Raw genomic sequence first — 70,431 nt, 5'->3', positions numbered from 1 at the left:
TAAATTTTTATTTATTTTATAAAACAAGGGTTTTGGTAATTGGTATATCCAGTTATAAAAATTATGAAAGTGACAACTACTTAACTCACAAAAACCACTTATTACTTAGCTAAATCTAAAAATTACAAAACCAAATATGAGATTTTAGGAAGTTTAGAGGAAGTGTGAATTACTTTACTGGCTTACACTGAATCAAACGGGACCATAAAATGCATGCATACTTGCATATATCTTTACACTATTTACGATTGTATATTCCAAATTTATTTTTAGTACTAGCTAAATTATACAAATATATACTTGATGTGTTATTTTATTTTAATTTCTATTTTGGATAAAGAAAACAATTCAATTTTCAAATTCGAATCATGAAGCAGCGTTTGGCTTTATGATAGCAAATTTCATCCTTTTGAATTAATATTATTAATTTAGTAACCATATATACATGTATTTGAATTTCGAGATTGGAAATATGGAGACATGTTTCCTTATTTATTGCCCCCGTCGAGAATTCGCAGATTCATGGTCTACTCGGACTATTAGGAATATTATCGGGTCGTGGCCGTGACGACCTATTTTGGGTCGTGGCGTCACGGGTTTTGACCAGTCAACTTTAGTACACAATTAATTCAACATTATTTGAATCTTTATGAATTACTTTCCATCCATATCATTTGCCCCTAACTTCCTGGGAAAACTTCTCGAGTTTTTGTGAAAGTTATAACGGTCTAATCGCGACTAGGGGTAGTTTCATGCCTTCCTGGGTTCGGTCATATTATGAAATGAGAAGCGACCTACACATTCACAGTGACTGACTTATCCATTGTTAAGTGATATTTCACTTTTAGCCCTTTATGAAACTAATTGAATAGCATTTGATGTTAAACTACCCTAATCGAAGTTATATGTCAGGCGTTAATCATCTTTTAACCTTCGTCAAGGTTAATTATAAGGTGAAAGACACTAAAAAACCCTAATCAGGGATAAATGGCCCTAATCAGGGGCTACTAATCGAGTATTGATCACCTTTTAATCTTAACAAAGGTTAATTGTATGGTGACATTATAATCGACCCTAATCAGGACTAATTAGCCTTCATCGGGGATAATCGGCCCTAATCGGAGCTAATAATTGAGCGTAAGTTGTTAATTAACCTCAATATAGGCTAATTATAAACTATATTACGCTAATTGGCCATCACCGGGGCTAAAATTTACTACTCAGCTCTAATTTGTGCTAATTAGTAAATTTTTATTTTTCGGCAAAAAATCATCAAAAAAACTTGTCCGTGTTCATCACGGGGAGCGAAAATTTTTGTTTGTGACCGCGACGGAGGGATAAGGGCTCCCATGATCGCGACGACCCATTATGTTCGTAGTCGTCATGACCTAGATTGTTCACCACGACCCACTTTATTCGTGGTCGGAGAGAAAAATTTGGGGGTTTTGGTAGTGGCCTCCTCGGCTGACTTTGCAATTTTTTTACGTCACACCTTACTCGGCCAGGGGGCTTCACCATGCCCCCTACTCGACTGAGAGGTGTGGTCGTGGCCTCCTCGGCTGAAAACCCCCCCTTTTTTTGTCACCCCTAGGCGATGGTGGGAGCCTCTCGGCTGGGGGTGTGGTAGTGACCACCTCGACCGAAAACCCTTTTTTTGTCACCGTCGAGGTGACAGTGGCAGAGAGGCTCCCCTGGATACAACTCGTCTCACCTTACTCGATCAAGGGGTTTCAACATACCCCCTACTCGGCTGAGCGGGGGTGGTCGTGGCCTTCTCAGTTGAAAAACCATTTTTTCGTCATCATCTAGGCGACGGTGGCCGAGAGGTTCCCCTGGAGCCTACTCGGCTCACCTTACTTGGCCAGGGGGCTTTACCATTCCCATTACTTGGCTAGGTGGTGTGGTCGTGGCCTCCTCGGGAAAAAACCCTGTTTTTTCTTTTTCTTTTTTCCATCGCTGTCCAGGAGACGGTGGTCGAGAGGCTCCCCTGGAGCGTACTCGGCTAACCTTACTCGGCCAGAGGGCTTCACCATGCCCCCTACTCGGCTGGGGGTGTTTGGTGCAAGCCTTCTTGTCTAGGAATTTTTCAAGAAGTTTTCTTTGTGGGGTCGCCTCCAACTCGACTAAGAGGCTCTCCTAGAGCCTACTCGGCCGCAGGTACTCGACCCCGAAGTTTTACCTTGGTTGTGACGCTCTGTTAGGCTAGAAAGCCTTCAAAAATAATTCTACTCTTCCAAGCCTACTCTTACGAGAGTTGGCGAGGTGACGTCATTGACAGCTGAAAAGCCTTCAAAATAATCTTACTCTTCCGAGAGTAGGCGATGTGATGTCCTTGATGGATGGATAGCCTTCAAAATAATCATACTCTTCCAATCCTACTCTTCTAAGAGTAGGTGAGGTGACGTCCTTGACGGCTAAAAAGCCTTCAAAATAATCCTACTCTTCCGAGTATGTTCTTCCGGGAGTAGGCGATGAGTCGCCCTTGGTTGAAAAGCCTTCATATGCAATCCTACTCTTCCGAAAGTAAGCGAGGTGACGCCCTTAGCGGCTAAAAAGCCTCCAAGATAATCATACTCTTTTAAGAGTAAACCGAGTGACGTCCCAGGCGGCTGAAAAGCCTCCAAAATGAGCCTACTCGGCTGAGTCTACTCTTCCAAGAGTTTTTGTTCGTGGTCGCCACGACCCACTTCGGGTTGTGGTCGCCACGACACACTTTGGTTGTGGCGGTGCTCATAGACAATTGGTCGTGACTGTGGAGACATCCTAGTAGGTCAAGAAATTTTGATCGTTATTATGGATACTTAGTCGACTGAAGGCCTTCCCGAGAGGCTACTCGGCCTCTTCTTCAATGACCATTGGTCGTGACCGAGGAGGTTTCGACATGGCTATGGTTGGCCAATAACTCGAATCTTGAGTTTTGAACTTCATCTTTTTACTAATCTTGATGATTAGCACAATTAATCTTTGATCAAGTTAAATATTGAATTTTTGGACAACATGTCTCGGCCATGTGCGTGACGGGCCTCGATCATGAACTACAACGTTCGTGTTCACGATGGGCCTAGAACTTCGTATAGAATTCTTTTATTTCAAACTCTATAAAAGTTTTCAATCCAGAAGCCATTTTCAGTTCTAGTTTTCAAAGATGTTTGAAAACGTTCAACCACTTCTAGTTGTCGTGGCTGAGATGATGGCCAAACGAGGAAAGGCTAGATTTACTAAAGGTAGAATTCATGTCCCACCTTTGTTTCTTAATCCTTGCTTTGATATTATAGAGAATTCGTTAGACGAGAGGGTGAATGCCTCCCCGAACAACACTGATCCCGACTCCATCTATCATTCATGTAAAATGAGTGAGTCGGATGTGAGGGAACTCAAGAAAAAGTATATCCTTCCGAGTTATATTTAAAGTTTATGAGCCGGGCTGTATCAACAGAACTTGTAACTAGGATCGATTGAAGCTATGTGTTTTAAAGGAGCCTTCGAGACTAGGTTGAGGTTCCCGGTCCATCCTTTTATTTGTTAGTTGAGCTCAAGGTTTACCCTTTTCAACTCTATATAAATTCTTGGAGGATTATCACTAGTTTTATGTTAGGATATCATCAGTTTGGACATCCCTTTGTGCTCTTCTATATTTAGGAGTATCTTCATCATCAAGAATTCTCCTTTGTCAAGAGCCGGATGTTTAGTGTGAGTTTCTTAGAGGTTATTCTTCTTTAAAGTGGGTTTGATACTTCAAATTTGTTGTTCAACATGGGCCTAGTTGGCTTAAGGCCTCTCTTAGAGGTTGGTCGGCCTCCTTAGGTCGGTTGGACTCCCTTCCGAGGGATATCTGGTTGGCCCAAGGCCTTTCTTAGAGGTTCATCGGCCTTCTTTTATCAGTTGGAGTCTGGAATATAGACTTTGGTCGACCGAAAGTCATCTTGTGATGCTAGATATAATAAACCTTCTGGTTTGAAGCGTCTCAAGTTCGAGGCACATTGTCACCGCTCAAGGTTTCTAGCTTTTAGGATCTACGTCCTAGGTCCTTCTTGACCTTGTAAGGTCCTTCCCAATTAGGGGCTATCTTTACTTTCTCGCCAACTCCTGATGCTTTAATCTTTCTTAAGACCGGGTCTCCTAGTTAAAAGAACTTTTCTTTAACCCTTCTGTTGTACAAGAGGGAGGCTCTTCGCTGATGCTTAGCTTCGTCCCTAACCTCGTCAATAAGGTCGAGGGAGAGCCTCATGCCTTTTTCATTGGACTTTGGTTCATAGGCTTCAGACCCTTGGCGATCCTTGGGTGATTTCTAAGGGCACCACGACCTCAGCTTCATAAGCTAACATGAATAGGGTAGCTTCAGTCGTAACTTTAAAAGTGGTAAGATATGCCCATAGTGTAGGCAGTCACTCATCCAGCCAAATATTTCTTGAGCGTACAACCCACTTCTTAAGTTTATCAAGGATGATTCATTTAGCAACCTATACTTGCCCATTTGCATGTGGGTGGGCAACTGAGGTGAATCGGAGTTCTATGTTGTTATCTTTGCAATACTCCTTGAATTTTTCATTATCGAACTATCGCCCATTATCCGTAACAAGGATGCATGGGATTCCAAATCGGCATATCACATTCTCCCAAAAGAATTGAGAAATCTACTTGGTGGTTATCTTGGTCAGTATCTTGGCCTCAATCCACTTAATCAAGTGGTCAAAGGTGACTAAAATGAATTTCCTTTGTCCGGATGCTGTAGGAAAGGGACCTAGTATGTCCATTCCCCACATCGCGAAGGGGATGGGAGAGCTGATAGACGTGAGCCTCACTGGGGGCTGTTGAACTACAGGAGCGTCCCTATGGAATCTATCACACTTATTTACACAAGCCTTTGCATCGGTTAACATTGTTGGCCAGTAGAACCCTGATGTGTTAATTTTAATCTAACCGCAAGCGCACGGTGTCTATTGCTAGTACAAGGTGGCAAGTGCAGGTCGTATCCACAAGGAGATAAGTTCTATCAATTTTGACCAATATGAAGAATAACTGATAACTCTAACTAAATTAACACTACTTAACAATACACTAAATAAGGAATATTAAAACCTAGGGCAATCAAGTCCACCATACTTACATAATAATTGGCTTCTAAGCTAAAGCAATAAATGTGATCACATAACAAAAGTATGTTAATCTCTCCCGAGCATTAACACTCTCAAAATCTTACACATTAACAACTTTTGGTAATTCAATTAATCAGGTAATTAGAGCAACTGTTAATCCCTCCCGAGCATTAATGCTCTCAGAAATATAATGATGCTCCCGCCTTCACTTTCAATTCTACTAATCGTATGTGTGCCTTTAGTGAGTAAAATCTCCCGATCTATTACTCCTATTGCATAGAATTAATTCATGATATCGGCCGATTACACAAATTAATAATAAAACATAATCAATTAGACATAACCATAATAAATCGAACTACTTTAAAATTTATGCCAAGATTATAGTGCAAACATGGCTTCCCCTCTATGCCCTAGAATATATTACTCACTAATCATTAAACAAGTAAAACAACTAAGACAATAAAGAATCATAATTAAACTAATAAAAACACGTAAGAAAATCAGATAAGAAAACCTGTAATATTCAATCTTGTCAAGAGAACAAAATCCATGGCTTTCTTCTCTATATATAATACTGTAACTATTCTTACTCTATAATAATAAATATTTATGAATTCTATGTCTCGGCTAAATAAAAATCTGTTGTCTCTTCTAATAATAGAAGTGTTTCATTATTCCAATCAAATTACAAATCAGACTTCTAAACCGAGTAGGATTCTCCAATAAAAAATCGTAGATGTCTGTTCACTCCCGTTTATAGGATGCTCCGGTTGTATTCTCCTTACCGGGTCATGCCTGAATTAAAGATAATTCCGTAAGCTTCGTGTGTGCTGTAAGATCGTCAAAATCGGACTTCTGGATCTCTAGATATACCCCAAACAGTATTTTGCAGCCCATGTAGTCCAATATTACGAATTTTCTTCTATTTTCACTCGTGTGAGATGAAAGTCTCATGCACGGTTTTGAATGAAAATAGGAATTTTTGCTCCAAATCCTTCCAAGTCTAGAATTTCCTTGTACCCTACAATAAAACATCAAAACTTATTAAAGAAATATCCAAATCAGTGCAAAACAGAATTAATATGAGAATAAAATTATATAAAATATATATAAAAATATACTCAATCAAACATCCCCACACTAAGCATTTGCATGTCCTCGGGCAAATAAGTGAAATAAAAACTAAGTCCACACTAAGCATTTGCACGTCCGCGGACAAATACGTGAAATAAAAAATAAGTCCTAACTAACTAATATCACTTTCGTGGATGATACAATTGTATTGAGCATATGCAACAAGTGGTTAAACCCCTAGGCAACCCTAATAGGACGAGTGTTATCTCGTGTGGGCTTATAGTGAATTTATCCACAATTTTTTTTCTGCTAATTCGCAAGTATGCAATATATCATAGCACTCCAAGCATGTAAACCGCAATTAAAAAATTTTGTCAGTCTTTCTAATTCGCACATCATTTGTACAACTATCCGAGTACGCACATATTGTCTAGATAGAAAAAAATAACATGAAATAGACATCAAAGTCGACTTTAGTAAGTAACATGATATGGATAGAAAAACTCACACAACTCTCAAATTACACAAATGTATAGGCTAAGTATTTCGTTCAAGTTCAATCAATGAATTCATGCGCTACCATAAGCTTAGTTAGTTGTCTACCAAATCTCCACTACTTTGAATACATGCATGAACAAATCAAAAGGTCTTTGTTTAAGGTTGTGGCAAGAAGCTAAGGTCAAGGGTCGGATATTAAGAAAACGAAGTTAACAGGTGGGTAACTTGATAAACTAATAGAGCATAAAGTTCATTTTTAATTAAGCACTCAACATGAAATTTTGATCGTGTAAAAGTTGAGTGAACTTTCACAAGAATTAAACTATAAGCACATATTATCATGTACTTTCCCACTTCATATTGCACATATCAATGAACACAAACTCTACTTGATCTTCTCTTTTTCATTTTTTTCAAGTTCAAGTATTTCTCCAGTAACCAAGGGTAGTGAAAAGTCACCCAGAAAAATAAATGTTATTTAATTTATCCTCCTTAATTTCTAGTACAATACACTTAATACCAACATATGTACTTGGATCATCCCTTTCATATGAAATTACACTTGTCACCCATTAGTATCAAAGGAGTACTTAACCTTTTCTTTTCTTTTTCTTTTTTCATACTTTTTTCAAGTTGATACCCACCAAATTATTCATACTTCAACAAAGAAATATTACTCGTTCTTTGACAGACATCACATGCCAGATAGAAAGCATGAGCATCTTTAAATAAAGAAGACAAAAATACCGGATTTAAGCACCTTTACAGTAGTTTCAGAAGGATTGTGATGAACCCCACATGCTAGAGAATGACAATTTCTAAGAATGTCATTTACTTCAAACTCGGGAACATATTTACGAAAGATACCATCAACGCACTTTCGATACAAGAAAGGGTCATCACAAAAATATTGTTTAGCATCATGATAGAACCATTTTCGCTGTTGATAGGTCAATTCTGGAGGATGAGATCCACTAACACAAAAGTTTGTAAAATCTGCATACCATGGAGTTCTAGTAGAAACTGCAAATAAGTGATCATCCGGAGAAGAATCGTTAATGGGAGTGTCGAATGCAATATCCAATTTAATGCAGTCATGAGATATGATCTGCAACCATGTTCTCGGCACCCTTCTTGTCTTTTATTTCAAAATCAAATTTTTGGAGTAATAAAATCCATCGACGAAGTCTCGGTTTTGCTTCTTTCTTGGCCAACTAATATTTAAGTGCAGAATGATCTACGTGAACGATGACTTTGGAACCAATGAGATAAGCACAAAACTTATCAAGAGCGTAGACCACAGCTAGAAGCTCTTTCTCAGTAGTAGCATAGTTCACCTGAGCTTCATCCAAGGTTTTACTTGCATAGTAGATAACGTTCAATACCTTATCTTTCTTTTGAGCGAGAACTGCACCCACAACATAATCACTTGCATCACATATGATTTTGATAGGAAGATTCTAATCTGGAGGTCGTATGATCGGTGCACTTATCAGAGCTTTCTTAATCCTGTAAAAGGACTCCAAACAAGCATCAGTAAACATAAATGTGGCATCCTTAAGCAATAATTGAGTAAGGGGTTTTGTAATATTTGAAAAATCTTTGATAAAACGACGATAAAACCCCGCATGACCAAAAAAACTCCTAACTCCCTTGACATTAACAGGAGGAGGAAGTTTCTCAATCACCTTAATTTTTTATTTGTCAACTTGGATGCCACATTCAGATATAAGATGACCAAGTACCACCCCTTCCTTGACCATGAAGTGGCAATTTTCCCAATTCAAAACTTGATTTACCTCTTCACAACATTTAAGCATTTTAGAAAGATTATGAAGACATACATCAAAATCAGAACCATAAACACTGAAGTAATCCATACATACTTCCAAAATAGACTCAATGAAATCAGAAAATATGGATATCATGCAACGCTGAAAAGTAGCAGGGGCATTACATAATCCAAATGGCACTATTTGATATGCAAATGTACCATATGGACATGTGAATGTAGTCTTTTCCTGGTCATCAGGGTGTATGGGGATCTGAAAGAACCCTGAGTACCCATCCAAATATCAAAAGAATTTATGTTTAACAAGTCTCTCAAGCATTTGATCACTGAATGGAACATGGCAGTGATCTTTTTCAGTGGCAGTGTTTAATCTACAATAATCAATACACATCCGCCAATCAATGACAACTCTAGTGGGAATTAATTCATCTTTAGCATTCCTAACCAATGTGGTTCCTCCTTTTTTAGGAACTAATCAATACACATCCGCCAATCAATGACAAATGATTGAAAAACTTCCAGGATCTTTAAGTTTAGGTGAAGACTTATTTTGTAAAAAATCCCTACACTTTTCAATAAAATCAATTGTCTCCACCTCACCAAAAGATCTTTTCTTTGTTAAAATATCCTTTAAAAACTTTACATATGATGGAACTTGAGAAATTAAATCAGTGAAAGCAACTGTTACCTCAAGATTTTTTACAAGTGTCATAAATTTACCAAACTGTTGATCTACCTTTGTTTTATTCATCCTGCTAGGGAACGGAAACTTAGGCATAAATGGCGGAGGAACATTTTCAATCTTCTCGTTATCAGCTTTCTTGCATCCTTTAGTTCCACCATTGTTAGTATGATCAAAATCATCCACCTTGTCATCTTTACTGGTTTCCTTCTCTTTCTCATCAGTTACATCAACAGTAGGCATTGAAGGACCACCATATGTAAGACCACTTCTAATAGAAATAACATTCACATTCTCCTTTGGATTTGTTGGTTGTGATGGTAAAGAGCCAGGCTGCCTTGCAGTTGAAGAACTAGCTAATTGCCCAATCCGAGTTTCCCTTATCTTGTTACGGACTTTCATATCTTTAATCTCCTGCATCAATAATTTCAGCATCTCATTTATATGATCAAGTTGTGCAGCTTGACTAGCTTGAGGAGCATAATTTTGAGGAGGCTTCTGAAATCCAGGAGGATTCATAGGCCCCTGAGAAGGCCTATAATGTTGTTGTTGAGAACTCTGATAAGATTGCTGATACTATTGCTGCTGATTAGGCATAGGAAGATTTTGAGCATTTTTGTTCCTATATGAGAAATTCGGATGATCTCTCTAACCAAGATTATAAGTGTTGGAGTAAGGATTATACAGTTGAGTTTGCTGAAAAACATTTTCCTACTCCATCTGAAAATTTTGTGAATTTTGGAAATTGTAAGAACATCCATTACCCAAGTGGCCTTGGATACCACACACTTCACAAACAAGATAATTCATGGGAGCCATGCATGAAAATGCATTAATACTCATGGGAGGAGAAGTAAATGCCTGCAAATTTTTCAATGAATGGATCTCCCGAGTTAATGCAGCGAGCTGAGATGGTAAAAGGGAATAAGCCTCCACTTCAAGTTTACCCCACTTCTTTGGTGCTCTCAGATTATTGAAGTAATGAGCAACCAAATTTACAAGAAAAGTATATGCATCATCAACTCCCTTGTCTAGAAATACACCACCTGCAACATTTAAAAATGTACCTTTGGTTTCAGGATCAAGACCATTGTAGAAGAGTTTAATCAGAAACCACTTCTCAATACCATGACGAGGGAATGCACGTTAAAGATCTTTGTATCTCTCTCAAGCATCTTTAAGAGACTCTCCATATTCTTGTTTAAAACCCGTCATCTTGTCAATCAAGTCGTCAGTTCTGTTCGGAGGGAAAAACTCAGTTAAAAATGCTTGAGAAATCGCATTCCACTCAATCACATTGATATCATTCAACTATTTTTGAGCTTTGTCACGAAGAGAAAACCCGAAGAACATGACTTTTAGTTGGTCTGCAGTGACACCCTGATGTTTAATAATAGAGCAGAGTTGTTGGAACCTTTGCAGATGAAGTGTAGGGTCTTCAGAGGGAAGACCAGCAAACTAATTTTGTTGGATCATAGTGAGCAACACCGGTTTGATCTCAAAATTTGTTGCTTCAATAGTTGGCATAGTAAGGCCAGTAGGCATACCACTCGTAGAGGGCTGTGAATAGTTATTCAAACATTTAATAGGAAGTTCTGCCATTATGATCTTTGAATCACTGATATTTTGTTGCCTTTCTTTTCTTACGCAATCTATGTATTGCTGACAAGTAATCCCAGAATCCAGACTAAGATGAGTTATTTCTGCTTCTTTTTTGGACCTGGGCATCAACAACTAAAATAATAAAAATAGTGAAATATACCTCAATTGGTAGTAAACTCCGAATGAGACAATGAAAACAATCTAAAACAATTAAACTAAAATCTATAGAAACTAGGCGTCCCCCCGGCACTGACGCCAAAAACTTGATGTGTTATTTTTATCTAACCGCAAGCGCACAGTGTCTATTGCTAGGACAAGGTGGTAAGTGCAGGTCATATCCACAAGGAGACAAGTTCTATCAATTTTGAATCAAATATTATAGATTGTTTCAAGAGAAACACGATTGTGTGAAGAATATTTTAACTAACTGATAACTATAAATTAACACTACTTAACAAGACACTAAATAAGGAATATTAAAACCTAGGGCAATCAGGTCCACCATGCTTACATAATAATTGGCTTCTAAGCTAAAGCAATAAATGTGATCACATAACTAAAGTATGCTAATCTCTCCTAAGCATTAACACTCTCGAAATCTTAAATATTAACAACTTTTGGTAATTCAATTACTTAGGCAATTAGGGCAACTGTTAATCTCTCCCGAACATTAACGCTCTCAGAAATCCAATGATGCTCCAGCCTTCACTTTCAATTTTATTAATCGTATGTGTCCCTCTAGTGAGTAAAATCTCCCGGTTTATTACTCCTATTGCATAGAATTAATTCATGATATCGTCCGATTACACAAATTAATAATAAAACATAATCAATTAGAATTAACCATAATAAATCGAACTACTGTGAAAATTATGCCAAAATTATAGTGCAAACATGGCTTCCCCTTTATGTCCTGAAAATGATTACTCACCAATGATTAAAAAAGTAAAACAACTAAGACAATAAAAAAGTATAATTAAACTAATAAGAACACGCAAGAAAATCATATAAGAAAACTGTAATATTCAATCTTCTCACGAGACCAAATTCCATGACTTTCTTCTCTATATATAAAATCATAACTATTCCTACTCTATAATAATACATATTTATGAATTCTATGTCTCAACTAAATAAAAATATGTTGTCGCTTCTAATAATAGAAGTGTTTTATTATTCTAATTAATTACATATTAGAATTCTAAACCGAGTAGGATTCTCCAATAAAAAATTGTAGCTGTCTGTTCACTGCCATTTCTGGGCTGCTCTGGTTTTATTCTCCTTATTGGGTCATTCCTGGATTAAAGAGAATTCTGTAAGCTTCGCGTGGGCTGTAAGATCATCAAAATCGGACTTCTGGATCTCTAGATATGGCCTAAATTGTATTTGTAGCCCTTGTAGTCCAATATTACGAATTTTCTTCTATTTTCACTCAAAAATAGGACTTTTTGCTCCAAATCCTTCCAATTATAGAATTTCCTTATAACCTACAATAAACCATCAAAACTTATTAAATAAATTCCAAATCAGTGCAAAATAGATATATATGAGAATAAAATCTAAAAAAATTATGAAAATATACTCTATCAAACATCTCCACACTAAGCATTTGCACGTCCTCGGGCAAATAAGTGAAATAAAAACTAAGTCCTAACTAACTAACATCACTTTCGTGGATGATACAATTGCATTGAGCATATGCAACATGCTGTTAAACCCCTAGGCAGCCCTAGTAGGTTTAGTGTTGTCTCGTGAGGGCTTATAGTGAATTTACCCACAAAATTCATTTTTTTTTCTGCCAAGTCTCAAGTATGCAACATATTATAGCACTCCTAGCATGTAAACTGCAATTACACAATTTTCTCAGTCTTTCTAATTCGCATATCATTTGTACACAACTATCCAAGTACACAACTAGATAGACAAAAAAATAACATGAAATATACATCAAAGTCGACTTTAGTAAGTAACATGCCATGGATAGAAAAACTCACACAAATCTCAAATTACACAACTGTATAGGCTAAGTGTATTCGCTCAAGTTCAATCAATGAAGTCATGCGCTACCATAAGCTTAGTTGTCTACCAAATCTCGACTACTTTGAATACATGAATACACAAATCAAAAGGTCTTTGTTTAAGGTTGTAGCAAGAGGCTAAGGTCAAGGGTAGGATATCAAGAAAAAGAAGCTAACAAGTGGCTAACTTGATAAACTAATAAAGCATAATGTTTATTTTTGATTAAGCACTCAACATGAAATTTTGAACGTGTAAAAGTTGAGTGAACTTTCAAAAGCATTAAAATCTAAGCATATATTACCATGTACTTTCCGACTATATATTGCACATATCAATGAACAAAAACTCCACCTGATCTTCTCTTTTTCTATTTTTTTTAAGTTCAAGTATTTCTCCAGTAACCAGGGGCAGTGAAAAGTCACCAAGAAAAATAAGAGTTATTCAATTAATCCCCCTTAATTTCTATTACAATGCACTTAATACCAGCACATGTACTTGGATCGTCCCTTTCATATGATATTACACTTGTCACCCGTTGGTCTCAAAGGAGTACTGAACCTTTTCTTTTCTTTTCCTTTTTTCATATTTTTTTCAAGTTGATACCCACCAAATTATTCCTACTTCAACAAATAAATCCCCACACTATGTATCACCAACCCTCAAATGAATCAAAATGCTCTACTAGTAAATTAAGACACGAAAGAACAAGTAGGTTCAAGCATTTAGATATATGATATATAAAAAATGGATAAAAAGCTCAAAGGAGTTCACGAGGAATATAATTTACGAGTACTATTTAGGTAAATGAAGTTCATCCTAGTGCCTTTAACATTTTCATGCATACAAATATCATGTAGTCAACAAAGTTTAAAACAAGTTCTAGTGCAACATACTTCATGACGAACAACACACAACAATAAAAATTGACTAATATAAAATGTATCAATCACAAATTAGGCTCAAATTCTCACACGATGAAAGCATGCTTTAGTACTTACTGAAATTGACAAAGATGCATCTCAAGTTTTAGAATTTCGCAAGCACAGACAAGGAATTATCATGCCACAAATGGTTTTCTATAGATATGACATATCAACTAATCATGCAAAAGAAGCTCACTCGATGTGTTCTTATCCTTGTTAACACACTACGAGACTAGACAATTATTTTTCAGTTTTTTATTTTTTTTTTATTTTTTTATTTTTTTATTTTTTTTAAATTTTAAAAAATATATATTTTTTGGATTTTTATTATTGAAAATCCATCCCCACACTTAAGTGGTTCATTGTCCCCAATAAACTAACTACCAAAATACAGAGAAAAAAATAATACAAAATCGACAGTAAAAAGATTGAAAACTTCCCTCAGATCAAGTTGTATGGTGCGAACATGATAAGTCGGAAGAAAATTCTCGTGGTTGTTGTGAGTGAGCTGAAAATATGCAAAGTAGTCTGGAACGGTAGGGCACTAGAAATCGGACAACCACACCCCCGCATGATACCCCCACTATTAATATCTACATTTGAATACATAATATAAATAATATAATATAAATATTTTTTTAAAACATTTTTTGGTATGTTAATAAATTACAAACTTACAAATATTTTGTAAAATACATATCTTGAATAGAGATTAATGTAAGCTATATTTAAAATATAGGTAAAGTATTATATATTTTACATAAGTAAATAGGTTTAAAAAAATGAAAAGAGACAAAAAATAAAAATAACAAAACATTATGAGTAATTAAATAACAAAATATAATAATAATAATAATAACATATACAAATAATAATATATAAAAATAATAACAATATTAATAATAATAATAATATACATATTGAATAAATATAATATAAATATTATTAATAGAATATTAATAAGAATAATAAGAAAATAAGAATATAGTAATAAGAATATTATAAATATAAAATATAAAGGGGAGAGAGTATGTACGCGCGGGGTTATTTGTTCCGGGGGTAAACATGTAAGACATGTTTGTTTTCCAGAGAGAGAGGAAACCGCCGGTGCATGTACGCATCGCGGTTATTATTTTTTAACATGTTAGTTTAACAAACAGTGAGTTTGTACACTGCAGCTAGCCAAATCATCACGCGATCTTTTTTTTTACTTGCCGCATAGTCATAGCACCAGGTTATTTCAGAGAGCTCACACACCGCAGGCAGTAGAATACACACCGGGGTCACAAAAATTTTCTTTTTCGAGGCGCCAGTTGCACCACAGGGAAAATAAATTGCACCACATATTTTTTTCCTCTTTTTTTATTTTTTTATTTACAATCCTGAAACACTTCACATAAAAATCATCAAGACACCTTGAGGGAGTAAAAAAATATACAAAAAACGGCTAGCTAAAAAAAATCTATAAAAATATTTACAATGTAATAATAATAATAATTATTATTATATATTACTAATAATGATAGTAATAGCTATAATACAAAAAATTTACATTACCAACATGTTGGGTTGCCTCCCAAAAAACACTCCTTTAGAGTATTAACTTGACTTCTACACTCGATTTAAAGCTCAATAGCGAGGTTATTGAGACGAACTGTTAGGTCACACACACACACACTGTAGAAGGGGGTTGAATACAGTGTTTACTACAATCAAATCGAATTAAAGAACACAAGTAACATAACACAGATTTTATTCAACACAATAAACTCTGTTACAATATGGAACTGTCCTCTCTCAGTGATGAACAAATTATCACGAGAGCTGCTAGGGTTACAAAGAATAATAACTTCGATAATGATAACACCTTTAGTGTAAACCCTATTCCTGTGTTTATATACTACACAATTACAAGATAATGTTCTAATTGATATGGAATATAATTCTGCTTTCTAAAATATATCAACTAGTTATCTTTTCTTCCAAGTATTCTATACTTCATAGAATTCCTTCTTCATGCATATTTCTTTCTGTCTTAGCCTCGATCTTCTTTCCTTTCAATCAGCCGCCTGCCTTATCTGAAAGTCATCTTAAGTCCTGATATTATCTCCTGATAAATATCTTCTGATAACTTAAGTTCTGATAACTTAAGTTCTGATAGCTTAAATCTCGTCTTCAGTATAAGTGCTGATTTCCAGTTAAGTACTGATTTGTCCTGTTAAGTAAGATCTGAAAACTTAAACACAAATCATATTAGCCATGAAATCACAAATATATCTAACACGAACCGTCTCCAATTTTCCAACAAATGAACCATCCACATATAATTTCAGGCGTTGACCGTATAGCTTAAATTTTCCTCCATCGGGTCTCATTATTTCAACAACACCATGAAATTTAACTTCAGGAACATAGAATGGCCCGGACCATCTAGATCTGAGCTTTCCAGAAAATAGTCGAAGCCTCGAATTAAATAACAATACTTTGTCACCAACTTGAAAATCACTTCGTTGGATCATCTTGTCATGCATTCTTTTCATTTTTTCCTTGTATAGCCGAGAATTGTCATAAGCATCAAAATGAAGCTCATCCAATTCATTCAACTGAAGAAGTCTTGCTTGTCCTGCAACCTTTAAATCTATGTTAAGCTCTTTTATAGCCCAAAAAGCACGATGTTCGAGCTCAACTAGCAAGTGACAAGCCTTACCATAAACAAGTTGATACGGAGTAGTACCAATAGGGGTCTTATAAATTGTAATGTAAGCCCATAATGCATCATCTAACTTCAAAAACCAATCCTTTCAAGACTTGGAAACCACCTTCTCTGGGATGCTTTTGATTTGATGATTTGAAACCTCAACTTGTCCACTTGTCTGAGGATGATAGGCTAGGCCAACCTTATGAGTAACACCATACTTTTTGAGAAGGGTTTCAAATTATCGATGGTGAAAATGAGAACCACCATCACTTATCACTGTTCTTGGAACTCCAAAGCGTGGGAAGATAATATTTTAAAGAGTTTCAGCACAACCTTAGAATCAATTGTTGTCGATCCAATAACTTCAACCCACTTAGATACATAGTCAACAACAACTAATATGTATTTCATTCGGCATGAAGTGGGGAAAGGTCCCATAAAATCAATACCCCATACATCAAAAATATCAACTTCTAGAATCCTGGTTTGTGGCAACTCATGACATTTAAAAATATTACTCATTCTTTGACATGCATAACAAGCCATACAGAAAGCACAAGCATCCTTAAATAAAGAAGGCAAAAAAAAAAACCGGATTGGAGAACCTTTGCAATAGTTTTAGAAGGACTGTGATGACCCTCACATGCTAGAGAATAACAATTCCTAAGAATGTCATTTAATTCAAACTCGGGAACACATTTATGAAAGATACCATCAGCGCACTTTCGATACAAGAAAGGGTCATCCCAAAAATATTATTTAGCATCATGATAAAACTGTTTTCGCTGTTGATAGGTCAATTCTGGAGGATGAGATCCACTAACACAAAAGTTTGTAAAATCTGCATACCATGGAGTTCTAGTAGCAACTGCAAATAAGTGATTATCCGGAAAAGAATCGTCAATGGGAATGTCATATGCAATATCCGATTTAGAATGCAGTCGTGAGAGATGTTCCGCAACCACGTTCTCAACACCCTTCTTGTCTTTTATTTCCAAGTCAAATTCTTGGAGTAATAGAATCCATTGACTAAGACTCGGTTTTACTTCCTTCCGGGCCAAAAGATATTTAAGTGCGGAATGATCTGTGTGAACGATGACTTTGGAACCAATGAGATAAGCATGAAACTTGTCAAGAGCATACACCACAGGTAGAAGCTCCTTCTCAGTAGTAGCATAGTTCACCTGAGCTTTATCCAAGGTTTTACTTGCATAGTAGATAGCGTACAATACCTTGTCTTTCCTTTGACAGAGAACTGTACCCACAACATAATCACTTGCATCACATATAATTTCGAATGAAATATTCTAATATGGAGGTTGTATGATTGGTGCACTTATGAAAGTTTTCTTAATCCTGTAAAAGGACTCCAAACAAGCATCCATAAAAACAAATGTGGCATCATTAAGCAATAATTGAGTAAGGGGTTTTGCAATTTTTGAAAATTCTTTGATATAACGACGATAAAACCCCGCATGACCTAAGAAACTCCTAAATCGCTTGACATTAACAGGAAGAGGAAGTTTCTTAATCACCTCAATTTTTGCTTTGTCAACTTGGATGCCACGTTCAGATATAAGATGTCCAAGTACCACCCCTTCGTTGACCATGAAGTGGCACTTTTCCCAATTCAAAATTAGATTTACCTATTCACAAAGTTTAAGCATTTTAGAAAGATTATGCAGACATACATCAAAATCAGAACCATAAACACTGAAATCATCCATAAATACTTCCATAATAGACTCAATGAAATCAGAAAATATGGATGTCATGCAACGGTGAAAAGTAGCAGGGGCATTACATAATCAGAATGACACTCTTCGATATGCAAAGCTACCACATGGACATGTGAATGTAGTCTTTTTCTGGTCATTAGGGTGTATGGGGATCTGAAAGAACCCTGAGTACCCATCCAAAGAGCAAAAGAATTTATGTTTAGCAAGTCTCTCAAGCATTTGATCAATGAATGGAAGATGGCAATGATCTTTTTTAGTGGCAGTGTTTAATTTACGATAATCAATACATATCCGCTAATCAGTGACAACTCTAGTGGGAATTAATTCATCTTTAGCATTCCTAACCACCGTGGTTCCTCATTTTTTAGTAAATACTTAAACAGGGTTTACCCATTTTGAGTCAAAAATTGGGTAAATGATGCCCACATCAAGTAGTTTTAAGACTTCCTTTTTAACAACCTCCTGCATTTTAGGGTTAAAGCGGCGTTGTCCCTGTATGCAAGTATTTTGATCCTCATCTAGATGAATTCTATGCTTGCAAAAGTCTGGGCTAATCCCTTTAAGATCATCAATACTATACCCAATCGTTATTTTATGCAAATGCAATATAGTAAGAAGTTTAGAAATTTGACTATCATCAAGATTAGAGCTAACAATCACATGATAGGACTCATTAATATCAAGATACACATACTTAGATTAGATGACAAATGCTTTAACTCTAATTTCTTCACCTGAATTTTATCACAAAAAGTAACAGTGTTTGTTACCTCACAAGTTCAACTTGTATCAGCCTTAACATCCAACTCAAGAATGAACGAGTCAACTTCAGCATGTCCTTCCCCTTCTGAAGCTTCAAGCATAAGAACTGCTTCCAATGCATCATTCAACAAAAATTGAGGTAGCTTATCATGCAAAATTTCATTAATGACCTCAATCCTACAACAAGTATTCTCAAGCAAAGGGGACTTAAAAGCAGAGGTTAAAGTAAAAGTACTTTTATCATCACCAACACTTAAAGTTAATGTCCCATTTTTAACATCAATAACAGCACATGCAGTACAGAGGAATGGTCTACCCAAGATAATGGGGATTTGACTATCCTCTTCCATGTCCAACACAACAAAGTCCACAGAAATATAAAATTTTCCAACCTTGACAGGCACATTCTCTAAAACACCCAAAGGATATTTTATACAACGATCTGCCATTTGCAATATAATTTGTGTGCACTTCAATTCTCCCATGTTTAATTTTTAAAAGATTTAAAAAGGCGTGACCGAGACGCTAGCGCCAAAGTCACACAAAGCTTTGTCAATAAAAATGCACCTAAATTACAAGGGATTAAAAAACTTCAAGGATCTTTAAGTTTAGGTGGAGACTTATTTTGTAAAACAGCACTACACTCTTCGGTAAAAGCAACTATCTCCACCTCACCAAAAGATCTTTTCTTTGATAAAATATCCTTTAAAAACTTTGTGTATGATGGAACTTGAGAAATTAAATCAAGGAAAGGAACTGTTACCACAAGATTTTTTATAAGTGTCACAAATTTACCAAACTGTTGATCTACCTTTGTTTTGTTCATCCTGCTAGGGAACGGCAACTTAGGCACAAATGGTGGAGGAACATTTCAATCTTCTCGTCATCAGATTTCTTGCTTCCTTTAGTTCCACCCTTGTTTGTCTGATCAACATCATCCACCTTGTCATCTTTGCTGGTTTCCTTTTTTTTCTCATCAGTTACATCAACAATAGGCATTTAAGGACCATCATATATAAGACCACTCCTAAGAGAAATAACATTTACATTCTCCTTTGGATTTGTTGGTTGTGATAGTAAAGAGCCAGGCTTCTTTGCAATTGAAGAACTAGCCAATTGTGCAATCTGTGTTTCCATCATCTTGTTATGGACTTTCATATCTTTAATCTCCTGCATTAATAATTTCAGCATCTCATTTGTCTGATCAAGTTGTGCAGCTTGACTAGCTTGAAGAGCATAATTTTGAGAAGGCTTCTGAAATCCAGAAGGATTCATGTCCCTGGGAAGGCCAATACTGTTATTGTTGAGAACTTTGATAAGATTGTTGATACTGTTGCTGCTGATTAGGCATAGGAAGATTTTGAGCATTGTTGTTCCTATATGAGAAATTTGGATGATCTTTCCAATCAGGATTATACTGTTGCCTTTGTTGAAAAATATTTGCCTGCTCAATTTGAAAATTTCATAAATTTTGAAAATTGTAAGAACATTCATTACCTAAGTGGCCTTAGATACCACACACTTCACAAACAAGATTATTCATAGGAGCCATGGATGACAATGCATTAATACTCATAGGAGGAGAAGTAGATGCTTTCGAATTCTTCAATGAATGAATCTCATGAGTTAATGCAGCGAGCTGAGATGATAAAAGAGAATAAGCCTCCACTTCAAGTTTACCCCTTATTAGGTGCTCTTGGGTTATTGAAGTGATGAGTAGCCAAATTTGCAAGAAAAGTATATGCATCATCAACTCCCTTGTTTAGAAATACACCACCTGCATCATTATAAACTATACCTTTGGTTTCAGGATCAAGACCATTGTGAAAGCGTTTAATCAGAAACCATTTCTCAAGACCATGATGATGGCATGCATGTTGAAGATCTTTGAATCTCTCCCAAGCATCTTTAAGAGACTCTCCATATTCTTGTTTGAAACTCATCATCTTGTCAATCAAGTCGCCAGTTCTGTTCAAAGGGAAAAACCCAGTTAAGAATGCTTGAGCAATTAAATTCCACTAAGTTACATTGATATCATTCAACCATTTTTGAGCTTTGTCACTAAGAGAAAACCCGAATAACATGACTTTCAGTTGGTCTGCTGTGACACCCCGATATTTGATGGTAGAGCATAGTTGTTGAAACCCTTGCAGATGAAGTATAGGGTCTTTAGAGGGAAGACCAGCAAACAGATTTTATTGGATCATAGTGAGCAACACCGGTTTGATCTCAAAATTTGTTGCTTCAATAGTTGGCATAGTAAGGCCAGTAGGCACACCACTCAGAGAAGGCTGTGAATAGTTCTTCAAAGAGTTAATATGAAGTTCTGCCATTATGATCTTTGAATCACTGATATTTTGCTACCTTTCTTTTCTTACGCGATCTATGTATTGCTGACAAGAAATCTCAGAATCCAGACTAAGAGGAGTTATTTCTGCTTCTTTTTTGGACCTGGGCATCAACAACTAAAACAGTGAAATATGCCTCAATTGGAAGTAAACTCCCAATGAGACAATGGAAACAATCTAAAAAAATTAAACTAAAATCTATAGAAACTAGGCGTCTCCCCGGCAGCGGCGCCAAAAATTTGATGTGTTATTTTTATCTAACTGTTGTAAAAGACATGAATGTACTTTAACAAGACTAAGACAATTTGTCAACCCTAAGTAAGTTGTATTGTTATCTAAATTTGTATTTTGTACTTGTAATACTTAAAGTCTGTAAAAATGCAAAGGAGCAGACTGGAGTTTTTTTCCTAAAACAGTATTAAGCCTAAGGATTCTATCTGGAAGAAGATCAAGAAGATCATGCCTCAGAAGAATTTTGAAGAACCTTGGAGTTGAATAAATCTGTTTGGAGAAAAATATTCTAAGTCAAGATCTCTACAAGTCACATATTTAATGTTATAGAGAAGTCATTTGAGAACTCCAGAGAGTACCGACGGATAAGCAATATCTACTCGATGGATGAGCAATATCTACTCAACGAATGAGCAATATCTACTCGACGGATGAGCTATATATCTATTCGACGGATGAGCAATATCTACTCAATGGATGAGCTATATATCTATTCGACGGATGAGCAATATCCACCGAGAGTAGAGAAGTCAGGAAAGCTACTCGAGAACTCAAGAAGATATCGATAAACCAATTTTAAGGAACTGAAGATTGGAGATATCGACAAGTCATTCCATCACTAGAGAACTTCGAGTTATCGATAAGTCATAGTGAAGATATGAAGACTAGAGATCTCGACAAGCTGAAGACCTCTACAAGTCAAACTCAATATGGAATGCTAGAAATCTCGATAAGCCTATGTACTTATCGAGATGTCAAATGTTCTATTAATTCAAACTGAAGATCTCGAAGTACAGTCTCAAAGTACAGAATTGCAGATCAGTTTAATATCCAAGATAAACAATCAACAAATAATCCAACAGCTGGATTGATAAGTCTACAAAAAGTAGCTTGAAGAGTATGCAAGATCAATGGCAAAGATTAACTGACAGATGAAGATTAAAGTAAACACGGGATGCTAAAGATATGCTAAGACAAAAATGGAAGGTTTACTTTTCTATAAATAGAAATGACAAGTGACAATTTAGAAAAGCTAATAATATGTTTATTATCCACTGTGTAAAACCAGCAGTATACTGAGTTATACAGTTAACACTGGTCCTCTAGTGAGAAGCAACAATTTAGATCAAATCTCTTGTATCACTCTCAAAAAGAAGCTGAGCTCTTTAACATCAAAGAGCTTAGAAATTTTGTAGCAAAAAGTCTTAATTTTTAATATAAAAATTAAGTGAGTTTTGAAGATTTGTGTTCTTTATTTTATGCAAGTTTAAATTCTGTATGAACACTTTTCAATACAAGATTTAATTTACTTTGTTCAACCATTAACTTTCAAGTAAAGCCTAAAATCAGAAAAACACATACCCCCCCTGTGTGTGATTCATTACCTAACAAGTGGTATCAAAGACAAATCTGAAAGTAAACAGATTCAAGATCTTGGAAGGATGAATACACAGAAAATCAGTAGCATCAAAATTCCTACCTTTGACAAAGCTAACTAAACTCTTTGGAAAAAGAAAATGATGTTGTTTATCAGGATGACCAATCCATTCTATATTCAGATTCTCAAGAATGGACCCTTCATTCCTATGGTAAGAGTTGTGGAATCTACAGATGGAGACATGGTCATACCAGCTCATTATGCTCCAAAAGATCCTGCTGAGTATTCTGATCCTGAAAAGGAGAAAGTTTCCCTGGATAGCAGCTTGCAAATGATATTGATTGAGTCACTTGATAATGTGATGTACAATAATATTGTCAACTGTGACACTGCCAAACAGATATGGGAAAAGATTGAGATACTATGTGAAGGAACTAAGGTGGTTAGATCTAATCAAATAAGGATACTGATTTCACAGTATGGGGGTTTTATGGCTAAGCCTAAGGAAAGCATTAATGATGTGTTTGAAAGATTCAATAAGCTGATAAATGACTTGCAGCTTCATGACAAATACTATGAAGCTGAAGAGGTGAATCTAAAGTTCTTGCTTACTCTCCCTGACCATTTGGAACAGAAAATCTCAGCAATCAGGGAAGGGAGAGACTTGAGCTGAATAACTCTGGAGGTTCTATATGGAATTCTCAAAACATATAAACTATACATGATTCAAAGGAAATCGTTGAGGTCTGGTCAAGGACATATTGTGGATGGCTCAAATGCTTTATGAAATCCACTCCCTCAATGATGAACTAAGATCCCAAACTTCAGTTGCCTCAACAAGTGAGCAGAGAACAAATGATTCACAGGAGCAAGTCATACTAGAGTTGGAAAAGGATGAGTTCTACACTCTTGAAGAACTGAATGAGCTAGATCAGTCAATCACCTATCTAGCTAGAAAATTCTCTAACATTAGAGTAAAGATGCCAAGGTACTTCAAAAATAAAGGACAATCCTTCAACAAAGATAACAGCTGGAAAGAGAAAGGGAAGTACAATTCTGACAGCAAGAGTGGTTACAAAACTAGATCTGTTGACAGATCTAATATAAGGTTCTTCAATTGTGATGAACTAGGCCACTTTGCTACAGAATACAGGAAACCTAAGAAGGTGAAGAAAGACAAAGCTTATCTTGAACTGGAGGCAAAGTATGAAGCTCTTCTGAAAAAGCAGCAGAGCAAGTTGGGATGATTCAGATAATGATAAAGATGAGGAAGTTGGAAACTATGCTCTAATGGGTTTGGAGCAAGGTGAATCATCCTTATCAAAAGCACAGACACCAACTCTTACCACTATTGATTTAAACATGAATCAATATAAGGAAACTGTTGAAAAGATGAGCAGAAAAATGTTTCACATTCACACAAGCATGGTTGCTGCTAATGAAGAAGTTAGCATATTAACAAAGATAAATAAGAAGCACGAGAGTGAGAAGCAAGAAACTGAATTATTGCTAGTTGAGCTTGAAGCTTTAAAACAAGAAAATGCTTATCTCAAGAACAAGCTCAAGTGTGCAAATGAAATTGAAGCAGTGTTAAGGGAGAAGCTAGAAAAGAATGAAGTAAAGATGAAATCTTTCAGAAATGCATCTGAATTGGTCGAACAATATCATGAGAAGAATAAGCCATGTGCAAACATTGCTATTGGCCTTGACTATGATGACATGAGTGACAAAAAGAAAACTGTAGGTGACAAAGGGAAAACCAAGAAGACTGAGAATGCTCCAACCTTTATGAAAGATGTTAATGCACCTATATTCAAAGCATGTGTAGTCAACTTCAGTGAAGAAGAATTGAGTATCAAGCAAGAAATTGCTAATAAAGATAAAGAGAAGAAAACTGGAGAATCAGTCTAGTCTTCCAATACTGAAGAGAAACTCATGAACAAACAAAGTCCCAAGACTCATGTTCAAGAAACCAAAACCGAAGATGCAAGAAAAAGAAAGAAAAATAGAAATGGAAAAATAGGGATAAACAAAAGCAATAACTTTGCTTATGTTGCAAATGCTCCTAGAAAAAATGTGAAAAATTGGCTCTTCAAATCATCTAACTCACCTTTGTAAAAAAGTTGTTAGCAAGCCAGCTGAAGGAACTTGCAAATACAATGAAGCAAACTCTAATGATCCATATTCATTCTGTGACAAGTTTGACTGCATTCCTTGCAACATGAAGGTAATGAAGAGTTGCCACAAACTGAGAGTAGACCTTAAAGAATCAAGAAATGAGTCTACATCAGAAGGAAAACATGCACAACAATCATTGAATTCTGTTTCGTCTAAAATTACTCATTCTACCTCTACTGAACAAGTTACCAAGAAGAAACTACCCAACACTGCTTGGGTTTCCAAACACACTTAAGACTCATTGTGTGCAGGGAAAGTGAAGAAAGACATCTGGATCATAGACAGTGGATGTTCCAGGCATATGACTGGTGGTGGAGCCCTGCTATCACAGTTTGAGGAGAAAGCTGGCCCATTGGTGACCTTTGGAGACAACAACAAATGATTCAAAATGGGATATGGCAAGATTGTTCTAAAAATGTTCTCTTTAAATAATGTAGCACTGGTAGCTGATCTTGAAGTGAATCTTTTCAGAATTAGCATATTGTAGACAATAGTCTCAAGTCATATTCAACAAGAAGAATGCACTGTTATCAGCATGAAAACCAGTGAAGTTGCTCTGAAGGGAGCAAAGAAAGGAAGCTTGTTTGTTGAAGATTTTGACTCAACAAATAAGGATGATATTTGTTGCTTATACACCAAGGTATCAGGAGAAATAAACAAGCTCTGACTTAAAATCTGTCTCATTTGAATCTCAAGAAAATTAACACCTTGTCAAAAAGGAGTTGGTAAGAGACATGCCTAGGATGGAGCTTGCTCAAGTTGAAGGTTGTGAGGTCTGTCAGACTAAGAAAATGAAGAAATGTTGTGTATATGTTGTGAACTTGATGATTTCATTAACAAAACATCTTAGTAGATTCAACTTAGTGTATTTTGTAGCACTCGACGGATAAGCAAATATAGTCCCGACGGATGACTCAATATAGTCCCGACGGATGATGATTTGACATCCATCGAGTGAGTAACTTATGTAACAATAAGTCATGTAACACATTTCTACATACACCTTGGTATAGATTCTGTAGTAGCATATAAGTCATGTTGACTTTAATTAGATATGCAGAATAGGTTGATTAATTGTACATAGATGATGTCTTGTAATTCTGCATAAATGAAATGAAGTCAAGTGCCAAATAGCTACCCGACGGATGATCAGGTACCCGACGGATGATCAACAAGGCAACCCGACGGATGATCATGTACCTGACGGATAATCAATTTAAACATATGTTGACAGTGACAACACAGTCACATGCGTCGAGTGTATGAAAAAGGAATGTGGAAGCCTATTCAACTGGGTTTTTTAGAACAAAGAAGCATTGACATTTCCATGCTATTATGAAGATATTCAAAGATGCTGGAATAGAGTAATGAAGTAGCATAATATTAGACTTGATAGATTTTGTTTTATTATCTTGTCTTATTACTGTGTAATCTTGGTGATATATATAAACCAAGAGTAGAAATTAGAACAACAAGAAGACTAAGTAATACATTTTCTCAGAGAAACAATTGTAAGCTGTATCCTTAGCATTTCCCTGTAAGTTTAGTTGTTCTTATTTGTAAGCAGCTGTGAGCTATTCAAGCTTCACAGAGTTCTCTTGATATATATATATATATATATATGGTGGATACATTCAAATCCACCAGAAAGTTTTAAAGACTTGTGTTTTTATTACTTTGTGTTTTGATTTAACTAACTCTTATTCCGCACTTAGAAAATCAAACACCTATATATATTATTAAGATAGAACATTTTGTAATTCAGAAAAAGTTTCAAGAATTCCATTTAACCCCCTTCTGTAATTCTTGTTGCATTGTTAGGGACTAACAAGAAACTACTCAACAAGAGAATCATGGAAATAGTAGCTCATCTCATACACCTGAGTTTGGTTGCACAACCTCAGGGGGAGTAAGAGGATCTTCAGATACTGGAAGGAAGCTCAACCTGGGATCATGGTATCCCAAGGGAATTAGTTATGGATCTCTTGGACTCACAAATACATATTTTGCTGGATGAAAAGTTGCTAAAAAGAGTTCCAGTGGAAGGTGTCAACTTTGTCTTTCAAAGACTTGTATCCCGATATTGCATTAAGCTCATTTTTGTACCAACAGAAAAACATCTAATTGACATTTTTACTAAACCTTTGGATGAAGCAACCTTCACTGGACTTGTAAGTGAATTTGGAATGCTTAATTCTTCATCCTAAGACAAAACTCAGCTAATGGTTTGCAGCAGATTAATCTCCAGTAAATCAAAATTAATTTGATTAAATTGGAAATTAACTGAAATATGAATTATGAATATTTCAGAAATCTCTGTATATTTGTTTTTCAAATTCAATAAACTTGGAATTTTTCAAATTCTGAGTAAACTGCTTAGTTGTTAATTTACATACTTAATATGTAAAATTAACTCAATGTAGAATTACATTAACCAAAAGTATTTAGAGAACTGAGTTCTCGATAAGTATAAATTGACTTCTCGACAAGTCATTTTAGGACTTCTCGAGTGAGTCCTCGATAAGTCAACTTACTGACTTCTCGAGTGACTTCTCGATAGGTTTAAAATGACTTATCGATAAGTCCTTGTTGAGTTCTCTAATAGTGTTCATTCACAGAGTTCTCTACAAGTACAATTTTTGACTTATTAAAAACTCAGAACTAAGATAATTTAAATTAATAGATTATTTTGGTAAAATACTTTTGGAAAATTTATTCTAATTTTATTTTGAATTTATTCAAGTAAAAGTTAGAATTAGTTCAGTCCAATCTTTGGACAAATTGGGTATTTATTTGACATTTTGATAAGTCAAGTTTGAGTTCTCTCTAAGAGTAATTTAAAATGACTTCTCGACATGTACTTCACTTCTCTAAATGACTTCTTGGTAGACAAACTCCAAATATCTATTTTTGAGTTCTCGACAAGTCATCTTCTTTTACTATAAATACCCAGACTTCTCGATACATACTATTACTCATAGCTTTCGAGATCTAAAGTGACCTAGCTTTCAATCCAAAACCATTTTATCTCTCGTTTTTCATTCATTCTCAGAAATTTTTCTTACCCATTCATTTTCATCAATCAACAATGGCCCAAAATGTTGCTAGGACATTTATCCCAGAGAAAGGAACCAACTATCTTGCTTTCACTGATGCAAACCAAGCTCCCGATAGTTTCAAGGGGTTTGTGAAACTGCTGTCTGAATCCTATCTTGCATGTGCTTTGACTGCAAATCCAGTACTATATCTAGACGTGCTGCATGAATTCTAGACTATAGCGATAGTAAGGACTGATGTTAACAATAACTCTCTTTCTTTGGTGGTGACATGCACAATTGGAGGTCAATAAATAGAATTTAATGACCAAGATGTGAATAGAGCCTTGGGGCTGCCAACTGAGAATCTGGTGGAGGTACCAACTCCTGATGAGCTGACTGAGTTCATGGACTTCATCAATTATGGTGGGGGAATCAACCTGTCAAGCTTAAACAGAACCAATCTAAGGAAGGAGTGTTCATTCATCTTTGACTCTATAGTAAGGGCCTTTACTTGTAGAAAAATGGGATATGACAATATCTCAAGTGTTGTGCAAAAGCTGGTGTATTCAATTGCCCACAACAGACACCTGAATGTTGGTCTACTGATCCTGGAAGAACTTGCAACCAGGCTGGTTATGCCTCTAACAGCTAGAGGTAAGGAAATCTTCTTTCCTAGATTTATTATGTCCACTTTAAATAATAAAGTAGCTGACATACACCTACTGAATGGTATAAATAGTACTAAAATAGGCAACTGTAAGCAAGTGTCCAAAATAATATTTGGCTCACTCACTACAAAGAATAAGGTGAATGTAAGTCTGAAAATCACTCCATTCATGTTGGAGAAATTTAGGACTTATCCTTATCCTATGCTTGACATGAGATCCAATGCACAATCTAGTAAATCTATGATTCCTGAACCTGTGGAAGTACAAACACAGGTTTACCAACATGGATCTTCCCATGCTGCAACCATTCTTTCACAACCTTTACAAGCTAGGAAACCAACTACCTCATCTTCCCAAAAAGGTGAGGTCAGTAAAAGGAAGAGAAAGGGGATAAGCCTAGTTGTGATAACTGAGAGTGGTGAGGAGAGAGCTAAAAAAGAACCACCACTGGTCAAAAGATCCAAAAGGAGCAAACAAACGGAGCTGACCCCTCTACCATCCTCTACATCCTCTCAACAGGATGCAGATTTAAAAACAACCAGGAGTGAGTCTGCACAGCCTGCATAAGAAGCAATTCAAGTGTATGGTAAGAGAAATAAGGAAGGCACATATTGTGAGAGCACATCTCTTGAAACTCCCCCTCTATTCAGGGGGAGCTACCAACACTCATAACTGAGCAATAATCTCTTTTATCTAATATTTCTTCTATTTCAATTCCACTTAAATCCATTTCTCAAGTGCACCAAAAATCAAGTGACTTAGCTCAAAAAGATTTGCTCACCACCCATACACCTCATTTAGATGGTGAGAGGCTACATGCTGGGGTAGACCTTGATGACACCATCACAAACATGGGGGGTTCATCATTCTTTACTGAAGACCCCATGGATACCTCTAATGCACCTTCATATGCAAAACAGTCTTCACAGACTGAAAGGTTTGAGGGTAGTACTCCTGATGGGGAGCTATCTAAATCCTCTCCAATTCAATTGGAGGTTCCTTATGAAGGAACAACCCCCCTCATAACCCTAGCAGAAATTGCCTCTGCAGCTGAAGCTAGGAGTACACTTGCCCATGATCCTGTCATGGGGGAGGCAAGCATAGCACATTCAAGTGCCAGTGTGTTGCAAGACACACAAGGGTTTGAGGCTGGTGCACATGACAGTAACCCAGTCAAATCCTCTCCAATTCAATTGGAGGTCCCACTATAAGTGGAGCACAACATACTGTCAAAACCACAGAGTAATCTGTGAGTCAAACTGTGATCTCAGTTACAGGAGTTTCTGATGAACCATCCACCTTTCAACCTCACATACTCTCTCAGTGGCTACTAGAATATGCTTCTCAACCAACCTCTATAGATGATCTACTAGTAGAGCAGATCTCTGGACTGGCTAACATCTCACAGCATCTTCAAACTTTAGACATGAGCAACCAAGACTATCAGGCTATCATGCTTGCTTATAATGAAGAGGTTGAGGAGCAAAAAGAGAAAATTGTCAATGATGCTGAGCCAAATGGGAATATGGATGCATGGCTGTCTGATGACTTTGCCATAGAGATGAATCAAGTTCTGGCCAGATTTCGAGAAGAATATGTTACTATTCTGAGCAGCAATGCAAGAGACTTAAATCCAGAGGCTGTCTATGATGCCATTACAGATGTATACAAAGCTCAGCTCAAAGCATTTCATCTGTTTGGTAAGGCTCTTAAAATCAAACTTACTGGCCATGAAGACAGAATCAGGAAATTGGTGAATGAGAAAATGGACAAGATCATACCATCTCAAGAGCAGATCTCTTCTAAATTCAAACATTTTTATGAGCAAATGACCAGGATGGATCTTGTCTCCATTGAGAAGGAAGTCAAAAATCTCAAACAATCGTTCACTAATCTCCATGAAATGATCCAGGACCAAATTACTCATTCAAATGAGACCAAGGTTCGGCTGGATCAACTTCACGAGAGCAGATTTAAGCCCTCAGCATTGCTAATGGAAGGGATCAAAGAGGCTATACAAGAATACTTTGGCACATCTAACAGCTCTTATCAGCCTGGATCCATTTCAACAAATCTGCAAATTCTGTCTCTACAGGGTCAAGTCACAGCATTACAAAACTCCAACTCCTCTCTCACTACACAAGTTCAGGCTTTGACATCTCTTGTCAAAAGCCAACAAACAGATATCCAAACTCTGGTGGATTCCCATAAGCATCTTCAAATGCAGAATTCTATAGCTTTAGGAGCCACCATGGGTAAACTCAACATACCACTCTCTTCTTTGCTTAAACAAGTAAGGCCTGAAATCCCTACTCCCCTTCTCATGCCTATCAACAAGAGTAGATGAGAGATAGAGGCTAGGTTGGCACAATCAAGGTCATCTCAACATCAGGTTCAGGGTTCTGGAAAGAAAACTAAAGAAGTTGATCTTGACAAAAAGAGACTTATTAGTTCTGCTGAAGGACCTATTTTGAGCAGAGAGTTTGAAGAACTACTCAATGCCTTAAAAGATTCTCTCAACAACAATCACTTCACATATAAAAAGGCCCTGAAAAAGACAACCAATTTCATAAGAGTGATCAAAGTCAACAAGGACAACTTTCTGGAAGATAGGATAGTGGTTAATGCAAATGACTCAGGGATAGACAGATGTATGCAAGTGTCCCTCAATTGCCTTGTCTCAAGGAGGGCATCTGAGTTAGATATCTTTATCAGCAAAGTTAGAGTTATAACTCGTGAGGATACCAAGCTACTGACTGCACTAAAAGATGCTCATATAGCTGCCTTTCCTGAAGCATATCTTCAGCCAAGCAAGGGTATAGCATATATCTGTCCAATCACTAAACAATTCAAATTTTTCAATATCCCTAAACAATGTGTCAGGAGAAATGAGAAGCTTATCATGATCCTAGGAACTAGCTTAAAAGCTAAAAAAACAAGAACCATGATGATTTGGAAATGATAAAGCTACTAAGAAGATATCTGGATAATGCAGAAGTCAACTTGCCCAAAACTCAGTTTAACAATGATGACTTGGATGATGATGATCACAAGAAGAGTGATCAGAATCCTTTTGGCTCAAATCCGAGTCGGTCTAGTAAGCCATCTGGCAGCAAGAGTGGAGAGAAGAAGAAGGAAGATGATGAAAAAAATGAAGAGGAGAAGAGGAGAGGGGAGAGGAAGAGCAGAAAACCTCATGATGAATCAGAAACTCAAACAACCTTAAAAATCCAAATACAGCCACCTCAAACCTTAGCTCAACCCACAACATCAACTATCTCTAACATCAAACCTTCCCAAACACCTAAGCGGCTAAGACAAAATTTCTTTACAGACAAACTGCCAACTCCTTCCTCAAAATTCCAATCACCTCCAGTCTCACAAATCTCAAGAAAATAAAAACCCTACCTTTAGCCAAACCTTAACTAAAATGCAAGCTTAAATCTGTTGGGAGAAAGCCTAAGAAAGTCAAGCCTGTAAAGTAAGTGGAAGTCACTGAAAGGGCCATATGTAATTGCTTTAAAGAATCTGACTTTCTACCTCTAAATTGGTGCACCTCAGATGAAGACCATTTCCAACATCCAGCTGAGGAAATTGTTAAAATCTGGGTTGTATCCCTGAGAGAAGTTAGAGTCTATTTTAAGGATGGTACATTCACTCTTCTAAACAAAAACTTAATGGATTCTTTGACTCCTGCAGAAATTAAGAGAGTGTTAAGTTTGTTAAAAGGCAAAGACACTGTTACAAGGACTTGGAGATCATCTTTGGCTGAATGGTTGATTGAAAGGGAGGAAACAAAGAAAAGAGATAAGGCTGAAGAAAGAAGAAGGAAACATGATGAAGAAATAGATATGTTTATAAAAAGATCAGAAGAGTTGAAAGAAAAAGGAACGAGCATAATTTCTAAAGATGGTAGATTTCTAAACATCAAAGTTGGTGGATTCTCAAGATTCAGCTTAGAGTATCTGGACTAGGGTTACCCTAAGGCAGCAAGGAAAAAACTTGTGGAAGCTCTAAGTGGAACACTCATCATAGAAGAACTTGAAATTCTTGATCACTTGAAGGATAAACTTAGAGAAGAAGCAGATGTAAAAACTGTCTTTACCTGATTCTTGTAATCTTAGAACCTAGTGAATCTTATGTTGTACAAAATGTAATTCTATCAAGCTTTATGTTTTAATTCTATCTTCCATCAGTTTTAAACTTGGGGTTAGTCTTGTTAACAGGCATGAATTTGTGTGAAGCAATCTTCTCACAAATTTCTTGATTCCTTTAGTTCCACCCTTGTTTGTCTAATCAACATCATCCACCTTGTCATCTTTGATGGTTTCCTTTTCTTTCTCATCAGTTACATCAGCAGTAGGCATTGAAGGACCATCATATATAAGACCACTCCTAAAAGAAATAACATTTACATTCTCCTTTGGATTTATTGGTTGTGATGGTAAAGAGCCAGGCTGCTTTGCAATTGAAGAACTAGCCAATTGTGCAATCTGAGTTTCCATCATCTTGTTATGGACCATCAATAAATTCAGCATCTCATTTGTCTGATCAAGTTGTGCAACTTGACTAGCTTGAGGAGCATAATTTTGAGAAGGCTCCTGAAATCTAGGAGGATTCATATGTCCCTGAGAAGGCCTATACTGTTATTGTTGAGAACTTTGATAAGATTGCTGATATTGTTGCTGCTGATTAGGCATAGGAATATTCTGAGCATTGTTGTTCCTATATGAGAAATTCAAATGATCTCTCCAATCAGGATTATACTGTTGCCTTTGTTGAAAAATATTTGCCTGCTCTATTTGAAAATTTTATAAATTTTGAAAATTGTAAGAACATTCGTAACCTAAGTGGCCTTAGATACCACACACTTCACAAACAAGATTATTCATAGGAGCCATGGATGACAATGCATTAATACTCATAAGAGGAGAAGTAGGTGCTTTCGAATTTTTCAATGAATGAATCTCCTGAGTTAATGCAGCGAGCTGAGATGATAAAAGAGAATAAGCCTCCACTTCAAGTTTACCCCCTTATTAGGTGCTCTCGGGTTATTGAAGTGATGAGTAGCCAAATTTGCAAGAAAAGTATATGCATCATCAACTTCCTTGTCTAGAAATACACCACCTGCATCATTATAAATTGTACCTTTGGTTTCAGGATCAAGACCATTGTGAAAGCGTTTAATCAGAAACCATTTCTCAAGACCATGATGATGGCATACACGTTGAAGATCTTTGAATCTCTCTCAAGCATCTTTAAGTGTCTCTCCATATTCTTGTTTGAACCTCATCATCTTGTCAATCAAGTCGTCAGTTTTGTTCAAAGGGAAAAACTCAGTTAAGAATGCTTGAGCAATTAAATTCCACTAAGTTACATTGATATCATTCAACCATTTTTGAGCTTTGTCACTAAGAGAAAACCCGAACAACATGACTTTCAGTTGGTCTGCTGTGACACCCCGATATTTGATGGTAGAGCATAGTTGTTGAAACCTTTGCAGATGAAGTGTAGGGTCTTTAGAGGGAAGATCAGCAAACAGATTTTATTGGATCATAGTGAGCAACACCGGTTTGATATCAAAATTTATTGCTTCAATAGTTGGCATAGTAAGGCCAGTAGGCACACCACTCAGAGAAGGCTGTGAATAGTTCTTCAAAGAGTTAATAGGAAGTTCTGCCATTATGATCTTTGAATCACTGATATTTTGCTACCTTTCTTTTCTTACGCGATCTATGTATTACTGACAAGAAATCTCAGAATCCAGACTAAGAGGAGTTATTTCTGCTTCTTTTTTGGACCTGGGCATCAACAACTAAAACAAGAAAAACAGTGAAATATGCCTCAATTGGAAGTAAACTCCCAATGAGACAATGGAAACAATCTAAAAAAATTAAACTAAAATCTATAGAAACTAGGCGTCTCCCCGGCAGCGGCGCCAAAAAATTGATGTGTTATTTTTATCTAACTGTTGTAAAAGACATGCATGTACTTTAACAAGACTAAGACAATTTGTCAACCCTAAGTAAGTTGTATTGTTATCTAAATTTGTATTTTGTACTTGTAATACTTAAAGTCTGTAAAAATACAAAGGAGCAGACTGGAGTCTTTTTCCTAAAATAGTATCAAGCCTAAGGATTCTATCTGGAAGAAGATCAAGAAGATCATGCCTCAGAAGAATTTTGAAGAAGCTTGGAGTTGAATAAATCTGTTTGGAGAAAAATATTCTAAGTCAAGATCTCTACAAGTCACAAATTTAATGTTATAGAGAATTCATTCGAGAACTCCAGAGAGTGTCGACGGATAAGCAATATCTAGTCGATGGATGAGAAATATCTACTCGACGGATGAGAAATATCTACTCGACGGATGAGCTATATATCTATTCGACAGATGAGCAATATCTACTCGATGGATGAGCTATATATCTATTCAACGGATGAGCAATATCCACCGAGAGTAGAGAAGTCAGGAAAGCTACTCGAGAACTTAAGAAGATATCGACAAGCCAATTTTAAGGAACTGAAGATTGGAGATATCGAAAAGTTATTCCATCACTAGAGAAATCTGAATTATCGATAAGTCATAGGGAAGATGTGAAGACTAGAGATCTCGACAAGCTGAAGACCTCTACAAGTCAAACTCAATATGAAATGCTAGAAATCTCGATAAGCCTATATACTTATCGAGATGTCAAATGTTCTATTAATTAAAACTGGAGATCTCGAAGTAAAGTCTCAAAGTACAAAATTGTAGATCAGTTTAATATCCAAGATAAATAATCAACAAACAATCCAACAGCTGGATTGACAAGTTTACAAAAAGCAGCTTGAAGAGTGTGCAAGATCAATGGAAAAGATTAACTGATAGAGGAAGATTGAAGTAAACACGGGATGCTAAAGATATGCTAAGCCAAAAATGGAAGATCTACTTTTTTATAAATAGAAATAACAAGTGACAGTTTAGAAAAGCTAATAGCATCTTTATTATCCACTGTGTAAAACCAGCAGTTAACTGAGTTATAAAGTTAACACTGGTCCTCTAGTTAGAAGCAACAATTTAGATCAAATCTCTTGTATCACTCTCAAGAAGAAGCTGGGCTCTTTAACATCAAAGAGCTTAGAAATTTTGTAGCAAAACAGTCTTAATTTTTAATATAAAAATTAAGTGAGTTTTGAAGATTTGCATTCTTCATTTTATGCAAGTTTAAATTCCGCATGAACACTTTTCTATATAAGATTTAATTTACTTTGTTCAACCATTAACTTTCACGTAAAGCCTAAAATCAGAAAAAAATTCAACCCCCCCTCTGTGTGTGATTCATTACCTAACACTAACCGCAAGCGCACTGTGCCTATTGCTAGTACAAGGTGGCAATTTCAGGTCGTATCCACAAGGAGACAAGTTCTATCAATTTCGACTCAATTACAATAGATTGTTTCAGAAGAAAAACAATTGTGTGAAGAATATTTTAACTAATAACTATAACTAAATTAAAACCTAGGGCAATCAGGTCCACCATGATTACATAATAATTGGCTTATAAGCTAAAGCAATAAATGTGATCACATAACTAAAGTATGCTAATCTCTCCCGAGCAATAACAATCTCGAAATCTTACACATTAACAACTTTTGGTAATTCAATTAATCAGGCAATTAGAGCAACTGTTAATATCTACCAAGCATTAATGCTCTCAGAAGTCCAATATTGCACTCGCCTTCACTTCCAATTCTACTAATCGTATGTGTGCCTCTACTGAGTAAAATATCCCGATCTATTACTCCTATTACATATAATTAATTCATGATATCGTCCGATTACACAAATTAATATTAGAACATAATAAATTAGAATTAACCATAATAAATCGAACTACTATAAAAATTATGCCAAGATTATAGTGCAAACATGGCTTCCCCTCTATGCCCTAGAAAAGATTACTCACTAATGATTAAACAAGTAAAACAACTAAGACAATAAAGAAGCATAATCAAACTAATAAGAACACGTAAGAAAATCAGATAAGAAAACTTGTAATATTCAATCTTGTCATGAGAGCAAAATCCATGGCTTTCTTCTCTGTATATAAAACTCTAACTATTCCTACTCTATAATAATAAATATTTATGAATTCTATGTCTCAACTAAATAAAAAGCTGTTGTTTATTCTAATAATATAAGTGTTTTATTATTCAAATCAAATTACAATTCAGACCTCTAAACCGAGTAGGATTCTCCAATAAAAATTTATAGTTGTCTGATCACTGCAGTTTCTGGGCTGCTCCAGTTGTATTCTCCTTACTGGGCTATGCCTAGATTAAAGAGAATTCTGCAAGCTTCGTGTGGGTTGTAAGATCGTCAAAATCGGACCTATGGTCTCTAGATGTGTCCCAAACAGTATTTGCAGCCCGTGTAGTCCAATATTACGAATTTTCTTCTATTTTCACTCCAAAATAGGACTTTTTTCTCTAAATCCTTCCAAGTATAGAATTTTCTTGCAACCTACAATAAAACATCAAAACCTATTAAATAAATATCTAAATCAGTGCAAAACATAATTAATATGAGAATAAAGTCATATAATATATACTCTATCAAACATCCCCACACTAAGCATTTGCACGTCCTCGGGCAAATAAGTGAAATAAAAACTAAGTCCTAACTAACATCACTTTCATGGATGATACGATTACATTGAGCATATGCAACAAGTCGTTAAACCCCTAGACAACCCTAGTAGGACGAGTGTTGTCTCGTGAGGGCTTATAGTGAATTTACCCACAAATTTTATTTTTCTGCCAAGTCTCAAGTATGCAACATATTATAGCACTCCAAGCATATAAACCGCAATTACACAATTTTGTCAGTCTTTCTAATGCGCACATCATTTGTACAAAACTATTCAAGTACGCACACATTGTCTAGATAGACAAAAAAACATGAAATAGACATCAAAGTCGACTTTAGTAAGTAGCATGCTATAGATAGAAAAAATGACACAACTCTCAAATTACACAACCGTATAGGCTAAGTGTATTCGCTCAAGTTTAATCAATGAAGTCATGCGCTACCATAAGCTTGGTTGTCTACCAAATCTCCACTACTTTGAATACATGCATGTACAAATTTAAAGGTCTTTGTTTAAGGTGGTCCAAGCCTACTCTTCTGATAGTAGGTGAGGTGACTTCCTTGACGGCTAAAAAGCCTTCAAATGTAATCCTACACTTCCGAAAATAAGCGAGGTGACGCCCTTGGCGGATTAAAAGCCTCCAAGATAATAATACTCTTTCGAGTCTACTCTTTTAAGAGTAAACCGAGTGACGTCCTAGGCGGCTAAAAAGCCTCCAAAATGAGCCTACTCGGCTGAGTCTACTATTTAGAAAGTTTTTGTTCGTGGTTGCCACGATCCACTTCGGGTCATGGTCGCTGTGATACACTTTAGTTGTGGTGGTTCCCATGGATACTTGGTCGTGACCATGGACATCCTATTAGGTCAAGAAATTTTTATCGTTATTATGGATACTTGGTTGGCTAAAGGCCTTCCCGAGAGACTACTCGACCTCTTCTTCAATGACCATTAGTTGTGACCGAGGAGGTTTCGACATGGCTATGGTTGGCCAATAACTCGAATCTTGAGTTTTGACATTCAACCTTTTACTCATCTTGATGATTAGCGCAATTAATCTTTGATCAAGGTTAAATCATGAGTTTTTAGACAACTTGTCTCGGCCATGTGTGTGACGGGCCTCGATCTTGAACTACCACGTTCTCATTCGTGATGGGCCTAGAACTTTGTATAGAACTCCTTTATTTCAAATTCTCTAAAAGTTTTCAATCCAGAAGCCATTTTCGGTTCTAGTTTTCAAAGATGTTTGAAAACATTCAACCACTTCTAGTTGTCATGGCTGAGATGATGGTCGAACGAGGCAAGGCTAGATCTACTAAAGGTAGAGTTCATGTCCCGCCTTTGTTTCTTAATCCTTGCTTTGATATTCTGAAGAATTTGTTGGACGAGAGGCAAATGCCTCCCCGAACAACACTGATCCCGACTCCTTCTATCATTCATGTAAAATGAGTGAGTCGGATGTGAGGGAACTCAAGAAAAAGTATATCTTTCCAATTTATATTTAAAGTCTGTGAGCTGAGTTGTATCAACAGAACTTGTAACTGGGATCGAGTGAAGCTATGTGTTTTAAAGGAGCCTTCGAGGCTAGGTTGAGGTTCCCGGTCCATCCCTTTATTTGTTAGCTGAGCTCGAGGTTTACCCTTGTCAACACTATACAAATGGTTGGAGGATGGTCACTAGTTTTATATTGGGATGTCATCAGTTTGGACATCCCTTTGTTCTCTTCTATGTTTAGGAGTATCTTCATCATGGAGAATTTTTCCTTTGTTAAGAGCCGGATATTTAGGAGATTCAGTTCAGTTTTTCAGGACGAGCTTTAACTATGTACCAGACACATTTCATACTTTATCCATGTCCTTAATACTCAAGAGTGATAAAGCAATTTCACTATCGGGTCTTCATGACTTAAATAAATCTTGTTGAAGATGGCCTTAGAGGCCTTTCTTCTCTAGTGTGAGTTTGATACTTCAAATTTATTGTTCAATAGGGGCCTAGTCCGCTTAAGGCCTCTCTTACAGGTTGGCCATCCTCCTTAGGTCAGCTGGAGTCCCTTCCGAGGGATGTCTGGTTGGCTCAAGGCCTTCCTTGGAGGTTCATTGGTCTTCTTTGGTCAGTTGGTGTCTTGAACATAGACTTTAGTCGACCGAAAGTCATCTTATGTCCTAGATATAATAAATCTTCTGGTTTGAAGCGTCTCAAGTTCGAGGCACATTGTCACCGCTCAAGGTTTCTAGATTGTAGGATCTTCGTCCTAGGGCCTTCTTGACCCTGTAAGGTCCTTCTTAGTTTGGGGCTAGCTTTACTTTCTCGCTAACTGCTGATGCCTCAATCTTTTTTAAGACCAGGTTTCCTAGATGAAAGAACCTTTCTTTATCCCTTCTGTTGTACAAGGGGGGACTCTTCGCTGATGCTTAGCTTCGTCCCTAACCTCGTCAATAAGGTCGAGGGTGAGCCTCGTGCCTTTTTTATTGGACTTTGGTTCATAGGCTTCATACCCTTGGCGATCCTTGGGTGATTTCTAAGGGCACCACGACCTCAGCTTCATAAGCCAACATGAATGGGGTAGCTTCAGTCGTAACTTTGAAAGTGGTAAGATATGCCCATAATGTAGGCACTAACTCATCCACCCAAATATTGCTTGAGCGGTCAAACCACTTCTTAAGTCTGTCAAGGTTGATTTATTTAGCAACCTCTGCTTGCCCATTTGCATGTGGGTGGGGAACTGAGGTGAATCGGAGTTCTATGCTGTTATCTTTGCAATACTCCTTGAATATTTTGTTGTCGAACTGTCACTCATTATCCGTAATAAGGATGCGTGGGATTCCAAATCGGCATATCACATTCTCCCAAAAGAATTGAGAAATATGCTTGGTGGTTATCTTGGTCAGTGCCTTGGCCTCAATCCACTTAATGAAGTAGTCAAAGGTGACCACAATAAATTTCCTTTGTCCCAATGCTAGAGGAAAGGGAGCTAGTATGCTTATTCCCTATATCGTGAAGGGGATAGGAGAGCTGATAGACGTGAGCCTGTCTGGGGGCTGTCGAATATAGGAGCGTCCCTCTGGAATCTATTACACTTATTTACATTTGACTTTGCATCGGTTAACATTGTTGGCCAGTAGAACCCTGATGTGTTAATTTTAATCTAACCGCAAGCGCACGGTGTCTATTGCTAGTACAATGTGGCAAGTGTAGGTCATATCCACAAGGAGACAAGTTCTATCAATTTCGACTCAATTACTGTAGATTGTTTCAATAGAAAAATGATTATGTGAAGAATATTTTAACTAACTGATAGCTATAACTAAATTAACACTACTTAACAAGACACTAAATAAGTAATATTAAATCCTAGGGCAATCATGCCCACCATGCTTACATAATAATTGGCTTAGAAGTTAAAGAAATAAAGTATGCTAATCTCTCCTGAGCATTAACACTCTCAAAATCTTACACATTAATAACTTTTGGTAATTCAATTAATCAGGCAATTAGAGCAACTGTTAATCTCTCCCGAGCACTAACGCTCTCAGAAATCCAATGGTGCTCCCGCTTTCACTTTCAGTTCTGCTAATCGTATGTGTGCCTCCAATGAGTAAAATCTCCCGATCTATAACTCCTATTGTATAGAATTAATTCATAAAATCGGCCGATTACACAAATTAATAATAAAATATAATCAATTAGTATTAACCATAATAAATCGAACTAATGTGAAAATTATTCCAAGATTATAGTACAAACATGGCTTCCCCTATATGCCCTAGAAAAGATTACTCACTTATGATTAAATAAATAAAACAACTAAGAAAATAAAAAAGCATAATTAAACTAATAAGAACATGTAAGAAAATTAGATAAGAAAACCTGCAATATTCAATCTTGTCACGAGACCAAAATCCATGGCTTTCTTCTCTATATATAAAACCCTAACTATTCCTAGTCCATAATAATACATATTTATGAATTTTATGTCTCAACTAAATAAAAATATGTTGTCTCTTTAATAATAGAAGTGTTTTATTATTCTAATCAAATTACAAATCAGACTTCTAAACCGAATAGGATTCTCCAATAAAAATTCGTTGTTTTCTGTTAACTGCATTTTTTGGGCTACTCTGGTTGTATCTGGTTGTATTCTCCTTACTATGCCATGCTTGAATTAAAGAGAATTCTGTAAGATTCGTGGGGCTGTAAGATCGTCAAAATCGGACTTTGGATCTCTAGATATGACCGAAACAGTATTTAAAGCTCGTGTAGTCCAATATTACGAATTTTCATCTATTTTCACTCCAAAATAGGACTTTTTGCTCCAAATCCTTCCAAGTCTAGAATTTTCTTGTAACCTACAATAAAACATCAAAAAATATTAAATAAATATCCAAATCAGTGTAAAATAGAATTAATATGAGAATAAAACCGTATAAAATATATATATATAAATAAACTGTATCAAACCCCAATCAGGTTATTTTATGAGCGAAGGCCCTGCCCCCAAGTGTTGTCCACAAATCCCTTCATGGGTCTCCTTAAGTGCTTCCTCCGCCTCATGAGGTCTCAAGCACTTTAAATATGGAATAACGAAAGATGTTTTATACAAAAGGCCTTCAATCAGAGTACCTTGATGCTCTTATTGACAACTTGTGTGCCTCCTGGGCATCATCGGGAGCCATCTCATTTCAAGGTGGGCTTTGATTGGATAGATCCAATAACTCTCCATACTGATTGGTGCTATCAAGTTTATGACATGTATGATGAGGGTCCTCATGACATGGAAGTAGATATTTTTCGTATAGTTCTCAATTTCAGACGAGGTGAACTTGGATATGGTGTCGGCCATGAAGTTCTTCTCTCTTGGAACATGCTCCGTATATTATTCGTCAAACTGAGTCAGTATTTCTTTCATGAATTTTAAGTATTTGGCCAGTGTGTCATCTTCGGTCTCAAATCTCCATTGATTTAGGCAACAACAAGCCTTGAGTCTTCGCAGACTTTAATATTTTTTGCCGCCACGGCTCTAGCCAAGCCTGAGTCATCTATCAATACTTCATACTTTGCTTTGTTATTAGTTTTTGGGAATTTCAACTTTAAAGCATACTCGATTATAACCCTTCGGGGCTTTTCAAAACTAGGATTGCACCACTAAATTTTGTTTTGGACGCTCCGTCAAAATGGTGAACCCGATACTCTTTCAGAGTCAAGTGTTCCTCTCTTTCTGGGGTTACTGTCTCTTTCCCCTCAACTTCTTGGTCGTTAATGGTGCATTTGACCATGAAGTTTGCTAATTCCTGAGCTTTGATGGTTGTTCAAGGCTTGTACTTAATGTCAAATTCATCCAACTCAATCGCCCACTAGATGAGCCTTCCACTGGATTTTGGGCTATGAATGATGTTCCTCGAAGGTTGGTCCGTTGAGACTTTGATTTTGTGTATGAATTATGTTCCTCAAAGGTTGGTCCGTTAGGACTTCGATTTTGTGGGTCTGGAAGTATGATCGCAACTTTCATGGGGCTATTATTAGGGCAAGTGCAAATTTCTCAATGGTGGAGTAGTTCAACTCTACTCCGTGGAGCACCTTGCTCATATAGTAGATAGGTTTTTGAATCTTATGTTCTTTCTTTACCAAGATGGTACTCTCGACTTGCTTAAAGACCGTGAGGTACAAGTAAAGAATGTCCTTCAGACTCGGTTTGGCCAACAATGGGGCTTCGGTCATGTACTTCTTCAGTTGTCCAAATGCCTCTTGGATTTCAGATGTCCACTCAAAATTCTTCACATTCTTCAAGGTCTGAAATAAGGGTAGGCATTTTGTTAGTCCCTAACAATGCAACAACAATTACAGAAGGGGGTTGAATGGAATTCTTGAACCTTTTTCTCAAATTAATAAATGTTATATCTTAATAATATATAAGTGTTTGATTTTAAAAGTGCGAAATAAGAAGTTAGTAAAATCAAAACACAAGTAATTAAAAACACAAGTCTTTAAAAACTTTCTGGTGGATTTGAATGTATCCACCAGAGATATATATTATATCAAGAGAACTCTGTGTAGCAAGATATGCTCACAGCTGCTTACAAATATGAACAACTAAGTTTACAGAGAAATGCTAAGAATACAACTTACAAATGTTTCTCTGAGAATATTCTTGCTTAGTGTTCTTGTTGTTCTATTTGCTACTTCTTGGTTTATATATCACCAAGATTACAAAGTAATAAAACAAGATAATAAAACAAAACCTATCAAGTCTAATACTATGCTGCTTCATTACTCTATTCCAGCATCTTTGAATATCTTCATAATAGCATGGAAATGGCAATGCTTCTTTGTTCTCTAAAACCCAGTTGAATAGGCTTCCACATTCCTTTTGCATACACTTGACGCATGTGACTGTGTTGTCACTGTCAACTGATGTTTCAATTGATTATCCGTTGGGTACATGATCATCCGTCGGGTTGCCTTCTTGATCATCCGTCGAGTGGCATTGTTGTTTATCCGTCGGGTAGCAATCTGGCACTTGACTTCATTTTATTTATACCGAATTACAAGACATCATATATGTACAATTAATCAACCTATTCTGCATATCTAATAAAAGTCAACATGACTTGAGTGCTACTACAGAATCTAAACAAAGTGTATGCAGAAATGTGCTACAGACTCATTATTACACAAGCTACTCACTCGATGGATAATTAATTATCATCCGTCGGGACTATATTGAGTCATCCGTCGGGACTATGATCCTTATCCGTCGAGTGCTATATTTTTCACTAAGTAAAATCTACTAAGGTGTTTTATTAATGAAATCATCACGTTCACAACATATCCACAACAATCTCCCCCAATTTATGTCTACTGGAATTGTAGGCATAAATTAAGAGAAACTTGATGATAACAAAATACCCTAAAAATATAACTTTAAAAGTGAGTAGATAAAACTGTAAAGTGCTTCAAATAAAAAAATGCACAAAAATTAGCTCACAATCATTTTCAAGATGCTCATCTAGCCTGAGCAGATTTATCTAGTTCCTTGAAGGTCTGGATCTCTTTCCAAGCTTTCTGTTGTTTTCTTCTATCTGATTTTGGAGCTGTCTGTGGAATTCCAGTTCATCAGATTCTGAGAGATTTAGCTTTTCTTGCATCTCCAAAAGAGTCTCATTGCTAGAGATGCTCAATTGGTCTTCTAATCTGAAAAATCTTTTAACTCCTTTATCATCCATGAACTCCATCAGCCAGTAGGGCCTTAGATGCACTCTACTTCCTGCGTAAGGAATAGTTAGAGTCTTTGGGAGTGCATCTTTAGCTCTAATACTCCTCAGTTCTTCAATCTTCTTTAGAACCAGTCTTCTTGCAGTTACATTGAATCCAAAGTTCTTCTTGAATGATGAATAAACCTTTATCAGCACAAATTGGCTTTCTTGAAGGATCCTGTGAAGTGGCCATTGAATCTCATTTCCTCCCTTGTACTTGAAAACTAACCTTTCAGGTAGATTCCCGTAGGCATCAATCCCTCTAACTTCTTCCAGTTCATCTAGATAGAGGTTTAGATCAGAGAATCCCTTGATGTCACATAAGTACATGTAATCTCCCTTGTTGACTGTGGATGATTAGAGATTTGGATTTGAGAGGTGACAACTTCACTTTCTTGACTGCTCTTGACTTTGTCCTCTTTGGCTTGTTAAGGATTGGAAAATTGAAGTCAGGAATTGGTAGACTTTCCCAGTCTACTGGTTCATCCTTAGGCACAATAGGTTCACCATGAATGTTCCTGTAAGGATCCACCACCTTAATATCTTCAAATACCACTGAGGGTTTTGATGCTTAAGTTGTAGTTGGAGTGGATTCTTTGGGAAACTGATCCTCCAATTCCTTACGAACAAAGTTCAATTTCCTTTTGGTTTTTTGGCCAATTCCTTGTATCAATGAGATTTCTTCTGTTGTGGTTCAACTTGCTTCTTTGGATCTTGAGATTCAGTGATTTCAGATGGCTGAGTAGGAATTTGTTGTGTTGGTTTCACAGCTTGTAGCTTGGCCAAGATAGCAGCTTGCTCTTTCTTTTGTTTAGCCTTTTTAGCATCTAGAGCAACTCGCTTCTTTTCTTGCTTCAATCTTGCCTTTTCTTCTCTCTTTGCTTCAACAAATTGAGGATGTCCAGCCACCACACAAATTTCTTTACCATTCCTGAAAACTTTAGAAATTCTCCTTTTTAAAGCTGAATCAGCTGGATCCTTGTAGAAGGCAATGGATCTTGACAACAGTTTCTTCTCATCAGGCTTAGGTGTCTCATACACTGTGTCCAAAGGGTTCTTTAGTGAGGTTTTTGGATAATTCACCCTCGGCTTCAAAAGTACTTCAGCCTTTGGAGATTTGATGCAGGATGGCTGTCCTCTTTCCAAATAGTTCATGCTCATTTCATTCACAGAGATTTTCCTGACTTATGACTGATGAATGGCTGACTTTTCTGGATTCTTTGCTAGCCCAAACCTCTTTTGAATGTCCTCATCAATTTTCTCCCAGTTGATTGGAATCAACTTCTCCTTTTCAGCTGCTCTTAGATTGGTTGCTGCTTCATTTATCAGATCAATGCTATCTTTGGCTGGTGGCTTGGTGAAAGTAATTGAAGGCACAATTACTTTGCTAACTTCAATGTATAGAACTTTTTGCTCCCCCTCACTCCTAGAATTCTCGTTCTCCCCCTTTTTGTTATCAGCAAGTTGAGTAGAGGAGGTCTGTGCAGCCACCAGTTTCTGAAACAAGTCTGTATGTTGAGCTTGGTGTAGATGAATTGTTGTAAGAGATGCTTCCATTGTTGACATTCTTGTATCTAAGGCATCTATTACAGGAAAATAGAAGAGTGGCACCTCTTTGTGATGGTTTGTCCTGTTCAAATCTGCAATAATTCTTCTCTCTTGAACCCAACAATCTAGTTTGTTGGTTGGGTTCTCAAGCTCAATTCCCTCAGAGAGGTAATTAGCTAACATTATGAAAAATCTAGCATAGTAAACATTTTTACCCCTCTTATTTAACTCTCCTAACTTAAACCCCAACTCAAACAAAACAAGATCACTAAAGTTAAAGTACTTATCAGTAACTAGCATGTAAAACATGTTAAGCATAGAGATATTGACATAATCAAAATTACTGATTTTACCAGAGAATACCTTAGTAACTACATCACATAGATAAATCCATTCTTTCCTAAGACCCAGCCTCCTAATTTCACTTAACTTAGAAGTAGAGAGTGCATAGTTCATGGAGTTAAGCATATTAACAGTGTCAGTGTCTGTGTGTGGTGAAGTTATAGTATTATCAGGAATTTTGAAACATGCTTTAACAACATCACTGTTAATACAGAATTTTTTACCTTTAATAGTGAGTGTGATGGTCTTATCAGTTGAATTGTACACATCAGTTGACCACATTTCCTCAACAACCTCACAGAAGATGGTGGGTGATTCTAGCATGGCATAGTTGAGTTTGTAGTTCTTCACAAAATCCATCATTTTGTGGTAGTCACCAGACTGTTGAATCCCCTTGTTTACTAGAGCCGTGAAGTTGTTCTTCTCATAGATGAATCCAGTTTGTGACATGATCTTGACGACTGGTGCCATTGTTAGAGAGTGGAAATTGCAGAGATGGAGATGATAATTGCTTTTGAGAAAGAGAGAATTTAGAGCAGATGATTTGAGAATGATAAAAGAAAAGTAATGGAAATAAATTAAGCTTTTATACTATCTCAAAAATAACTGTCAAAAATAATAAAGTAAAATAAAGTAACCAATAAGAATTGCCCAAAATAGCCGTTTAAAAATAAACTGTAAAAATTTCTTCAATTATCCGTCGTGTTATACTTATAAACTGTAAGTATACTCGTTGGATAAAGTTCAGGGAATTAACGGCTAAGATTCAGACAATTCGACGGATGAGGATAAATGAGTTATCCGCCGAGTCATAAAATATTCCAGAAAAGTAATTGATTTTATTAAAAAAAATGTATACCGACGGATGATCAAACTCGATGGATAATGATCATCCGTCAAGATGTAAATTTTGATTTAGCCAAAATTTCATCCAAGACTAAAAAATCAATTAAGTTTCTGGAAGCATTACAACTTGCAAATTATCTGAAAAGATTTAAGAGTAATTTAGCATACCTAACTCACTTACCAACCTTGAAAAGGTGGATTCATCTAGTGGCTTGGTAAATATATCTACAAGCTGCTTTTCACTTGGAACAAAATGTAGTTCCACAGTACCATTCATTACATGTTCCCTTATGAAGTGGTACTTGATGTCTTAAGTGCTTTGTCCTTGAATGTTGTACTGGATTTTCAGTGATGGCAATTGCACTTGTGTTATCACAGAAAATGGGAATTCTTTCCACTTGCAGACCATAGTCTAGCAATTGGTTTTTCATCCACAAAATCTGTGCACAGCAACTGTCAGTAGTAATATATTCAGCTTCATCTGTTGAAGTAGAAACTGAATTTTGCTTTTTACTAAACCAGGACACAAGCTTGTTTCCTAGAAATTGACAGGTTCCTGTTGTACTTTTTCTATCAATTCTACAACCTGCATAATCTGCATCTGAATAACCAGTTAGATCAAAACCAGAATCTCTAGGGTACCAAATGCCAAGTTTTGGTGTTCCCTTGAGATATCTGAAAATTCTCTTAATAGCTACTAAGTGAGATTCTCTAGGATCAGCCTGAAATCTAGCACACAAATATGTAGCAAACATTATATCTGGCCTACTAGCTGTTAAGTACAGAAGTGAGCCAACCATGCCCCTATAACTTGAAATATCCACAGACTTTTCAGTAGTGTTTAATTCAAGCTTAGTTGCAGTGGCCATGGGAGTTTCTGCAGATGTGCAATCCATTAGATCAAACTTCTTTAAAAGATCATAAATGTATTTAGTTTGACTAATGAATATTCCACCACTAACTTGCTTAACTTGCAAACCAAGAAAGTAAGTTAGTTCTCCCATCATACTCATTTCATATTTACTTTGCATCAATTTGAAAAACTTTTTGCAAAGTTTTTCATCTGTAGAGCCAACAATAATGTCATCTACATAAATTTGAACAAGTATACTAGAGCCATTAACATTTCTAAAGAAAAGAGTCTTGTCTACAGTACCTCTAGTAAAGTGATTCTCTAAAAGAAACTTTGACAAAGTGTCATACCTGGCTCTAGGTGCTTGCTTCTATCCATAAAGTGCTTTCAAAAAATAGTAAACATATTTTGGAAAATTTGGATCTTCAAAATCAGGAGGCTGACTCACATAGACCTCCTCCTCCAAATCTCTATTCAGAAAGGCACTTTTGACATCCATTTGATAGACTTTAAAATTGGCATGGGCTGCATAGGCTAAGAAGATTCTGATGGCTTCAAGTTTTGCAACAGGAGCAAATGTTTCATCAAAATCTATTCCTTCTTGTTGACAATAGCCCTTAGCAACCAATCTAGCTTTGTTCCTGACTATTATGCCATTTTCATCCATCTTGTTTCTGAATACCCATTTGGTGTCAATTGGATTCTTTCCTTTAGGCTTGGGCACCAGCTTCCATACCTTATTCCTCTCAAATTGGTTTAGCTCCTCCTGCATAGCTAAAATCCAATCAGGATCCAACAAAGCTTCTTCTACCTTCTTTGGTTCTTCCTTAGAAAGAAAGCTGTTGTATAGACATTCTTCTTGAGTTGCTCTTCTTGTTTGAACTCTAGAAGATACATCACCAATGATGAGCTCAAAGGGGTGATCCTTTATCCATTTCCTTTGTTGAGGTAGATTAGCTCTAGATAAAGAGGCCTCATTGTTGTCTTGATGTGTGATTGAGTTTTGATTGTTAGAAACTCCCCCTGAGTTAATGGATCTTTGATTTGAGAAAGGGGAACTTTCTGTAAGTGGTCTATTCTGACTTCCAACTTCTTTTAATGACCCGACTGATGGTGAATTTTGAGTACCGACAGATGAGGCTGGTTGTCTCCCGATGGATAAAGAAGATTATCTCCCGACGGATGAAGCATTATGCAACTCGACAGATGTTTAATTTTGTGCTTCATTGGTAGTAGATTTTTCTGCAATATCCTTTGAAACTGTTTCTTAATCACTTTCATCATCACTGTCATCACTAACCATCTCCACATTGTCAAATTTGAGGCTCTCATGGTAGTCTCCATCTTGCAGTCCTTCAATCTTTTTATCATCAAACACAACATGTATTTATTCCACAACAATGTTGGTTCTTAGATTGTAGATTCTATATGCTTTACCAACAGCATATCCAACAAAAATTCCTTCATCTGCTTTAGCATCAAACTTCTCATTCTGATCAGTTTGATTTCTCAAGATATAACATTTGCAGCCAAAGACATGAAGAAAATTTAGAATTGGATTCTTGTTCTTGAACAATTGATAGGGAGTCATGCATTTCGCTTGATTAATCAGAGAAATATTTTGAGTGTAGCATGCAGTATTTACAGCTTCAGCCCAGAAATATGTTGGTAATTTAGATTCTTCAAGCATTATCCTTGCAGCTTCAATAAGTGATATGTTCTTCCTTTCTACTACTCCATTTTGTTGTGGAGTTCTTGCTGCTGAAAACTCATGCAGGATCCCATTTTCTTCACAAAATGCTCTCATGACGGAATTCTTGAACTCAGTTCTATTGTCACTCATGATTCTTCTAACTTTGAAATCAGGATCATTATTGACTTGCCTTATGTGATTGAGATGATTTCACTAGCCTCATCTTTAGACTTTAGGAAATATGTCCAAGAGAACTTTGAGACATTATCTACAATTACTAGGCAAACTATTTTCCTTGAAATAGACAACACATTAACTGGTCCAAACAAATCCATGTGTAGCAGTTGCAAAGGTTCTTCAATTGTTGAATCAAGCTTCTTTCTGAATGATGCTTTAATTTGCTTTCCCTTCTGGCAAGCATCATACAATCCATCCTTAGAAAACTCCACTTGAGAAATGCCTCTAACCAGTTCTTTCTTTACTAGTTCATTCATGGTCTTGAAGTTTAGATGGGATAGCTTCTTGTGTCATAACCAACTTTCATCCTGACTTGCTTTGCTGAGAAGACAAGTAACAGATTATGTATTTGATGAGTTGAAGTCAGCTAGGTACATATTTCCTTTTCTCACACCAGTGAGAACCACTTTGTTGCTCCTCTTGTTAGTCACAACACATGCTTCTGAGTTGAAGGTTACTGAGTTGCCTTTATCACAAAGCTGGCTGATACTCAACAAATTGTGCTTGAGACCATCCATTAAAGGCAACCTCCTCAATGATGACATTGTCTTTTGAAATCAAGCCATATCCCACAGTATAACCCTTGCTGTCATCTCTAAAAGTAATACTTGGGCTAGCTCTCTCCTTAAACTCTGTGAGCAGGGTAGAATCACCAGTCATGTGTCTTGAACAACCACTATCCAAGTACCATAGATTCTTTCTGTTTCCTTGCACACATCAAAACCAAATCAAGTTGATTTTGGTACCCAAGTTTCCTTGGGTCCTGCCTTGTTACCTTTCTTTTTCTGTTTCTTAGGTTTGATCTCATTTGACTTGGGGATATCAGATTCATCCTTAGTCATTTGAGTTGGACCTTTAAAACCATTCATTACAGCAGATTATCATGCATATTTTGATTAACAGGGAATGGCATGCTATTAGTAAACATGTTATTCCAGTAAGGCATGTTAAATGGCATTTGTGGCATACTAAATGCAGCATAATAAGGATTAGGTGCAAATGGCATATTAGCAAATTGTGCATTCATATTCTGTGTAGACATAACATTCATAGGCATAGAAGGCATGGCATTTATGTTGGGAAAATGAGGTGGCACTTATATGGAAGTAGGCATGGCAGTTTTGCAATTAATAGACAAATGATTTACACTTCCACACTTGACACATATTTTTCTTGGAGCATATTTTTCAGGCGTGTAGTTGTTATGCTTGTTAATTCTTACTTTACCATTTCTATTATTTTTCCTTTTAGCCTCTGTTTTAACTTCAATCTTTTCCAGTCTGTCACTCAATTGCTTGACAGTCATATGACCAATATTAGCCTTTTTTTCCTTCTTCACTTGACTAGATTCTTTGAAATGAAGTTTTTGGAAACTGATCCATACTTTTCATTTAACTTGGCAAGTTTGGTTTTACTCACAGGTTTGCTCACAACCAACGGATGAGGATTTATGTCACTCGACGGATAATCCTTTTGGTAATCCGATGGATGACTCTCATCATCCGTCGAGTCCACATCTGTTAGCAATCCCTCAACCAAGTTGGATTCCAGCTTCTCCTTATTCTTCTTCCAGGCTGCATCATAAAAGGACTCAATACCTTTAACCTTGGTGATTTGATCATGAACATCTCTAGATGTTTTCCACGCCTTAATCACATCATGTTCTCGTTCAAGCTGCTTCTTCAAGATCTCTTCTTTCTTCAAGGACTCAGTTAATTCATCCTTAGCAATTTTACACTCAATTCTTAATTTTTCAAACTCAATGAACCGAGACTCTAGCACATTATTCCTCTCACTTAAAAACAAATTGTTTTATTTGATTTTAGCATTTTCCTTAGTAAGAGACTTAAGAGTAACACGCAAATGATATAATTTTTTAGACATGTCATTTATTGCATCATTACACTCAGCTTTAGATAAATGTGCAAGGTTAGTGGTGATTACCTGATTACTTGAAGAACTTGTCTCTGTTTCATCAGACTTGGTCATTCGGGCTAGATTGACATAGCTGACATCCTCATCCAGACCGTCTGTTGTCCAGTCATTTTCTTGTGTAATGAAAGCCCTTTCCTTTTGTTTGAGCAACTCAAAGTATTTCTGTTTATAATCCACAGGCTCAAACTTCTTTTTGCTGGAATCTGACTTTCTACACTCACTGGCAAAGTGCCCTGCCAAGCCACATTTGAAACACTTGAATTTTGATTTATCCACCATGTTTCTATTTGGCTTAGTTGCTCCAAAGTTCTTCTTGAACTTGAGCTTGGCAAATCTTCTGGAAAGAAATGCTAGATGTTTATCAATATCTTCCATGTCATCTTGGCTCAAAGAATCTTCATTTTCTGCTACCAGCCCCTTGCCCTTATTTTCACAGACCTTTGAAGTTGATTCAACAGCTTCCATCTTCATTTCCTTCTCTTTTTCTAACTCAGCAACTAGTGCAATGGATCCTCCTTTCTTCTTTCCTCTCTCCATCATCTCATCTTGCTCTATTTCAAGCTTATAAGTTTTCAGGATGCCATTCAGTCTCTCCAAAGTAAACTCCTTGTAATCTTGAGAGTTTCTCAATGAGACTGTCATAGGTTTCCATTCCTTTGGAAGAGATCTAAGGAACTTAAGATTGGAGTCTTTTGTCTGATAGACCCTTCCATGCAATTTCAGAGCATTTAGTAGTTTTTGAAATCTACTAAAAATATCAGTTAGAGACTCACTATCTTCACTGTGAAAGTGCTCATATTGCTGAATTAGTAGCTGCATCTTGTTTTCTCTAACTTGTTCAGTGCCATCACAGATAATCTGTATTGTATCCCAAACTTCCTTGGTAGTTTTGCAATTGATGATGTTGTCAAACATGTCACCATCAACTCCATTGAACAGGATATTCATGGCCTTCTTATCTTTCCTGACTTGTTCAATATCAGGATCAGACCATTCATGCTTTGGCTTGGGGACAGATGGCTCATTTCCAGTTGCAGCTCTCATTGGTACATGAGGGCCTCTTTCTATGCAATCTACATAGGCCTCATCTTGAAAAAGTAAATGAAGATGCATCTTTACCTTCCAGTGATGGTACTTATCTTTGTCCAGAAAAGGAATCTTAACTCCAACATCCTTCTTGTTCATCTTGATATTTTGTTGTGATCTTTAAACTCTTTGTTTATCAAGAGCTTGCTCTTATACCAATTGTTAGTCCCTAACAATGCAACAAGAATTACAGAAGGGGGGTTGAATGGAATTCTTGAACCTTTTTCTCAAATTATAAAATGTTCAATCTTAATAATATATAAGTGTTTGATTTGCAAAGTGCGGAATAAGAAGTTAGTAAAATCAAAACTTAAGTAATTAAATACACAAGTCTTTAAAAACTTTCTGTTGGATTTGAATGTATCCACCAGAGATATATATTATATCAAGAGAACTCTATGTAGCAAGATTTGCTCACAGCTGCTTACAAATATGAACAACTAAGTTTACAGAGAAATGCTAAGAATACAGCTTACAAATGTTTCTCTGAGAATATTCTTGCTTAGTGTTCTTGTTGTTCTATTTGCTACTTCTTGGTTTATATATCACCAAGATTACAAAGTAATAAGACAAGATAATAAAACAAAACCTATCAAGCCTTATACTATGTTGCTTCATTACTCTATTCCAGCATCTTTGAATACCTTCATAATATCATGGAAATGGCAATGCTTCTTTGTTCTCTAAAACCTAGTTGAATAGGCTTCCACATTCCTTTTGCATACACTCGATGCATGTGACTGTGTTATCACTGTCAACTGATGTTTGAATTGATTATCTGTCGAGTACATGATCATCCGTCGGGTTGCCTTGTTGATCATCCGTCGAGTGGCATTGTTGTTTATCCGTCGGGTAGCAATCTGGCACTTGACTTCATTTCATTTATACAGAATTACAAGACATCATCTATGTACAATTAATCAACCTATTCTGCATATCTAATTAAAGTCAACATGACTTGAGTGCTACTATAGAATCTAAACAATGTGTATGCAGAAATGTGCTACAGACTCATAATTACACAAGCTAATCACTCGATGGATAATTAATTATCATCCGTTGGGACTATATTGAGTCATATGTCGAGACTATGATCCTTATCCGTCGAGTGCTATATTTTTCACTAAGTAAAATCTGCTAAGGTGTTTTGTTAATGAAATCATCACGTTCACAACATATCCACAACAATCTCCCCCAATTTATGTCTACTGGAATTGTAGGCATAAATTAAGAGAAATTTGATGATAACAAAACACCCTAAAAATACAACTTTAAAAGTGAGTTGATAAAACTGTAAAGTGCTTCAAATAACAAAATGCACAAAGATTAACTCACAGTCATTTTCAAGATGCTCATCTAGCCTGAGCAGATTTATCTAGTTCCTTGAAGGTCTGGATCTCTTTCCAAGCTTTCTGTTATTTTCTTCTATCTGATTTTGGAGCTGTCTGTGGAATTCCAGTTCATCAGATTCTGAGAGATTTAGGGCCTGTTTACTTCAAGAGTTTTTCAGAAATTTTTTCTAAGAAAACTAGAAAAACAAAAAACATGTTCAAATACAAAATTTTTAAAACAAAAAACGGGAAAAATAGAAAACACGGTTTTCCCGTGTTTTCCAAATTTTAACTATAGATATGAAAAGTATCAAAAATAACATTTTGATGTTTTCTAAACCTAGAAAAGTAAAAAAAACACAGGTAGTTAAACACCTTAAGATAGATTCCTACCAAACATAAATATTTTTATATTTTTATCATTTGTAATTTATATGGTTAATTAACAATTTTGTAAGTTTACTTAGAAAGTTACAAAAAAAATAGCAGAGTAAACAACTAATATACTACTAACTTAACTTATGGAGCTTATAAATTTTCAACACTATAATATCATATTTTTAAATTAAAAAGTATATTACATATTTGTAATAAAAAAAATTCAAAATAGTTTAATTCAACAATTATTTTATTAGATTGATTAAAATAATAATTATATAATTTTTTTAATATTACTATTTACATTATATGTGAGAACTTAATAATATAATAACTAATAACGTATATGTTATATGAATAAAGAAAAGACTCATGACTAAAACTTAGTTATGAGTTATTTTGTATAAAATTTTTCAAAATTTTTGTATATAATTATTAAATGGATTTTCTAATAAAAGCTCCAAAATTGTAAATATATTTAGGGTCATATAATTATAAAGATCCATTATTCAACCTATTCATATTTTATTTGTCGCCTTTAATTATATTTTATCTAAAAAAGGTTATTTTAAACATGTTAAAGAAATATGTATATAAAATTAAATTATGAAGCATTAAAATAATTTTATTAATTGCTCTTTTATATATTTACTCAAATTACTTCGGCATTTTATTTAATATTTTTAAGAAAATAGAAAATTGACATTTGAAACACATTTTTTCAATTTTCAACTGTTTTCTTAGAAATGAAAATTTCAGAAAAACAGAAAATAGAAAAATGGAAAATTTTTCCACAAAGAAACAACCCCTTAGCTTTTCTTGCATCTCCAAAAGAGCCTCATTGCTAGAGATGCTCAATTGGTCTTCTAATCTGAAAAATCTTCTAACTCCTTTTTCATCCATGAACTCCATCAGCCAGTAGGGCCTTAGATGCACTCTACTTCCTGTGTAAGGAATAGTTAGAGTCTTTGGGAGTGCATCTTTAGCTCTAATACTCCTCAGTTCTTCAATCATCTTTGAAACCAGTCTTCTTGTAGTTACATTGAATCCAAAGTTCTTCTTGAATGATGAATAAACCTTTATCAGCACGTATTGGCTTTCTTGAAGGATCCTGTGAAGTGGCCATTGAATCTCATTTCCTCCCTTGTACTTGAAAACTAACCTTTCAGGTAGATACCTGTAGGCATCAATCCCTCTAACTTCTTCCAGTTCATCTAGATAGAGGTTTAGATCAGAGAATTCCTTGATATCACATAAGTACATGTAATCTCCCTTGTTGACTTTGGATGATTAGAGATTTGGATTTGAGAGGTGACAACTTCACTTTCTTGACTGCTCTTGACTTTGTCCTCTTTGGCTTGTTAAGGATTGGCAAATTGAAGTCAGGAATTGGTAGACTTTCCAAGTCTACTGGTTCATCCTTAGGCACAATAGGTTCACCATGAATGTTCCTGTAAGGATCCACCACCTTAATATCTTCAAATACCACTGAGGGTTTTGATGCTTGAGTTGTAGTTGGAGTGGATTCCTTGGGAAACTGATCCTCCAATTCCTTACCAACAAAGTTCAATTTCCTTTTGGTTTTTTGGCCAATTCCTTGTATCAATGAGATTTCTTCTGTTATGGTTCAACTTGCTTCTTTGGATCTTGAGATTCAGTGATTTCAGATGGCTGAGTAGGAATTTGTTGTGTTGGTTTCACAGCTTGTAGCTTGGCCAAGATAGCAGCTTGCTCTTTCTTTTGTTTAGCCTTTTTAGCATCTAGAGTAGTTTGCTTCTTTTCTTGCTTCAATCTTGCCTTTTCTTCTCTCTTTGCTTCAGCAAATTGAGGATGTCCAGCCACCACACAAATTTCTTTACCATTCCTGAAAACTTTAGCAATTCTCCTTTTTAAAGCTGAATCAACTGGATCCTTGTAGAAGGCAATGGATCTTGACAACAGTTTCTTCTCATCAGGCTTAGGTGTCTCATACACTGTGTCCAAAGGATTCTTTAGTGAGGTTTTTGGATAATTCACCCTTGGCTTCAAAAGTACTTCAGCCTTTGGAGATTTGATGCAAGATGGTTGTCCTCTTTCCAGATAGTTCATGCTCATTTCATTCACAGAGATTTGCCTGACTTGAGAGTGATGAATGGCTGACTTTTCTGGCTTCTTTGCTAGCCCAACCTCTTTTGAATGTCCTCATCAATTTTCTCTCAGTTGATTGGAATCAACTTCTCCTTTTCAGCTGCTCTTAGATTGGCTGCTGCTTCATTTATCAGATCAATGTTATCTTTGGCTGGTGGCTTGGTGAAAGTAATTGAAGGCACAATTACTTTGCTAACTTCAATGTTGAGCACTTTTTGCTCCCCCTCACTCCTAGAATTCTCTTTCTCCCCCTTTTTGTTATCAGCAAGTTGAGTAGAGGAGGTCTGTGCAGCCATTAGTTTCTAAAGCAAGTCTGTATGTTGAGCTTTGTGTAGATGAATTGCTGTAAGAGATGCTTCCATTGCTGACATTCTTATATCTAAGGCATCTATTACAGGGAAATAGAAGAGTGGCAACTCTTTGTGATGGTTTGCCCTGTTCAAATCTAATACTATGCTGCTTCATTACTCTATTCCAGCATCTTTGAATATCTTCATAATAGCATGGAAATGGCAATGCTTCTTTGTTCTCTAAAACCCAGTTGAATAGGCTTCCACATTCCTTTTACATACACTTGACGCATGTGACTGTGTTGTCACTGTCAACTGATGTTTGAATTGATTATCCGTCGGGTACATGATCATCCCTCGGGTTGCCTTGTTGATCATCCGTCGAGTGGCATTGTTGTTTATCCGTCGGGTAGCAATCTGGCACTTGACTTCATTTCATTTATACAGAATTACAAGACATCATCTATGTACAAATAATCAACCTATTATGCATATCTAATTAAAGTCAACATAACTTGAGTGCTACTATAGAATCTAAACAAGGTGTATGCAGAAATATGCTACAGACTCATTATTACACAAACTACTCACTCGATGGATAATTAATTATCATCCGTCGGGACTATATTGAGTCATCCGTCGGGACTATGATCCTTATCCATCGAGTGCTACATTTTTCACTAAGTAAAATCTACTAAGGTGTTTTGTTAATGAAATCATCACATTCACAACATATCCACAACACATTTGTCTCCTGACTTGGAGATTAACCTCCCTAAAGCTGCAATCGTCCTAGTCAGTTTTTGAACATTCTTTATGAAATATGATGGTTCCATGTCTAGGATAACATTGATTTTTTCAGGGTCGGCCTCGATTCCTCTCTTCGAGACCATGTGTCCCAAAAACTTTCGAGACCCAATGTCGAAGGCTCACTTGGAAGGGTTTAACATCATTTTATGGTTCCTCGGCACTTTGAATGCCTCTCTGAGGTGATAAATATGGTCGGCCTTGGCTAGGATTTTGACTAATGTCATCAACATAGACCTTCATGGTTTTTTCAATTAGATGGGTGAATATCTTATTCACCAACCTTTAGTATGTGGCTTATACATTCTTAAGTCCAAAAGTCATAACAAGATAGCAAAAGATATCAAAGTTAGTCATGAAAGATACCTTGTGAGTGTTGTCCTTATGTATTTAAATCTGTTTGTAACTGATGGCGTTATCCATAAAACTTTGCATCTCATGCCCAACAGTGGCATAGATCAGGGTATCAATCCTTGGTAGGGGTAGCAGTCCTTAGGACATGCATTGTTCAAATTAGTGAAGTCGAAGCACATCCTCCACTTCCCATCATCTCTCTTGACCATCACGGGGTTAGACTACTATTCGGTAAATTTTACTTCCTTAATAAATCTATCCTTTGGGAGCTTCTCGACCTCCTGTTTAATGGCTTTCAGCCTATCAGGGGCACATGTTTTCTTCTTTTACTTGACAGCCATTTGAGTTGGATCGACGTTCAACTTATGAGTTATTAGGTCGGGGTCAATCCCATGTATGTCGGTCACTGTCGAAGTAAACACGTCATTATTCTCTTGCAAGAACGTTGTGAATCAGCCCTTCAGGACTTTGTCCAAAGATTCTCCAATTTATGTGACATTATCTAGGTCTAAGGAGTTAAGGGGAATTGAAAGCAAATCCTCACTTGGCTTTTCTTGATATTCTTCATTCTCACGTATATTCATGTCTTCTATTGGGATGACCCGCTCCCCGGTTCCATCAGGCTTAAGTATGGTCACATAGCAACCACAGGTCATTTTCCGTTCTCCTCTTTCTTTTTTGACACCATTTCTGGTTGGGAACTTGAGCACCAAATGGTAGATCGAGGGCACGGCCTTGAAAGCATGATTCAAGTCCTTCCAAGGACAGCATTGTAAGTGGAGGCTGCATTTACAACATCAAAGTTTAACATTTGTGTGGTCTCTCTTAGCTTTTCCTCAATATTCACGGGAAGTTGTATTGCTCCTTCGACTTGGAACTTTACTCCATTGGGCGTTGACCCCTAAATGGGTGCATCCGAAGGGGTCAGTTGGGTGTCATTGTACCCCATTCTTAGAAATATGTCATGGAATATGATGTCCACGGAGGCTCCATTGTCACCCAGTGATCTCTTGACATGACAATTTTCGATTATTGGTGTAATAACCACAGGATCTTCCCTAGGAAACTTCAGACCCTCAAGATTGGGGTCGTCAAGTGTCATCTCAGTCTCAGCACGCTTGGGTGCATCTCCAACTATACTCATCACCTCTTTTGCATAGGCCTTTCGAGAGTTCCTTGTTATCCCAGCGGCTGTTGGCCCTCCTGAGATCATGTTGATTACTAGTCCTTGGGGTTGTGAGTTTTGATCTCGGTCGTTGCCCATTCGATTGTTATATTTTCGATCATTATCTCTTCTCTGGCCTTTAGCCTCTTCACCCTTGGGGAATCACCCAAAATTTTCTCTTCGAATTAGATACTCAATCTCATCCTTGAGTTATCTACAACCGTTGGTGTTATGACTAACATATTCGTGGAACCTAAAATATTGGCCCTTATCTCTTTTCTCGGGGTCTCCTCTTAGTGGCTTCAGTCATCTAAACTTTTTATCCTTCTCAATTTTTAAAAGGATTTGGCTCTTTGGAGCGTTCAACCCTCTTCTTAATGCTTTCCTCGGCATTGATTTACTTTCTGACCCTATCCTGGAGCTGTATCATGCTTCCAGGTGGGTGCTTGGCTAGGAACATCATGAAAAACTCATCTTTAGTTCCTTGCTGCAGGGCTATCATGGCCAATTCATCATCAAGATCTAGAACCTTTAAGGCCACTTTTGTGAATCGATAGAGGTAGTCTTTAAGGGACTCATTTGCTCCTTGAACAAGTCCTATGAGAGAAGACGAACTCTTTTCATACACTTTGTCATTGACAAATTGCTTGATGAAGGCATGGCTTAGCTCTCTGAAGGACCCAATTGAGTTGAAGGGTAGACGGAAGTCCTATATTTAAGCATCAGATATGGTTTGAGGGAAAGCCTGACACTTGATAGCGTCGTTCATGGGCTGTAGCAATAGGGCATTAGAGAATGTTCTCACATGATCAAGTCGGTTGGATTGGCCTTCGGGGTTGCAACCCTTTGTCTCGGTGTTGGACCTTCCAAGTCTATGGCAGGAGGAAAATATAGACCCGGTAATTTTGAACACGACATGACTTACACGACACAAAACGATACAAAAATTTTGTGTTTGTGTTTGCCTTTTTAATACACGACACGAAAGTAAACGAACACGAAAGTACACGGTCGAGATTTAATGTTGATTTTGTATTTGCTATTTTGATACACGACACAACACGAAGTATACGACATAAATAAATATTATAATTAAATATTAATATTTATAATATATATTTGTATAATTATAATAAATATACGCATATTTATTTTTAAAACAATACTTGATTTTATAATCTTGTAAATAAATCTGATTTAGATATATACATTTTGTATGTTTTATAAAAATTTTACCCAAAAATCTTAATTTTTTTATTAATTTAATTTAATTTAATTTATATCTAAATTTACACGAAATACACGACACGAAACGACACAAAATGAAAGTACACGAACACGAAAGTACATGGAACCTAAACGGGTCGGTTTTGTGTTTGGCAATCAAGTACACGAAACACACGACACGAAAGTACACAACACGAATGATTTGTCAGGTCTAGGAAAATCCCTTGCTCTCGCTATCGGAGGATGCCTCGGCGCCTGATGTATCCCCAAATCATATTTTGACCTTTGGATCTCAGCTTCATGAGCTATAATCATCTCTTGTATATCTCGAGAAATCATCCCTTGGGTGCTTCGGGGATGTTGATAGCCTCTTGGTTGAGTTTTCTTCGTAGCACATTTCCTCCTTGGAGCGGTATCCTCCTTCGATGAATCTGAATCTTTTTCAAAGTAAGGACCTTAGAAGTCTCATTCTTCAGGGATACGGGTCAAGCCACAGATTTATTGGGGGATCTGCCCTTGTCCTTCTTCTTAAAATGAGAGCACACTTCCTCCAATCTCAGAGGTATAAGGGCATCCTGTAAGGAGGATTAGTGGTCCATGTGATCACAATAGTAAAAAACTCATGCCCAAAGATTCGAGAATTCAGTAATTCCTGCAGTGAATGGAATTGGGGATTCTCCCTGTTAGTGGATCTAGAATGGGGGCATTCGTCCCTAGTAAAGGATCTTGGATTGGGGGATTCATCCCTTGTGTCTGAGTCTCAATTGCCCATACAAGAGTTCCTCCTCCGATGGTGGCATAGGTTGAGTGTGGAGGGATCTCCATCGGGGATGAGAGCATCTCCGATGGAATTGGGTCAACGGCTCCACTGTTACTTCTGTTCCGTGTGCTGATCATGGTTGTTGTTATCTTCCCACAGACGGCGCCAAATATTGTGGAATAAAAACTAGGGTTTCGTTTGTATTTAATGTTAGGGTTGTTGAGACTCGAGCTTTAATGGTTGCGCTTGTGTTCGAGACTACACGAACCTCAAAAGATGTCTACGTATCTCTTTATTGTAGAGAATCAAGCCAAAGCATAGTTCTAGGTTGAGGGGTAAAGTCTTTCATATATATATATTGAGTCTAGGGTTAGACTAGGGAGGGAGACTTGATGGACAAGTCTCCTACGTAGATGGTAAGTAGGACTCCTCTAGACGGTGGATTATGTATCCTTTCTAGGAGGAGTCTGTTTCCATATTGAATACGACGTTGGTGTCATTGTGGACCTCATTCTTAGGTCTGCTCCGCGGGCCTATCATGTAGCTGATTTTGGGCCGTGGGCAACACGACCAATCTTGTGTCGTGGCCGTCATGGTCTACTCGGACTATTAGGAATATTACCGGGTCTTGGCCGTGACGACCTACTTTCGACCGATGTGTCACCGATTTGACCAGTCAACTTTCGGACCCTTAATTCAGCATTAATTGTGTCTTTACGGATTACTTTCCATCCATATCACATATCTCATTGATGATTTTCGAGAACACTTAAAGGCCTTACATACAACCCTTAAAGTCTAGTCATGTAATATATCCTTATAGAAGGACGTGTGATTGTCGACACTCGACAGTTGTCCACACATAACTATCCTTCCTCCCGTATGATATCATGAGTTTTCAAATCAATAGAGAATATGATATAAGTTGATAGCAAAGTGATTTCTTTTAAGGTTAGGCATACATGTCTTCAATTATTATTTTGTAATTATAATTATGTTCATATGATATGATATCAAAATATATATAATAATGACCTCCAAGAGGTCTCTTCAAGTTTTATGTGCTCTATGATATGTCATCATTGAGTTGTGTAACCATAAATTTGTGTATTTATGTCTCATGTATAACTAACATGTGAGTATATACCTTTACGCTAATATATGAATATATATCTTTAGTTTTCTTTTCAAGCCTCTTTAGAATATGGGTTGAGTACGACCCTCTTGTTGATATTGGGACGAGACTAACCTTCCCTGACGTGTCAATTAGTAAGATCTTGATTAACGGTATATGTTCTCTGCTCAATATATCGGTACGGAAACTCGATCATATTTTTAACCCATAATAATTTCCTTATCTAGCGCAGAGTAGCAAAAATGTTAATAATATTTTAGAAAAGTTAACAATTTACAAACACAAATCGTTTCGGAATGCAAAACTACATCAAACATTTTTAATTATACTAGTTTAAAACCCGTGCAATACACGGATTACACATATCTTTTTTAGTATTATATATAATTTTTTAAAAAATTATTTTGAATTAATAATTAAATATGCTCATTTTAAATTTTAAATGATATGACTTCATGATAATTGGATTAATACACATATAAAAAATACAATGTCTCCATTATGTTTGGAACATTAGAAAAATACTATTTTTAGCAAAATTATTACTTAATCGAATAACTATAAGAGCAATTAAAAAAGATAATATTAATTTAAATTACCCGGATTAGTGGTTTGCAATTTTGTATTTTATCTCGATGTCCATTACTCCGACTAAATCCAACTAATTATTTTTTATTTAATTTTAATTTTTTTAAGTTCGAATCAATAAGATAATTTTGTTTTATCCCAAATAATTAATATATATGATTTTGTTCATGTTGGTCAAATTATATTTTTATTTTTATATTTTTATTTTTATATTTTATTTTGTGTTAGTTTGGATCAATTGTGTAATAAAAAAAATTCCATGGATGAATAATATATATTAATTTGTTTATCATATTTCAATAGTATAATTGTTTTAGCCAGGTCTGTAGTATTTATTATTTTGTCTTAACCCGAGGCGTATAATATCAACAAAGTTCAACTAATTATATTTAGTTTGCTTAAATTTATTTCGGCCCAAAATATAAATTAGAATAATGTAGAACTCAATATGAATAAGAATATAAACTGGTAAAAGAAGTTGACTTTAATATCAATTATAATGATATATAGTTCGATATAAAATAAAATTTAAATTGTTAGAGGAATTGACTTTAATTTCAGTTAAAAATAAAATTGACCTACCTACCAATCAGAATTAGAATAATAAAATAAGGTAATTAAATAAATTTAGCAAGTACCGAACAACCGACTACCAAACTTTTAATATTTCATCTATTATAATATAGTATAGTATAGTACTAGTCTAAAACCCGTGCGATTCACAGATTATTTTTAATATTACATATTTTTTTAGAATTTAATTTGAAGTAAAAAATTTTAATTATGAAACTTATTTATTTGAAATTTTAATAATATGATTTGATAATATTTATTAATATACACATACGTGTATAAATTAGTTATACTACAATTTTAAAAAATAATGTAATGATTGAAATTTATATTTTTATTGATATTTATATATGTGTTTACGAAAGATTATTATATTTAATTAAAATGTAAATTTTAGGTGAGATCAATAGTATATGAATTGTCATTAGTATGTTTACCAACCAAATTCAACTAACTATTTTTAGGTTTATGTTAGTTTAATATGTTTAAACTCGAATCGATAGTAAATTTTATGTGTCAATTGGCAAAATAAATTTATGTTAGCTTGAGGCCCGTTATATCAACCAAATTCAGCTAATTATACGTACTATTTTATTTAATTTTATTTTAACCCGGGATTATTATTTTATTTTAGATTGAATGGATAATATGTATTATTTTGTTTTAGTTTGATTACATTATATCGATCCTAGGAATTTTCTTTCAAATTTTTATTTTGTTATAGTCCCATTCAATAATGTAATGTTTTTTATCGTGATCAATAATATTTATTATTTTATTTTATCCCGATATTTCAAATCCAACTAACTATATGTAGTTTTTTAATTTTTTATTTAAAATTGGATAAATAATATAATCTTGTTTAGCTCGGTCAGTAGTTTGATAATATTATATCGACCCCACGAATTTCCTTTCAAAATTTTATTTTGTTATAGTCGGGTCCAATAATATAATATTTTTAGCGGGATCAAAAAAATTTATTATTTTATTTTAGCCCAATTATTCAAATCCAATTAACTATATGTAGTTTTTTTTAATTTTTTATTTAAAATTGGATCAATAGTATAATTTTGTTTTGCTCGGTCGGGTGAATTTTATATATTATTTTGTTTTAACGAAAACCATTAGACATATTGTAATTCTATTGTGAATATTTATCTATTTGTGAGAGTGTTTTATTTTAAATATTACTATAATTACGGTGACCAGCCCGACTATCAACTAAATTTTCATTGTTTCATCTTTAATATAATATTATAGAGAGATATTATTGAATAAAGATAGATTGATAGATATATAGATAATCAACATATATTAAAGAATTGTCTATAATATTTTTTGAGAAATTTTTGTTTTATTTGGAGAAAATAAAAAAGACAACATGTTTTTTTTTCAACATGTTTTACTTAAAAAATGTATAGATTAAAAAGAATTGTCTAAAATATTTGTAGAGAAAGAGTTGTTTAGTTGGTTAAAATAAAAAAGGCAACATATTTTACTTATAAAGGTAATTAGTTAGATATTAATTAAGCAAGGGCAATTGAGTAAAATATTATTTTTTTTAAGAAAGAGCAAATATGTAATTGAAGGAAGGACAGTAAAATTTTGTATTTAATATAATAATATAAATAGATAAATAAATAATTCGACTTCAAAAATCAAATATGTTTTTTATTTTATTTATGTAATTGAATTGTGATATAATAATTACTTTAAATATATTTATCGTTACATAGTAAAAATTATATAAAACACATATTTTTTACTGTGGACCCTTATAAAATATATCTGCGACAGTTACTGGTTAGAGGTGCAAATGATTTTGACTTTTACATTGTTCTAAGAACAATGCGAACAATGCGACAGTTACTGTTAGAGGTGCAAATGGTTTTGACTTTTGCATTGTTCTAAAAATAAAGGGTTTTTGCATTGTGTTAAACGATGAGATGAGATTGCTTTTGTTAGTCGATGAATAAGGATGATGATGCTAAGTTGTTCTTGTAAAATAGTTTAAAATTTATGAATTGCTAAAATCAAGGAGCTTGACAAAGTCTTTTAGTAAAATGATGATTAAATAAAATAAATAATTAAGTAGTTGAAAAAGGTAATTTATTATTTATTAGTGGTTCTAATATTATTATTCTATTATATTAAATAAACTTGTCCCTTATATTTAGAGAAGTTGTTTTAATTGAGAGGAATAAAAAAGGTAACGTGTTATAGTTTAAAATATTTTTTATTTCTTTTTCTATTATAATTCGATTATTAAGGCTTAAAAAAATTTCCGGTAAAATAAGGATAATTCAGTAAATTTAACGTGTACTAAAAAACAGATACCTTATCAAAATTTTATATATTTCGTCTTTTATATAATACTAGAAAAAGAAAATTTAGTAATCTTTTCTAAATGACAACTATCACAAATATGATTAATTTTGGTAGCTCCTTCTACTTTAATTAATCATTTTTTGAGCTGAGAATTGTGGATATGGATGTCCTAAGATTTGAATCGATGAGAAAAGTGTAATCGCGATGAGTTGGAAAGGACATATATCATTCTTACGCCCTATTTTAATCAATGTTTGTCCTGTTTCCCGTGCCTTAATGTATAGATCAACATCAGAAAATTCACAATTAATTGGAAATTGAGTAGTTAATTGACTCACACATAACAAATTCTTAGTTAAATTTGAACTAATAAAACATCTCTAAGAGACCATGTAAGTTCATTTTGTTTTATAGTTGCGTAACAATTCCAGTAATAAATATTAACGATCCATCTCCAGTTACTACTGATCTGAACCTCTATATTTATGAATATTTGTTAAAATACCTGGCTTATGTTAGTTTTAATCTTAAACTTAGATGTTATTTTGCTTAATGTTTATTTGATTGTTTTTCTAGGGAATAAGTCTGTCCAACATTAGTTGATTTAGTCGTATGTTTCTTTGTGGAGAGTTTGTAGGACTAGTTGAATAAACTTAGTGCTGGAATATTTGTAGGAGTTTAGTTGATAACAGGTTCCTATTTTGTAGCCAACTCTGTTTTGGCAAGTCGTTATATCTGGTATTGCTGTATTGAATAATAAACAAGTCGTTGGGCAATTGTTCTCTATGTGTTTTTCTCTGAGTTATTTGTTAAACAGCTATATTCACATATATATATATATATATGATTAACGATTAGCAGACTCAAGAATTTGGTATCAGAGCATCAGGCAAACTGTGTGTTACCTGTGAAAAGCAGTGACTATGGATGTGAACAAGATGAAAGGTGGATCAATGGGACTCAGCTATCCCATGTTGACAAAGACTAATTACACGACGTGGGCTCTTAACATGAAGGTCATCACGCGAGCTCACTCAGTTTGGCGGGAGGCAATAGAGCTGAGTGATCCAAAGGTGTCGTGTGATGATAGGATGGACAAAATTGCGTTGGCAATGATCTACCAGGCGATACCGGAAGAGATTTTGTTGACTCTTGCAGATAAGACGAAGGCTCAGGATCGTGGCAGGCCATCAAAACACTTTGTCAAGGAGGTGATAAAGTTAAAAACGCGAAGATACAGACTCTTAAGACCGATTTTGAATCAATGGTGATGAAAGACAATGAGCAGATCGATGATTTCTGCATGAAGGTTACAGGATTGGTGACTAATATTAGAGCACTGAGGGAGTGTTTGAGTGAATCATATGTGGTCAAGAAAATATTATGAGAAGTCCCCACAAAATTTCTGCAGATAGTATCAACTATGGAGCAATTCAGTGATATGGAGACATTGACTGTGGAAGAGACTGTGGGTGCTCTTAAGGCTCATGAAGACATATTGAGGGGTCAATCTGACAGTACAAATGGTCAACTAATGATGACACATGAGGAGTGGTCCAGGCATGAACGAGACGAGGGAAAGCTCTTGTTAACTAGAGAAGAGTGGTTGAGACGAACAGAAAAAGCTAGAGGTGATTCATCGATAAATTGGAAGGGACGTGTCAATCGAGACAAAAGCAAAATTCGATGCTTCAACTGTCAACTTTACGGACACTTTGCAACAGATTGTAGACGACCCAAAAAAGTGAGAGAGTTTAAACAAGAAGCTAATATGGCACAAGTTGAGGATGAGAAACCAACACTCTTATTGGCTAATCATGTTGAAGAAAAGGGAAAAATGATGCTCCAAAATGAAATGGCAGTAGCTCCCAAGTTGGCCAAGAATGAAAGTGCAAGGAACACTAGCTCGAGCTTGTGGTATCTCGATAATGGGGCAATCAATCACATGACGGGAGACAAGTCGAAGTTTAGAGAGCTAAATGAGGACATAACTTGTCAAGTTCGATTTGGTGATGGATCAACGGTAAAGATCGAAGGCAAGGGCATGGTGATTCTCAAGTGCAAAAATGGAGAAGAGAAGGCTCTAACTGAGGTATACTATATTCCCACTCTTTGTAGCAATATTATAAGCATTGGTCAATTATCTGGGGAGGGTAATCGAGTGATTATTAAGGGGAGTTTTATGTGGATATATGACAATCATTATAAGTTGCTTGTGAAAGTTCAGAGGTCTCAAAATAGGTTGTATAAATTGTTGGTCGAAACAAGTAATGCTAATTGCTTTCTGTCGAGAACAAGTGATAAGACCAGGTTGTGGCACATCCGTATGGGACATGTAAACTTTCAATCACTGGTATTGATGGACAAAGGACAGATGGTGTATGGCTTATCGAGAATTACACAACCTGATGGTATTTGTAATGTGTGTCTAATGTCGAAGCAAACGAGGAAACCTTTTCCCACAAAAGCTCATTATAGTGCGAGTAAAGTGCTGCAACTTGTTCATGGGGATCTTTGTGGCCCTATACAACCTGCCACTACTGCTGGAAATAAGTATTTTTTCTTGTTGGTGGACGACTACAGTAGAGCTATGTGGGTGTATATGCTAAATGTTAGATATATTTGATAATGTCATGGCTAATATGTTTTATGTTTAGATTTCAGATCTTATTTGAACAGGACAAATCAGTACTTATACTGGACGTCAGGACTTAAGGGATATCAGTACTTATATTATCAGGAGATAAGCATCAGGAGATAGATATCAGAACTTAAGTGCTGAAGGACGATCAGATAAGGACAGTAGCTGATTAAAGTTAAGAAGATCAAGATAAACATAAGAAGAGATATGCATGAAGAAGGAATTCCGTAAAGAATGGAATACTTGGAAGAAAAGATATCTGATTGATATATATTAGGAAGCAGAATTATATTCCATATCAATTAGCGATTATCTTGTAACTGTGTAATATATAAACACAGACATAGGGTTTACACTAGAAGTGTTATCATTATCGAGAATATTATTTACTGTAACCCTAGCAGCTCTCGTGATATTTTGTTCATCACTGAGAGATAACAGTTCCAGATTGTAACAGAGTTTATTGTTTCAATAAAGTTTGTTTTCTGTTACATAAGTTCTTGAAGTTTGATTTGATTGTAATAAACACTGTATTCACCCCCTCTACAGTGAAAGTGTGACCTAACAAGTGGTATCAGAGCCTTCTGTTAACATACATACAGTTAAAGATCCAAACACAATCATGTCTGACACATAAACTCCAACTAAGCCTACCAAAACTGAGGAATCATCAAAGACATCAATTCAGAGTCGATATGAGACTATCAGAGTTCCCATATTGAGACCATCTGAATATCCCATATGGAAGGTAAGGATGACCATGTTTCTGGAAGCAACAGATCCAGAATACCTTGATAGAATCAAGGAAGGGCCTCACAAACCTACCAAGCTCGCTGTTGTAGTTGTAGGTGAAGCAGCAAAGACTGTACCAAAGGAAAAGAGTGATTACACTGCTGAAGATATAGCATCTATTGCTAAGGATGCCAAGGTACGACACTTACTGCATAGTGCCATTGATAATGTAATGTCAAATAGGGTAATCAACTGCAAGACTGCCAAGGAGATATGGGATGCACTGGAGACAAGGTGTCAAGGAACTGAAACAGTTAAGAAGAACAGGAAGACAATACTCACTCAAGAGTATGAACATTTTGACTCAAAATCTAATGAGTCATTGAATGATTTATATGATAGATTTGTCAAACTTTTGAATGATTTGTCATTGGTTGATAAAGAGTATGATCTTGAAGATACCAACCTAAAATTCCTGTTAGCTCTTCCTGAATGCTGGGATTTGAAGGCAACAACAATAAGAGACAACTACAATCTTGATGAAACAACTCTTGATGAAATCTATGGAATGCTCAAGACTCATGAACTTGAGATGGAACAAAGAAGCAAGAGGAAAGGAGGAAAGTCAAGGACAGTTGCTCTCAAGGCTGAAGAGGAATCCCCCAAAGCACCTTCCTCAAAGAAAGACAAGGGTAAAGCTCTTTTCATAAAGTCTGATACTGAGTCATCAAGTTCTGAGAGTGATGATGACTCAGATTCTGAAAGCTTGCCTGAGACTGATGCTGATGAGGAGATGATGAAGCTGTGTGCTCTTATGGTGAAAGGAATCACAAAGATTGCATACAGG

At 35.8% G+C, this 70,431-nt stretch overlaps 1 protein-coding gene and 2 non-coding genes across 3 annotated transcripts; 2 read left to right on the top strand and 1 right to left on the bottom strand.

The window, feature by feature from the left end:
• Positions 1 to 9,856: 9,856 nt before the first annotated feature.
• LOC141719678 (uncharacterized) lies at positions 9,857 to 19,337 on the bottom strand. Its single transcript, XM_074522056.1, has 7 exons — positions 18,946 to 19,337; positions 18,517 to 18,775; positions 17,763 to 18,033; positions 17,237 to 17,642; positions 16,721 to 16,868; positions 15,978 to 16,472; positions 9,857 to 10,261 (listed from the first exon to the last, which is right to left on the bottom strand). Exons 1-7 carry the CDS (start codon positions 19,335 to 19,337, stop codon positions 9,857 to 9,859), a joined length of 2,376 nt encoding a protein of 791 aa, XP_074378157.1.
• A 1,406-nt stretch (positions 19,338 to 20,743) lies between these two features.
• LOC141722671 (small nucleolar RNA R71) lies at positions 20,744 to 20,849 on the top strand. Its single transcript, XR_012575677.1, has one exon. It is a non-coding gene; the product is annotated as a small nucleolar RNA R71 (small nucleolar RNA).
• Positions 20,850 to 33,934: 13,085 nt separating this feature from the next.
• On the top strand, positions 33,935 to 34,040 carry LOC141722730 (small nucleolar RNA R71). The gene has a single exon (XR_012575734.1). It is a non-coding gene; the product is annotated as a small nucleolar RNA R71 (small nucleolar RNA).
• The last annotated feature ends 36,391 nt before the right edge of the window (positions 34,041 to 70,431 follow it).

Source organism: Apium graveolens, chromosome 4 (assembly GCF_009905375.1).
Source record: "Apium graveolens cultivar Ventura chromosome 4, ASM990537v1, whole genome shotgun sequence".
In the NCBI taxonomy this organism is placed as follows: domain Eukaryota; kingdom Viridiplantae; phylum Streptophyta; class Magnoliopsida; order Apiales; family Apiaceae; genus Apium; species Apium graveolens.
Note: the sequence above shows the minus strand (reverse complement) of the source record. Positions and strands in the feature narration are given on the sequence as shown.

Coding starts and splice junctions, on each gene's coding strand:
- LOC141719678 (XM_074522056.1), bottom strand. CDS start 19,337: ATGGCAGATCGTTGTATAAAATATCCTTTGGGTGTTTTAGAGAATGTG. Junction 18,776..18,945: donor GGACATGCTGAAGTTGACTC/GTTCATTCTTGA, acceptor TGTGATTGTTAG/CTCTAATCTTGATGATAGTC. Junction 18,034..18,516: donor CAATTTTTGACTCAAAATGG/GTAAACCCTGTT, acceptor CTTTGTGAATAG/GTAAATCTAATTTTGAATTG.